This window comes from Trachurus japonicus, chromosome 10, assembly GCF_045865225.1.
Source record: "Trachurus japonicus isolate A0001 chromosome 10, Traja_1.0".
Taxonomy (NCBI): domain Eukaryota; kingdom Metazoa; phylum Chordata; class Actinopteri; order Carangiformes; family Carangidae; genus Trachurus; species Trachurus japonicus.
Window position 1 is genome coordinate 572,482 of NC_140916.1, and position 72,089 is coordinate 644,570.

The 72,089-nt window shown below is 39.4% G+C and overlaps 2 protein-coding genes and 1 long non-coding RNA gene across 3 annotated transcripts in view; 1 reads left to right on the forward strand and 2 right to left on the reverse strand.

Moving 5' to 3' along the window:
- Positions 1-1,422: 1,422 nt before the first annotated feature.
- On the reverse strand, positions 1,423-21,195 carry g3bp1 (GTPase activating protein (SH3 domain) binding protein 1). Its single transcript, XM_085788942.1, has 12 exons — positions 21,076-21,195; positions 11,727-11,843; positions 11,518-11,599; positions 9,969-10,142; positions 8,949-9,039; positions 8,760-8,853; positions 7,333-7,600; positions 5,384-5,488; positions 4,405-4,522; positions 3,623-3,745; positions 2,680-2,789; positions 1,423-1,761 (listed from the first exon to the last, which is right to left on the reverse strand). The coding sequence occupies exons 2-12, from the start codon at positions 11,819-11,821 to the stop codon at positions 1,438-1,440; spliced, it is 1,584 nt and encodes a 527-aa protein (XP_085645068.1). The 5' UTR covers positions 11,822-11,843; positions 21,076-21,195; the 3' UTR covers positions 1,423-1,437.
- Positions 21,196-30,501: 9,306 nt separating this feature from the next.
- sparc (secreted protein, acidic, cysteine-rich (osteonectin)) lies at positions 30,502-50,948 on the reverse strand. The gene is made up of 9 exons (XM_085788943.1): positions 50,883-50,948; positions 47,964-48,020; positions 44,980-45,079; positions 42,334-42,455; positions 40,653-40,773; positions 36,300-36,433; positions 33,662-33,810; positions 31,770-31,918; positions 30,502-30,675 (listed from the first exon to the last, which is right to left on the reverse strand). Exons 1-9 carry the CDS (start codon positions 50,937-50,939, stop codon positions 30,647-30,649), a joined length of 918 nt encoding a protein of 305 aa, XP_085645069.1. The 5' UTR covers positions 50,940-50,948; the 3' UTR covers positions 30,502-30,646.
- Positions 50,949-68,652: 17,704 nt separating this feature from the next.
- LOC146979222 (uncharacterized) overlaps positions 68,653-72,089 on the forward strand; it is a 3,578-nt gene continuing 141 nt past the window's right edge. The window contains exons 1-4 of the long non-coding RNA XR_015036852.1: positions 68,653-68,718; positions 69,340-69,365; positions 70,660-70,736; positions 71,948-72,089. The exon at positions 71,948-72,089 is cut by the window's right edge and continues 141 nt beyond it. This is a non-coding gene — a long non-coding RNA (uncharacterized LOC146979222). The remainder of the gene's footprint in view (positions 68,719-69,339; positions 69,366-70,659; positions 70,737-71,947) is intronic.

The following is a 72,089-nucleotide window of genomic DNA, read 5'->3' on the forward strand; positions in this document are numbered from 1 at the left end:
TGTTCTGACAAATTCTGACATTTTCAAAATTCAAAATGGCTGTCTAAACCGGAAGTGACCAGATTTTGAAATCCATCAAAATCGCGGTTAAAATCTGGTCACTTCCTGTTTAGACAGCCATTTTGAATTTTGAAAATGTCAGAAATGGATTCAGCATCATCAATAACCCCTAAAACCACTCCAATATTGCCCAGATCAGCCAAGTCAATTCTGTTGAAATATTGCCCATATAGACAATTATGCTAATTTATGCTAATTGCCCAATATATATAAGTTAGCATCCGGCAGTTTCTGAATACTGGGGACCCATACTATCTATTTCTAACATAAAACTTTGGGGTACTCAACATTTTCGGGTACTCATTGTTGGCAAGTAGACTATAAAGACAATTTAAACTGTCATAGCAGACCTAATCGCCTTAAACTTTAACAATTATGTCAAGTTGTCAGAACAAAAACATCTCAAACAATGTCAACTTTGCATCAAAAGTGACATAACTTACCGAATGACACTTAACCACAGCTGTCAGAAGTATTCATTGATGGTTATGACAGTGTTATGTCAATCTTATGAATACCTATTCAAGTAAAGTGTTAGCGGTGACATACAATAATCAATGAATACTTCTGACAGCTGTGGTTTAGTGTCATTCGGTAAGTTATGTCACTTTTGATGCAAAGTTGACATTGTTTGAGATGTTTTTGTTCTGACAACTTGACATGAAGACAATTTAAACTGTCCTAGCAGACCTAATTGCCAAACTTTAAAAATTATGTCAAGTTCTCATAACAAGGAACATCCATCAACAGATTTTATATACACTGTAAAAACTCAAAATCTTTTCCAGGAATATTTGTCTTATTTCTTGTCAAAATGTCTTAATTTTAGTCAAAACTAATCTCTTTCCACTTAAAATAAGACTCATCACCTAAAAATGAACTTGTTTTTAGATCATTTTCACTTGTTTCAAACTAATTTTCACTTGAAATAAGTAGAAAAATCTGCCAGTGAAAGTAAGTTTTTTTTGTGTTTGTAATAAGAAAGAAAAACTTGCTCCACTATCAGATTTTTCTACTTATTTCAAGTGAAAATCTGCTTGAAAGAAGTAAAAAGTGTCTAAAAACAAGCTGCTTTTAATGTGACGAGTCTTATTTTAAGTAGAATGAGATTTGTTTTGACTAGAAATAAGACAAATATTCTTGGTAAGATTTTGAGTTATTGCAGTTTTTTACCGAATGACACTTAACCACAGCTGTCAGAAGTATTCAGTGATGCTTATGACAGCTGTTATGTCAGTCTGATGAACACCTATTACAGTTAAAGTGTTAGCGGTGACATTAACAACCCTTCCCTCCTCCTCACCGGTGGATGTGATGAGGCATCAGTAATAATAATAATAATAATATAATAATAATAACTAACGGTGTGACTGTGTCTCACTGGCGCTGGGCTGCGTAGCGACCGTCGCTAGGCCCCGCCCCCCGGCCACCACCACCGCCGCTGGAGCCGAAGCTGGGTTTCTGAGCCAGGCCTCCTCTGGTGGGGGGGCCACCACCACCACCACCACCACCACGGTGGGGGGGGCCTCCTCTCTCTCCTCCTCCTCCTCTCTCTCCTCCTCCTCCTATCCGCTCCCTAGGGCCTCCCGGGCCCCCGGCCCCCCCGCCGCGAGGCCGCACGTCCCGCCGGTCCCCCTCCCGCGCTGAGCGAGTCTTCTTCTCCTCCACGTTCAGACGGATGTCACCGCGGAACTTGATCGGCTGAAGAGAAGAGAGAGAAGAGGGGGAGAGAGAGAAGAGAGGAGGGGGAGAGGTGAGACTCATACACTGATAACAGAGATATAAACACGTAGAAGCCTCCTCTGACGCTGCTGTCCATTGGAACGATGCGTCAAGGCGGCGGCCATCTTGGTCAGGGGGAAGCTGTGTCTACTTCCTACACTAGAGGTCTATCAACCATTAACATCACCACAACTCACTGAATATTCAACCCATTCTCAAGACGTTTGGTTTATTATAAATGTCAGACAGATATAAATATACAAAAAATAAAAAATAATTAAATATTAAAGCCCCTGTACAGACTTTTCATTTAGTGTTGATTTTGGCGGCCCCCTGTGGACGAAAGCGGCGGAATGAAGACTGCATTTCCCACTGTCGTGAAGACGTTTATGTAGATTTGTTTTAGAAACGTCAGAAAGAAGACAGGACTTGCTTTTCTTTTTTTCTTTTTAGCAGCGTAATGCATCTATTGCGCTGGTTTGGTCAGTGGTCCGACCCGACCATGCCTTCCAGAGGTCTAGAATTAGACGACTTAGAAACAGCGTATCTTCACACTGGTTTCTGCTGATGTGTCTCTGTTACCTACAACAGCAAATGAGCCCGTCAGAGACTTTAGTGTATCCAGTTAAAAGCTCTGTACAGGGGCTTTAATATCAAACATACACTTCCATACTCAGACACACACCCACATGCATAAACACAGTGAAATGTGTCCTACAGGGTCTGACTGGTCTGACTGCTGGTCAGACGTTTATATGTCTATGGTCAGAAACCCCTGACCAAGATGGCCGCCGTGTTGACGTACGGTGAGAAGCCCAAATGCAGCGTCTACGTGTGTATAGTATCTATGCACTGATAACAACAACAACAACAACAACAAGAGAAGAGAGTGTTTACCCGGTTACTGAGGATCTTCTGAACCGGCTCAGAGTCGTCAAACACCACGAAGCCAAAGTTTGGTAACTTCCCTCCACTGTTGATCCTCAGCTCCAGGACGGTGCCGTACTCTGAGAGGGGGGGGGATGAGGAAAAATGAGGAAGAAAGGAAGAAGAAGATCCAGTTAGTCCTGACTGAAGCTCATTAACATAAACTTCCTGTTGATAAAATGACATCATCGGTCTGAGTCACATGACTCCGCTGACCTAGAACATGAATAGAGAATCTAAAAGGAAGAGCAGGTCGCCATGGGAACTCAGTTCAGAACAAACCTCCATGTCAGTGAACGGGAGTCAAGAAAAAAGATTGAATTGTGTTATATAAACTCTGTGACCTTTGACCTCTGACCTCTACCTGTTAAAACACTGTTTCATATGTTCAGTGCAGACGCTCCGCTACAGTAGTTTTCTTTTTTTTTTTTTTAGACATACTATATTCATACAGTACATACATATATATATATAGAAAGGGTTATTGGTATTATATATTATAGGTATATCAGTAAATCGTATAGATGTTTGTAATAATATTCCAAGGTTCTTACAGCTAAAATGTGGTTTTTTGGACGACCATTTGCATTTATGGATGTAATATCTTCCTTGTAAAATAAAAAAGATTCACCAAAAACAATTCCTTTTTTTAAAAGTTTAATCTTGATGCTTGTCAAAAATGTAAACATGTCTTCTAGTTCCATCCTAAACAAATAGGTGTAACGACATTCAAAAAAAGATGACAAATATTTTCCTCCTCTGAGGCTCTGTATGACACGCTGCTGCTGTCCTGTAGGTGTGTGTGTCTGTCCTGTGTGTGTGTGTGTGTGTGTCTGTCCTGTAGGTGTGTGTGTGTGTGTGTGTGTGTGTGTGTGTGTGTGTGTGTGTGTGTGTGTGTGTGTGTGTGTCTTACGTTCAAAGAACTCCTTGAGCTCCGTCTTGTCGACGTCGTGAGGAACGTTTCCCACAAACAGCTGGTGAGCGTCAGGATACCGGACCACCCTGCGGCCCTCGCTCTCCTGCTCCCCCTCCCTCACTGAAACACACACACACGGTCACATGGTTAGTGTCATCACTCAGCTGTACAGGTGTGTGTCTGTCTGTGTCCTCTAGAGGTGTGTTTTTTATGTTGCATTAGTTGGGATTAGGGATGCACCGAATATTCGGTAACGAATATATTTGGCCGAATATTGCAAAAAAAGCAACATTCGGCCTTCGGTGGAATGAGCGCAAAGCAAGGCCGAATATTAAAAAAAAAACGGCATGGAGCTTTATTAGTAAGTGACTCCTACTGCAGCAAAACATTGCTTGTTGAATGTTAGTTCATGTGTGAGTTTAGTTATCTGCAGTGGTAAAGGAGGAGTCCCATGTTTTCACCGATCTTTTTTATTGATCAATTTATCTTCTGAATGTATGAATGTATGTATATTTCTTGGGGAGGTGCTTTTTATAATATATTATATATAATTAATATATATATTTTTTTAACCTCTCCCGCACTCACTATTCTTGTTTCATTTCTGTTTTTTGTAATCGTCTTTTATTATGGTGCAAATAAATAAATATGGATCTATGTTCTGTTGTGTGCTTCAAACAGTTGTTTGGTTTGGGAAGCGTGAACCAGCCGTGTGGTGGCGTATGTGTATGAAACGCGTGTGTGTCCTGTAGGTGTGTGTTAGGTGTGTGTGTCTGTACCTGGTCTGGGCCCCCGGTGGACCGGCGGTGGCCCCCCAGGCCTCTGCTCTCTGGGTCTCTGGTCTCTCTGTGGCCTCTGGCTCTGAGTCTGAGTCTCTGACTTCACCTCCGCTCTCGGCTACACAACAACACAACAATACAACAACACCATCATTAGGTTGTTATTAATACTAATATCATTATTATAAAAGACGATAGAGTTTGTAACTTATGTGCCATCCAAGAGGTGGAGAATGAAATTCATTTAGTGTTCTACTGTCGTTTCTATGACTCTATAAGACTAAAACTGTTTAGTGAGGTAGATCCAAATAACTAATGTGTGTGGTTGGACGATGCTGAGAAGATAAAACATCTTTTTCAGTTGAATATTTTTGCATTTTCTTTATTTCTTCAAAGGCTTGGGCAACGAGACGAAGAGTGATATATAGTTGAGAACTGAAAGTAACTTAAATAGTTTATTTATGTGTCTCATCTGTGTGGCAGGTAACACCATCAGGAAGGACTAAGGTCTAGTCTTTGTTTTTTGTATTTGTCATTAAATGTGTCTTGATAAAAAACTAAATAAAACATTCATTCATTCATATTATTATTAGTAGTAGTATTACTATAAATAAAGAGGAAAACTGCTCCTCTGTTTGTCACTCAGCAGAGGAGAGAAAACTTTCATGCTCGCAGTCCAATGAACTCATCAAGTCTCTAGTTTTCTCTGGAGAATAAATCCTTGGTGAGGTCTGAGAGCTGCCGTCACCGTGTGATAAATCCTCTTCCAGGACATTCGACCTTTTTTTGTTTTCTCTAATTCTCAAAATGGATCAACGTTTTTCCAGGTTTTTCAGGACGCATGGGATGGGAACCCTGCAACATGTGTCAGTTAATTCACTAAAGATTCATCTGTTTCTGCTGCAGCTCAACAGTTTGAACCGTTTTTCCAGCTGAAAACCAAAATGTTTGTTTTTCCCCCTGAGGAGCTTGAACGTACCTGTACTGTGGGCGTTGCTTTGACGACGTGTGGCGGGAACCCTGAGACCGGCACGGCGCCGCTGGGGGGGAGGTTCTTACTGGTGACGGACGCCCACGAGAACGGCTGCACACAGGAAACACACACACGGAGGTCAGAGGCGTTTCATGAGGCGACGTCTAAGGCCTGTAACGATACACGTGTCGAAATAGAAACCGCGACACTCCAAGACACGAACCTGTGTCGCCAATGAATTGGCCTCATTACATTTAAAATGACCAAAATTATTACGTTATTGGCCTTATTACGTTTAAGATGACCAAAATTATGTTATTGGCCTTATTACATTTAAGATGACCAAAATTATTACGTTATTGGCCTTCTTACGTTTAAGATGACTAAAATTATTATGTTATTGGCCTTATTACGTTTAAGATGACCAAAATTATTACGTTATTGGCCTTATTACATTTAAGATGACCAAAATTATTATGTTATTGGCCTTATTACATTTAAGATGACCAAAATTATTACGTTATTGGCCTTCTTACGTTTAAGATGACCAAAATTATTATGTTATTGGCCTTATTACATTTAAGATGACCAAAATTATTACGTTATTGGCCGTAATTACGTTTAAGATGACCAAAATTATTACGTTATTGGCCTTATTACAATTAAGGTGACCAAAATTATTACGTTATTGGCCGTAATTACATTTAAGATGACCAAAATTATTACGTTATTGGCCGTAATTACGTTTAAGATGACCAAAATTATTATGTTATTGGCCGTAATTACGTTTAAGATGACCAAAATTATTATGTTATTGGCCTTATTACATTTAAGATGACCAAAATTATTACGTTATTGGCCTTATTACATTTAAGATGACCAAAATTATTACGTTATTGGCCTTATTACATTTAAGATGACCAAAATTATTACATTATTGGCCGTAATTACGTTTAAGATGACCAAAATTATTACGTTATTGGCCATAATTACGTTTAAGATGACCAAAATTATTACGTTATTGGCCATAATTACGTTTAAGATGACCAAAATTATTATGTTATTGGCCTTATTACGTTTAAGATGACCAAAATTATTACGTTATTGGCCTTATTACATTTAAGATGACCAAAATTATTACGTTATTGGCCTTATTACATTTAAGATGACCAAAATTATTACATTATTGGCCGTAATTACGTTTAAGATGACCAAAATTATTACGTTATTGGCCATAATTACGTTTAAGATGACCAAAATTATTACGTTATTGGCCATAATTACGTTTAAGATGACCAAAATTATTATTGGCAGAACCGCGACACGCCCATGGTCTCATATGGCACAGACGAAGAGTTTGTTTCCTAGACTTAAATAGTCTCCACAATGGAGTTAAGTTCTATTTGCTTTTTAACAGTATTTTGTTAGAGAAAAGAGAATAGTTTCTTTGTTTTTAATTTATTACTGTTATAATTAGGGCCTGCCGTGCCGTGTAAAAACAAAAACACAACAAAAAAAACTGACAGGGAGTGATTGTCAGGACTTCCTGTATCTCGCCTTTCAAATTAAAAGCCCTATAGCTTTTCATATACAGTTCAGTCATATTGATTTTGACTTAATTTTGACAAGACACGGCTCCAAATGTTTGGGGTTTTTTTTCCCCCTGCGACCAACAGACCAATGAGATTTTGGTCGGCTAATGTTCTTTTGGTCGACCAGTGCTCGGTCGATTATTTGGGTGAAGTTATAATTGTTATATATTTTTGTTATAATAAAATAATCCAGTTTTTGCTACCAAGATCTCTTATAAAATTAGAATTGAATCGAATCGTGTTATCGAACCGTGGGTCAGAAATCGAGATACGAATCGAATCGTGACTTTTGGTTTTGCATCATTACAGGCCTAGCTAGCGTCGTCATGGCGATGCGTTCAGGGGTGCAGAAACCAAACCTACCCTGTTTTCTTCGGGTGCGGTGGTGGTGGTCTCAGCAGGCGCTGTAGAGGAGGAGGTGGTGGTCTCTGCGGCGGCGGTGGGAGGAGGGGCGGGGCCTTTGTCTGTCTCGTCAGCTACGTCTGTCGTCTGCGTCGTCTCCAGCATCGTCTCCGTCGTCTTCATCTCCACGGCAACGGGCTCCGCCGCCTCCTTCTCCGCCTCCACCTCGGGCTCAGGACTCACCACCACCGCCGCTTCCTCCTCGTCTCCGGGGGCAACCGGCTCAGAGCTGCAGGAGAGACGGACACGTCAGACACACACACCTCCCAAAATGACCAGTTTCTCTGGTTTTACCATTTATAGGTGTTTTGAGTAAAATTAAATTACATTCAACTACCGACAACATTTCTCCCAAAATTGAAATAAAAATATTGTCATTTAGAGCTTTTATTGGCTGAAAATGACTAAACTAGTCAAATAAATAACAGAAAATACTACCAGTCTGAGGTGGAATGGTTGAGTAATGACGGGTAGTTTTTAAGAAATATGAATCCTAATGTACATGGAATACAGTGAAATGTGGAAGTTCAAAGGGCTTTTATTCTGAAATTCCACTTCAGATTGGCCTAATTTTTTCTGGGTGTCATCCTGAGGTCGAGTACTATCAGTCTGAAGTGGAATGGCGATAACGTTCCTACATCATCTTTTTGTGAAAGTAACAGTAATTTAAGAATCTTTACGACTAATTAATTGAGGCGTTTAATACCGCGATTAATTGTGAAAACAAGTAATTGTGACATCTCAGTGTCTCATTAAGGAGAATGAGTTGTGTTTGTGTTGGTGTTTAAAAAAGAAAAGAAAAGAGAACGACTGTCATACATGTAGACTACTATAGACTTCTATATTATTATTATTATGGTGGTGATGATGCGTTCAGGGACTCGTACCAGGGCTGTCATACATGTAGACTACTATAGACTTCTATATTATTATTATTATTATGGTGATGATGATGCGTTCAGGGACTCGTACCAGGGCTGTCATACATGTAGACTACTATAGACTTCTATATTATTATTATTATTATGGTGATGATGGTGCGTTCAGGGACTCGTACCAGGGCTGTCATACATGTAGACTACTATAGACTTCTATATTATTATTATTATGGTGATGATGATGCGTTCAGGGACTCGTACCAGGGCTGTCATACATGTAGACTACTATAGACTTCTATATTATTATTATTATTATGGTGATGATGGTGCGTTCAGGGACTCGTACCAGGGCTGTCATACATGTAGACTACTATAGACTTCTATATTATTATTATTATGGTGATGATGATGCGTTCAGGGACTCGTACCAGGGCTGTCATACATGTAGACTACTATAGACTTCTATATTATTATTATTATGGTGATGGTGATGCGTTCAGGGACTCGTACCAGGGCGTGGGGTCGTAGAAGGCGGCCGACTCCTCCTGGGCGGCGTCGGGCGATGGGACGCGCTCCTCGATCTCCTCCACCTCGTCCTCAGACTCTGAACACAGAGAAACACAGACACAGGGAGAGGGTCAGTGAACGCCTCGCGGCTCAGACAGGGAGTCTCTCTAAACGTCTGGTTGCCGTGGTTACCTTCTGGAGGTTCTGAGTCCGAGTCTCCAAACACTTCGTCCTGGTAACGGAACACGTCGTTGTGCACGTAGAACTTGTTGGCAACCGTTCCCTAGGCGACGAAACGATGATGTCATCATTAGTATTATTATTAATGACATCATTAATCATGTTTATTCTGCTATGATGGAGGAGGAGGAGAAACAGGAGGAGGAGGAGAAACAGGAGGAGGAGAGAAGGAGAGAAACAAGATGGAGGATAAGAAGGAGGACAGGAAGGAGAAGGAGGAAGAAGGAGGAGAACAAGGAGAAGAGGAACAAGGGGAAGAACAAGAAGAAACAGTAGGAGGAGGTGAAACATAAGGAGGAGAACAAGGAGAAACATAAGAAGGAGTAGAAGGAGAAACGGGAGGAGAAGAACAAGGAGAAACAGGAGGAGGAGTAACAGTAGAGCCAAACCTCTGGCGCCTGCACGAATGTCTGCATGAACTTCCTCATGGTGAACAGGAGAAGAACAAGAAGGAGAAGAACAAGGAGAAACAGGAGGTGGTGAAACAGAAGGAGGAGTAGAACAGGAAGGAGAAGGAGGACAACAAGGAGGAGAGGAACAAGGAGAAGGAGGTGAAACAACAGAAGGAGGAGTAACAGTAGAGCTGTACCTCTGGCGCCAGGACGAAGGTCTGCATGAACTTCCTCATGGTGAACAGGAGAAGAACAAGAAGGAGAAGAACAGGAAGGAGAACAAGGAGGAGAAGAAGGAGAAACAGGAGGAGTAGAAAGAGCAACAGAAGGAGGAGAAACAACAGGAGGAGTAGAGCTGTACCTCTGGTGCCAGTACGAACGTCTGCATGAACTTCCTCATGGACAAGAAGGAGAAGAACAAGGAGAAACAGGAGGAGTAGGAGAGGAAACAGAAGGAGGAGAAACAGGAGGAGAACAGGGAGAAACAGGAGGAGAACAAGGAGAAACAGAAGGAGGAGAGGAAGAAGGAGGAGCAACAGTAGAAGGAGGAGAAACAGAAGGAGTAACAGTAGAGCTGTACCTCTGGCGCGAGGACGAAGGTCTGCATGAACTTCCTCATGGGCTGCATGTTGTTGGACAGCTCCCCCATCACCTGGACGACCACGCCCTCGTTCAGCGTGGCGTGGGCGTCCACGTGGCGGATCTTAGTGTGGCAGTCTCTGAAGCTCAGCGCCATCACTCGCTTATGGATCTCCTAGAGGAGGAGGAGGAGGAGGAGGAGGAGGAGACAGAGGAGGTGTTAATGTTGAACTTTAACCATTTCACTGCCGGATGCTGCAGATACACAACATTTAAATAAAGATCTGTATTAGTGAGTCAGGTCTCGTTGCAGTAGAGATGGGATTTATGGCTCTTTGAGGGGAGCCGGATCTTGGTGAGCCGTTCCTTTCAAAGAGCCGTTCAAAAAACTGGCTCATTTGACTGATTTTTTAAATATTTGTTAAAGCAGAAGTAAGCGATCCGGTGGTTTTGGCTAATGCTGCGTTCCAGGCAGGCTTTTGAAACCGTAAATTACAGCTTCAAGTCACGACTTACGACTTTGTAGCGTTCCAGGCAACCCACTCGTGTTTCTCCGACCTGTTTTACCTGTGAAAGTCACTATAACGGCCACTCGTAACTTCTGACCCGTGAACTCGTACCAGATCGAACTGGTACGACTTCACAGGTCGGAAAAACACCAGTTACGAGTTGCCTTGAACGCACCATAACGTCTTGTCAGCAGATGGAGTTAGCAGCCCCCGCCCTCGTCATGGATCTATTGGTCCTCGTCCCTACGTCACCACATTCAGGCGCATCCCTTGACTGCACATACAGAGAGGACTGCCCCTTTATGCCGTTCTCTCTCCTCATTGGATAAAGGTTGTAGGATACAAGGAAAGTTTTCTCCTGGGCTCAGAGCAGAGCAGAGTGACTGACAGACCCGTGTTTCAGTCCAAACACTCTATAGAAGTGATTGCTGTCGGAAGATACAACTAGTTAAGACTTAGATTAACACAAATATATCACTTACTTCTGCTTTAAGACTTTTTAAGGGTCTTATAATTGTCTTCTCATCTCATGGTGACCTGTTCCTGTTTTCACTGAAGACGCATTTCTGATTTGTTGATCTGTTACTAATCATTATATACTGTCATTTTAGTCCCAGTGTCGACCTTTGTGGCCCTACTATGGTTGTTTTGTTTTGTTTTGTCCCAATGTAGTTACAATAACTGTGGTTTGTCCTTGTTTGTACTATTGTTTTTGTCTCTTGGTTTGCTTGTTTTGTTTGTTTATTTGTCTGTTTGTTTTTCTATATTGTTGAGAACATGTTTGTCTGTTGAATCTATGTTTGTCTATATGTTTGGACCCCCTCGAAAACGAGATGATACATCTCAAGGGGTTTTATCCAAATAAACAAATTTCAACATTTATAATTTTCCCAAAATTGATTTATCTCCTTTTAATACTTTTCAAGATACCCTGGTGTCTATGTTCTTAATTGATTTCGCCTGGTTAAATAAAGGTTAAATAAAATAAAAAAATATCTCTGTGTGTGTGTGTGTGTGTGTGTGTGAGTGTGTGAGACTCACAGATTGTCCGTAAACAGCCTCCACTGGCTTCCCGTTGCTGTCCAGGCCTCCGTGGACGTAGGACGAGTTCTTCCCATAGAACCTGAGCAGAGAAACGAAACCACAGAGTCACTGGTTCGGCTGAGCAACAGGAAAACTACTAGATCTTTTTTTATTAAATTATATTCTTAATATTATTATGATGATAGAGAGTGTGTGAGTTGTTTTACCTGTGCAGGTAGTCGGGGGCCTGGTTCAGGAGTGTGTAATACTGTCGGACAAACTCTCGCCCGACCAGCTGGGCACTTGGCTTCTCCATCACCATTTCTTTGGTCAACTGGAAATCTCTGCAACGACACGACACTAACATTTAAATTCCCACCAATTCAATGTTACATTTGTTAAATGGACCAGTATCTTTGCATTCACCTTTATTTTTGCGCACATCTGCCGATAACGTTTTAGTTTAGTTTAGTTTATTTAGATCCCCATTAGCTTTTGCCACGCAGCAGCTATTCTTCCTGGGGTCTTTTCATCATAATAAATGACAAATACAAACCATTAACACACAACACATTAATACATAAAACAAAAATACATACTCAATACAAAAACAAAACATCCAAGACAAACACTTAACATATGTTACCCGCTCCTACATTGAATCACTACACAACAAGGATACCAGGACCCAATTTACAAATAGGCTACTAATGGTCAAAATTGCGAGCAAAATAATAATCTCTTAGTTTCATTGTAAAACTAACCATGTTTCTTTGTTGTATGACATAATTCTAAAGGGCATTCCACTCCTTCATAGCTCGATATAACACTGTGCCTTGAGAAAGTGCCCTGGGTAAAATAAAATAACCTCCAGCAGCATGTCCAGTTGAATAATTATGTATGTTTGAACTAAAAGACAATTTTCTATACAAAATGTACAGTATGGCATTTTAGTTGTTATTATATTTTTAAGAAAAACCATCAACAAATATGACAATCTGTGCTTAACATCCAGCCAACCAAGACTGGCATCATGCATTTGACAAATATTCGACCTTATTCCACACATAAGTGCAACACGTGCTGCTTTATTTTGTATAAGTTGCAGTTTTCTGATGTTGGCTAGTGAGGTATTGGACCAAACAACTGTACAATAATCCATATGTGACAAAACCAGTTCCAACATCATCTTTTTGGGAAAGTGACGGTATTTAGTAATCTTTACGATTAATTAATTGTGGCTTTTAATACCACGATTAATTGTGAAAATAAGTAATTGTGACATCCCTACTCTACATAATCTCTTTTTTTTGGAGGGGAAACTGTGTAACTGTGCCACATCAGTTTGCTTTAACCTGGAAAACAGAGAGATAAAGCAGAGTGCCACTGAAACATTAACACCTGGTCACCACCTCTACATGTTGCTCCGTGTTTCCTTCCAGCTGTTAACAGACTCTCCGTTCTCATTATGCAAATTAATAACTAGAAACCTGCTGGTTCTCGCGCTGCGTTCACAAGCCACAAGCTCAGCCAGCCAGCCAGGCATCCAATAATATGCAAATGAATGAAGTCACATGACGTGACACGGCGCTAATGAGGCAAAGTGGTGGAGTGAACGTGCTGCAACAGGACCACATTCTTCTCTTCATGTGTCAGTCAGAGAGTTTTAACGTTTAGAAACACACACAAGAAACGTTTTAGGGACGGAAACCGACTTGTAAAAGAAAAATATTCATTCATTTCCTCCTCATTCATAAAAAAAATCCATTTCCAATCACATCAACTGGGTGTCTTAGTCGGATAAGGAGAAAACTCTGAAAACTCTGATATCAGTCGGACTAACACTAACACACTGACGCTACAGGTGAATAGGGGTCAAAGTTTTAACTAACACATTTCACCATGAAACTTCCCCAGTTTATCACTCACATTAAGACAGATATTTTTTGTATTACAAGTTTTGTCAAATTGTATGTTTAAATATGTAAATGAGGCAATATCTAATGATTCTACTTATTTCAAGTGAAAATCTGCCTGAAAAAAGTAAAAAGTGTCTAAATACAAGCTAATTTTTAATGTGATGAGTCTTATTTTAAGTGGAAAGAGATTAGTTTTGACTAGAAATGAGACATTTTGACAAGAAATAAGACAAATATTCTTGGAAAGATGTTGAGTTTTTAAAGTCCAATTTTTGGACTTGTAATGCGTTTTAACAACATCCATGACCCTTCAACCTCCGCCTATGGGTTTTTTAATGTATTTTAAGGTAAAAAAAAAAAAAATTTAAAAATGAACGAACAGGTATCACCATGAAACTTCCCCAGTTCATCACTCACATTAAGACAAATATTTTTTTCTATTACAAGTTTTGTCAAATGTTATGTTTAAATATGTAAATGAGGCAATATCTAATGAAATATGCGCTAATTTGCATGTATTTCCAGAACAGAAATAAAGCTACACATTAGAGTCTTTGGTTTTTCCAGAGGAGGATTGTGGATATCTCTTTTTATCACTCTGTAAATGAGAAAATACTGTCACCAGCCCTTTAAAACATCTAATGTCTCCATGTTTGTAGTACTAAAACGTTGTATAAATGAGGCTGTGAATGTAAAAACCTTCAGAATATAGAAAGGGATCAAAGTGGAAGGTTTGGTGCCTGGAAGTGCTGCTGAAGTGGAGAAAACAGCCTTTAAAGACTTGGACTGTAAAATTACACAGATTGTTGTTATTGTCAATCCTACTTTTAGGATGTGTTGCTATGATACAAATTGGTTGCTATGATACGGAGGAAATGACATCATTGTTCAGCAGAGAGAGAGAGAGAGCTTTACAACGACACCTGACATGACTCGGCTCAGACTAACTCCTGGTGAGTTTATTAGGAGAAAATCTACTGATGAAATGTGGATTTTCTACCGTTTCTTTCCTGACGTGTTAAAGGGATAGTTCACCCAAAACCCAGGAAGAGGAGCTTCAAGAAGCTCCCGCTACAAAACAAGCTTGAAATATAGACTTATTAAATTTTTTCGGGACAATTTCTCATGTCGGGGCTTCAATACAAGAGGGACATTACATACGAGCAGCATGGAGGTATTTGGATGTTTTTTGGTGTGTCTTTTTGTTACGAAGACAGTTGGTATCCATTTGCAACCGTCATATGGACATGCACTGCTACGTAACAAAAAGACACACCAAAAAACATCCAAATGCTCGTATGTAATGTCCCTCTTGTATTGAAGCTGCGAAATGCGAAATTGTCCCGAAAAAAATTAAATAAGTCTATATTTCAAGCTTGTTTTGTAGCGGAAAGCTTCTCGAAGCTCCTCTTCCTGGTTCGTCAAATTTGGACGAACTACAAAACAAGCTTGAAACATAGACTTATTTAATTTTTTCGGGACAATTTCGCATACAAGAAAACTTCTCCCAGCCCTTATTAGTCCACATGAGGGGGAGGAGGAGATAATGATGAGTGAAATTTCCAATTTTGGGTGAACTATCCCTTTAAGGAAGAAGAAAAACAGCCCAAAATCTGCATGAAAGAAAGAACAGAGTTTTTGTCTGTCGTGTCTCGTCTTAAAGCTCATTCGGTTTCTTTCACGTGTCATGTAAACGTCCAGATGCAGCAGCAGCAGTCAGGTGTTGAGCCCAGGTGAAGAGCTGCTGCTGCTCCTCTTTCTCCTCCTCTCTCTCTCTCTCTCTCTCTCTCTCTATCTCTTCTCCTCTCCTCTCCTCTCTTCTCTTCTCGGCTGCGTTCCAAAAACAGGTTGAGTTTCCCTCGTTCACTTGCCCTCAGCTCTTGTTGCTATGACGTCACACGAGGCCACTTGGAGAGCGGAGGGAAAGTGGGCGGGGGAGGAGTAGAAGAGGTAAACGGAACGCACCTGCCCTCGTTCACTAACAGCCGGGACAATCACTGGTCGACCACATGTCGTAGGTGTAGCGCTGTACTGCCTCTTAAAGGGATAGTTCAACATTTTGGCAAATTGGCCCATTGCCATAATCGCTATAGTCATAGCAGTAGGTTCATTACCTTTAATTGTAGGTGTAAGCTATTTTCAGTACGGCGGAGCGCAGCAGCTGGCTGCTCAGAGCTACGCTATGGAGGCTAAGGGAATTTCTTGGTTTCCCTCATTAAACTCATCAAATTCAACATCCCAAAACTCCACAGCGCTTTTGTAGACAAGTTGTGACCTGCACAACCACCACGCTATGAGATAATGACGGAACGATACGAAACGGAGCCGTTTTCGAGGTAAATACAGGGTAAATACGGCGACTGCTTGCTGAAAAACTGTCCCTGAACGCAACGCGCATCAGCGGTTTTGTATGAATTTACCTCGAAAACGGCTCCGTTTCGTATCGTTCCGTCATTATCTCATAGCGTGGTGGTTGTGCAGCTCACAACTTGTCCACCAGATTGTTGTGGAGTTGTTGGATTGTGTATTTGATGAGTTTGATGGAGGGAAACCAAGAAATCCCATAATGAGCCTCCATAGCGTAGCTCTGAGCAGCCAGCTGCTGCGCTCCGCTGTACTGAAAATAGCTTACACCTACAATTAAAGGTAACGAACCTACTGCTATGACTATAGCAATTATGGCAATGGGCCAATTTGCCAAAATGTTGAACTATCCCTTTAAGGGGGGGCTGGCAGGTTTACGGTGAAAATTCAATACTCTATCAATATAATACTACTCTTTCTCTGTGTCTGTCACTGATGATGAGCTCTGCTTCATCAGACCAATCCTGATTAAAATCCCTTATTAAACTACATCAACTCAGGCACAGCAACTATGTGAATATGAAACGTCAGATTAAAAAGTTTCTTTAGACACGTTTCTTTTGTGACTAATAAGTTTGCCTATTATATATCTTATTATATATCTCTACTAGCCGACCACTTGTAAATAGTTTGTTCTGACATGTCACTGCTAAACTAGTTTATTGAATTGAATATTTACTGACCCCTTTCATTTATTTTCTTCTTTGGTGGTAAACACACAACTGGTGCTTGAGGTTCATTATCGCCACCGCATGGACGTATTTTTCGTGCACCACTGCAATGCATTGTGGGTGATATACAGCTCTGGAGTGACCATCGATGTTGACTTGATCACTCAGCCCTCAAGGGTCGATCTCACCGAGTTCACTTCAGCTGTTTAGAGAAATGGAACAGCCCTTATGATGGTGGCGGGGGGGGGGGGGGGGGGGGTTCCCCCGTGGCCTGTCAGTCTGACACACCTGTCCAGCCTGCAGCCATCTGTTGTCCACACTCACACACACACAGTCACACACACACACACACACACGGTTGTCATAGGAACCGATACTTCAATCCAATGCCGAAACACACAAAAAAATAAATCGATACTACTGATCTTTTTTCAGAACCAAATATACAACTTATACAACAACTACAACAAAAAAACTGACAGCGAGGAGTTAGTGTCACAACTTCCTGTATCTGGCCCTTCAAATTAAAAGTCCTAGGCTATAGCCTTTCCCGGGGGTTCCTACAGCTGAAGCCAAGTTAAATTTAAGACTTTAGACTAAGACCCTAGCAGCAGTCTGTTGCAACCGCACCGCTAGATGGGGGGGATTCCTACACAATGTTCCTTTAACGGTATAATATAATCCCCCTAATATAATCCTGTTACATGCAGCGTCTGTCGTCCGTCTGCCGTCTGCCCAATTTCAGGTGAATGCAGCATGAAAAATACGATTGAGTTGCTTGTGATATACAACCACACCGCTAGATAGGAGGAATTCCTACACAATTGTTCCTTTAACGGTGTAATATAATTCCCCTGATATAATCCTGTTACATGCAGCGTCTGTTGTCTGTCTGACGTCTGCCCCATTTCACCTGAATGCAACATCAAGAATACGTTCGGATATGCAACCGCACCGCTAGATGGGGGGGGGGGGAATTCCTACATATTACACCTTTAACATCCATGCCAACTGTAAAAGACTTTTTAACAATTTCCATGAGAATTTGTCAGGTGAACAGTACTTTTTTTGGTCTTTTTTGGGATGTTGAGGGTGATATCTTAAACTTGAGTTGCAACAAACCCCAGAATCTTTTTTTCCTGCCTCCCCCTATGTGTCAAGATACTCTCTGCCAAATTTTATAGTTGTATGACTATTTATGCCGTTGTAGTAGCTAAATATTTGCATTTACATCATTTCACCAGCAGAATGACCCCAGAAAGGGGTTTTGGCCCCTGTATCTTTCCAGCAGCTAGTTGACCAGGTTGTCCACCCAGGTTTTAATCCTTCAAGTTCCTACAGATCATTTCTGCTGTCAAACCTTTTACAACACTCCCTGTCTGTTGTTTTTTTTGCTTTGCCCCCTGGGTAAGAGGAGGAGGAGGAGGAAGAGGAAGAGGAGGTGTCATTTATACTCCACGAACCGACGAAGTTGTAACTTATGCGTCTGTTTCAAACGTTGTTATCGTCACTGCCCCATAGACTTTCATGCATCCTTTACAGTTGGCATGGATGTTAAAGGTGTAATAATAATAATATGTAGGTAGGAATCCCCCCCCCACAGGTTTTAATCCTTGAAGTTTAGTTGGTGTTGTGGTCTACTGCATAACTTTATCCAGAGCAGACACTTCTCTCGGTTGAGATGTGGTTTGGGAAAAGGTAAAAAAATCCCCCCCGTGGCCTCTCAGGATACCTAGTGTCAGAGTTACATGTACCCCATGAACACCGTTTGACCATTTTAAACTTAAAATGTCAAGAAAAAACATATAAAAACTAATGAAAACTGACTAATACCCAGGGGGCAAAGCAAAACAACAGACAGGGAGCGTTGTAAAAGGTTTGACAGCAGAAATGATCTGTAGGAAGTTGAAGGATTAAAACCTGGGTGGACAACCTGGTCAACTAGCTGCTGGAAAGATACAGGGGACAAAACCCCTTTCTGGGATCATTTAGCTGTTATGTAATTATGTAAATGCAAATATTTAGCTACTACAATGGCATAAATAGTCATACAACTATAACATCTGGCAGAGAGTATCTTGACAGGTTTTAATCCTTGAAGTTCCTACATATCATACAACGGTCCGTGTATGTTTTCCAAAAAACTGGGATTTTGTCCCCCTGGGTATCCGTCAGGGGGCTCGGACCACTATTCATTCATTCATTCATTTCATTTTCCTTTATTTGTTCCAGAGGGACAGTGTACATAAATGAACATTTTAAAAAGATAAAATGTAAATGCACCAATAGGCTCATTTCGGTGGTCAGTCCCCCTGCCGGATGGAGCACGGCAAAGAGACCAACTGTATAATAAAGGTAGCACATTACATGAAGACAAATAGCACAATATCTACAACAGCAACTTTACACTTTAACCCCCACCCCTCCTACCCATACGCACACATGCACAAACACTATCCAATCTACAACCAGTAGGCTACTCCCTTTACCCCTCAACCACACAGTAATGTTTACATCCCCCATTCAGACAGGGGAATATTCATATCAACAACAAGAACAAGTACATGTCAGATTACACTTCATTAATGAAGCCATGTAGCCTACTACAGGGGATTCAGGGACTAGTGTTCACAGAATCTGGTTTTCTATTAACCATTTCTTTAGATTGGCTCTAAATGCACCGTATGAAATGGACTCGTATGTTTTGTGGTGTTGTATTCCACTCTTTGCCTACAGGAAAACACTGACTGACCAGATAAAGTCTTTCTAAATCATGAGTGTAGGGGGGGTTTAGGGGGGGTGGTTCTGTGCAGCCTGGGCCCAGCAGCTTTTAACAGTGGATATCACACAGACCGACATCCGTGTTCAAAGCCAGCGTTAATAGATCCGTGATGCGTTTACCGCAACTATGACAACGACTGAAAACCATGGAAACGTAAACGTACAATTCCACCAAACCGGCAAAACCGGCTTCCGGGTTTGTCCATAGATGACGTTGGGAAACTTGTGGATTGAAAGCTCCCTTTTATGTTGCAAGAGTGCACTTTATCAGAGTGTTGTTGTTGTTTACCTTTTACGTTGTTTGCGTTGCTTGGCCTAAATTGTCTTATTTTTCCTTTTTTCAATTTAAAATCGTGATGAAATCGAAATCGTGACTTCATTTTTTAAAAAGATATCGTGATATGATATTTTTGCCATATCGCCCGCCCCTAGCTCAGTGTGTGTTTTTCCAAAAAACTGGGATTTTGCCCCCCTGGGTATCCATCAGGGGGCTCGGACCAGTATGAGTGTATAGGGGGGGGGGAAGGGGGTATGGGGGGGTGGTTCTGTGCAGCCTGGGCCCAGCAGCAGCAGCAGCAGCAGCCATGACAGCAGCCATGCAGCAGCCATGCAGCATGGCAGCAGGCAGCCAGCAGCATGCGGACAAAGGCCACGCTGCTGCCGGGGATCAGAGCTCCGTCCCCGGCCTCTCCTCTCTCCTCAGCCCCGTCATGGCGGCTGCTGCTGCTGCTCTGGACCCCCCCTCTCCTCTCCTCTCCTCTCTCCTCCCTCCTCCTCCCACCACCACGCTGCTCCAGATATAACCCAGACTCAAATAGCAGCCAGTCCAGTCCGGTTGCGGAGCTACAATCTCTCCAATTTCCCCCGATTTTTCCCTGTTAAAAGGGTTTTCCATGGAGTTTTTCCTCAGTGGATGTGAGGGTCTAAGGACAGAGGATGTTGTTATGATGGGATGTAAAGCCCCTTTGAGACAAACTGGTGGTAAAAACGGGCTATACTACTAGATAAAACTGCCTAATGCCTACCTACAGACTGGAGCTCCAGAGCTACAACACGTGTCTTCCTCTCCTCCTCTGGCCGGCTTTAGCCACGCTTCCCCCGGCCCAGAGAGCTGCTCCAGCCCGCTGTCTGACCCCCATTCAACACCCAACCACCAGCCACACTCGGTTTATACAACACAAGGTGGAATAAAGACAGAAAACCGGTGGATAAAGGCGGTAAAAGAGGAGAGAGAAGGAGTCACGACTGACTGACTGAATGAACGTTACATCTCTAACATGGGCTGTGGCTAATTCCTGGAGCAGCACCAGTGAAACATGACAGTAATGGCGGCGTGGTTTCCATCCCAACTCCTAAACTTCAGATTTAGATTTAGATTTAAAACACACTCATTAAAAAACACAGAAACGTTAATTTAAAACTCCAGATAGTAGTCAGTAACGGTGTAACTGAACGGCCGCACTGCTAACGAGCTAGCCGGTTATGCTAACACTAATTCCTAGCGCCGCACAGTGAAACATTATGACAGTAGATTAATGGCGGCGACGTTTCATCCCAACTCCTCATCCACAATGAAACAACCAGCTCTAAACTTCACATTTAGATTTAAGACACACTCATTAAAACACAGAAAGGTTAATTAAAAACTCCAGATAGTAAGTTAGTCAGCGGTGTTAATGGCCGCGCTGCTAACGAGCTAACTAACCGCTGCGCCGGGATGTAGACGGAGCCCGAAGAGAGCGACACACTTAGCGAAAACCAGCCAGAAAAGACAGAAATTAAAACTTTTTCCCGCCGCGGATCGATGATATTGATCAGAAACAACCGTAGCAACAACTCACCAGCAGGTCAATTATTATCAAAAATAACTCGGTTGTTCTTAGAAACGGCGATGAATTGTCTGAATCCCCGCGGCGGCGCCTCACTCCGGAGCGGCTTCACAACGTGCTGCTGTCCGCTGGTCGCTTACCGGCGGTTTCTGCTGGGCCGCAAGCCCCGCCCCCTTCTCACACCCAGCAGCCAATCAGCGAACAGCTCCGCGGCGCCTCAGCCAATCGCGTCGCTGCTGCTGCAACGGTCCCGGTTTTACAGCCAATCGTTATCCGCTGTGGTTCCTCTGCGGACCAATCAGGTCACAGCGATGGAGGAAGGAGCGTTTGATTCACCACCTGGGACCTGCCGGTGTATTTATACTGTAGTTATTTCTCTAGTAAACTCAGTGAGCTGCACCGCGGGCTGCGCTCCGCTGGGCGGCGACAACACTACATCTACTGTCTGGTAGGGGAGAGAAGACTTTATTCATCCCTAAAGGTATTTTTTTTCAACTTTATTTGACAAAATCATGTACAAACAACATGGCTTATATCAATATGAGGGTCATTCCGCCAAAAGAGTGCCATTTGCTCATTGTAACTCTTAAAAATTAAACTTAATTTTTCATTCCATTTCAGTATAGAATTTTTTAATATACACATTTAATAATAACAAAATGATTTGGCCCCTCCATCAATGATCCTGATCCACCCAGCTGCCCCTTCACCATCGGTCCTGTTCCATCCCGTGGTCCTGCTGCATCCGGCGGTCCTGCTCCATCTTTCTTTATTTTTTGTGTCATTGTTGTGTGAGCTACTGGACTAATTTGAATTTCCCTCCTAGGGATGAATAAAGTATTCTCTACTCTACTCCCTATTTACTCATTCAAAATGAGTACTGGTCAATCTCAGGCTACTTTATTTAATTTATTGCTGCTTTTATCATTGCATTTTTGAAGTATGAGTAACAGCAATGAGTTTTTAGCATAAAATCAGCAATTGTGTGAAATCTAGCCAAATAGCATCTATACTAACAGCTTGAGCACACAGAGCACATTCTTAGGATTTAACTGAATATTTTACTTTTGATATCAACAAACACTGTCTAGAGATAATTTAGGTAACAGGAATGAGTTTTTAGAGTGTAGAATGTGTCCGGGTAACAGCACTGAGTGAAAACCTGGGGACGGGACTAAAATGTGAATTTTAACCAAAATATAATTAGGTTTTAATTTAAAAAATGTTATATAAGTGTAGATGTAATATAAAGTCACACTAATATGCAAAAAAAATGAGATTTTAGAAGGATTTTATTCATAATGCATTGTGGTAAACTATAGCGGTTGGCTCTGGGGACATGCAACAAAGGCTGTTTCAGTGCTTTGAAAGCCTTTTTATAGTAATTAAAAATTATATATCTTTAATTTCTACAGTGATTCATGTGTATGGTGCTTTGTTTATTAATTAAATGCAATTTATATTATATTATTACATGTTTTTATACATTTAATATGCTGGGGACAGAAATGGCACTCTTTTGGTGGAATCACTATAGATTACAAACTAAGATGGAAACCAAATATATTAGATTTATTAATTTTTTATTTGATTGTTTATTTAATCGTCATGCGCATTTTTTTGTGCCCAGTTCACATGGGCTTAGATTAGAAGACAATAAGCATTAAAGGTCCAGTCTGTAACATTTGTCAAGGTTTATGTAAAGTAAAGTAAAGTACTAGCCTATGCCTTTATTCATCCCACGACGGGGAAATTCGCAAGTTACAGCAGCATCAGTACATACAAACACACTCACACATGCCATTTGACATATTGTCAAAATCTGAATATAAGTCTATAAAATCGCTATAAAATGAAATTAGTTTGGTTTTCTTAGCCTTATAATTATTCTTTTATATATACATATAGCAAGAGTCTTGCTTTGAAATCTAGAATCTGAACGCTGGATGTCACAGTTTTACCCTCATTTCACACACTGGACCTTTAAGTAGCCTACATAGCCTACATCAAGAATGGCTATAGCTATGTGTCGTCTCAACAAAACAGACAAGATGGTTATAGGCCTAATTTATGGTTTTATGTGGGATATAATATTTTCTTTTTATCAATTTACCAACACAACATATAGTGGATTAGCGGATTAGCTCAATATTTTACACCAATCGTTCACTTTGTGATAAAAGCATGAAATTTGGTGGATGTGTTGGTGAATATGTTTCAGACAGATCTGGATATTGGGCCACCTCAAAAGCGCCCCCTAGTGGCCGTGGCAGCCATTTGTTATGCGAATAAATGAATGATGAATAAAAACTGCCCTTTTAATAATACCAACTATGTATTATAGTGTCATAATTATTGGAAAAAGTGTGTTCATTTGTCTTTGTATGATGTCTGGTTTAGGAGTTATGAAAATTGGCCTTTTCGCCATTCATGCAGACATAAATTCAAAATGGCCACCGAAAAAACCCCCATGGGACATTAGTTGACCCGGGCAACAAGCAAAAATCTTAAGTAGACATCTTAAGGGTCCTTAAAAACCATGTTTCAAAAATGTATCCACCAACACCTCCACCAAATGTTGTGCTTCTGTCACAAAATAAACAATTCTTGTGATTTATTGAGCTAATCCGCCCCACAGGGGATGCACATTGTTGGGGGGCGCTACCCACACGTTTAGCCCCGTTGCTGCTTCCATGAATGCACGATCCTTACAAGCTGTACCTCGTTGTAAAGGTGACTAATCAGGCTTTCCAACAATATACAATACATCACCAGTTGGTATTATTAAAAGAGCAGTTTTTATTCATCATTCATTTATTCGCATAACAAATGGCTGCCACGGCCACTAGGGGGCGCTTTTGAGGTGGTAGTGGGGCGGATTAGCTCAATATTTTACACCAATCGTTCACTTTGTGATAAAAGCATGAAATTTGGTGAATGTGTTGGTGAATATGTTTCAAACAAATCTGGATATTGGGCCACCTCAAAAGCGCCCCCTAGTGGCCGTGGCAGCTATTTGTTATGCGAATAAATGAATGATGAATATAAACTGCCCTTTTAATAATACCAACAGGTGATGTATTGTATATTATTGGAAAGCCTGATTAGTCACCTTTACAACGAGGTACAGCTTGTAAGGATCGTACATTCATGGAATGAGCAACGGGGCTAAACGTGTGGGTAGCGCCCCCCAAAAATGTGCATCCCCTGTGGGGCGGATTAGCTCAATAAATCACAAGAATTGTTTATTTTGTGACAGAAGCACAACATTTGGTGGAAACATGGTTTTTAAGGACCCTTAAGATGTCTACTTAAGATTTTTGCTTGTTGCCCGGGTCAACTAATGTCCCATGGGGGTTTTTTCGGTGGCCATTTTGAATTTATGTCTGCACGAATGGCGAAAAGGCCAATTTTCATAACTCCTAAACCAGACATCATACAAAGACAAATGAACACACTTTTTCCAATAATTATGACACTATAATACACAGTTGGTATTATTAAAAGGGCAGTTTTTATTCATCATTCATTTATTCGCATAACAAATGGCTGCCACGGCCACTAGGGGGCGCTTTTGAGGTGGCACCTTTAAGTAGCCTACATAGACTACATCAAGAATGGCTATAGCTTTGTGTCGTCTCAACAACAAAAAAGAAAGAAAGAGGAAAAAACAGACAAGATGGTTATAGGCCTAATTTATGGTTTTATGTGGGATATAATATTTTCTTTTTATCAATTTACCAACACAACATATACATATAGACAGGCCCAGAATAAGTTCCTGTCTCAGTTCATCATACAAAGGACATTGAAACAGAAAATATAACAGTATTAATGTTACATAAAACACATCAGCTGCTCTCCTGCTGTAACCTGTATTCCTCCTATGATTCTGTACAATAATCTGCTTTAGTTTGAACATAATTTCTAAGTTTTAAAACTGTTCTCTGTGTGAATTACATCCTGAAACTTCTCATTTTGTAAATTAAGTTTTACAAACAAACTGGATAATTTACACTTTATATCAAGTTACATTCGTTTTATCTGTGTTTTTGTCTTTATTCTCACGGCTAGCTTGTTGTATGTTTCTGGTGTCAAACCGTCAGTTACAAGTTACAATAAAGTTTTAAAGACAAAAAACATGAAGCTACGGTGGCCCTGAGGACTCAGTTAGAGAACACACACACACACACACACACACACACACACACACACACACACACACACACAAGCTGCATAAATAAGACTCATCACATTAAAATCAGCTTGTTTTTAGACACTTTTTACTTCTTTCAAGCAGATTTTCACTTGAAATAAGTAGAAAAATCTGATAGTGGAGCAAGTTTTTCTTTCTTATTACAAGCAACAACAAAACAACTTGCTTTCACTGGCAGATTTTTCTACTTATTTCAAGTGAAAATTAGTTTGAAACAAGTGAAAATGATCTAAAAACAAGTTCATTTTTAGGTGATGAGTCTTATTTTAAGTAGAAAGAGATTAGTTTTGACTAGAAATGAGACATTTTGACAAGAAATAAGACAAATATTCTTGGAAAGATGTAGAGTTTTTGCAGTGGCTCTTCTTATCTCCCACCCTTGGCTTCTTCTTTCTCCCTCTCTTCTCCTTCTTCCTTCCCTCCCCCTTTCTTCTTTTCTCTCCCTCTCTCAGACTGAGTCGTCCTCTGAGGGAGGGAGGGAGAGAAGGAGGGAGGGAGAGAAGGAGGGAGGGGCTGAGGTCTTTGTAGACGAAGCTCAGCTGCTGTTGTTCCACATTCTTCCTGCAGCTCTGGATGAGCGGGTGGAGATGGTGACAGGGTGCTGCTGCAGCGCTGCGCTCTCCCAGGGGACCGTGAACTACTCACAGCACTGTAGCTATAGTATAGAGTCCAGTGAGGCGTTCAAGGCCCAGTCAGGAAACTTCAACACTTCAGCACTGGCTCTTAGATATTGTATATTTTCAAGGCCCTTTTAGGCAAATTATTACCACTGTATATTTAAAATTAGTTAGAATGGAACTCAGGCGCTTACATACACGACCCGTTCAACTGAATTGCTGCTACTTAAAGGGATAGTATCATTTTTTTAAAGTGGGGTTGTATGATCTCCAAATAGCCCCTAAGTACTTTAATTGCAGTAGAAGACTCTCTGCACTCCTCCCGTTAGCAACGCCAGCCCATAATAGCCCTGCCCAGAGATTTACAACATACAGTGTTGTGAACAGACCCAAAGAAACGGCCTATTTTCACGGCCTAAAAGAGGTTTTACCTGAAAATAAATACACAGTTCCATTGTTCACTATAATATAATTTTTTCCAGCCCTTCAAAGTGCAGGAAAAACACAGTTTTTATTTGGACCTAACCAACTCACGTATCCCTCCGCCCAGGGTTAGCGCCCGCCGATCAGCAGTTGGTTAGGTCCAAATAAAAACTGTGTTTTTCCTGCATTTGACATCTTTCAAAAAGCAGACCTCAAATTTCCAGCATTTGTCCTAAATTATTTCTTCTAGGACAAACTGGCCTCAGTGTGCTTACAGCAGAGGTTCTAATATTTAGACATACAACACTGGAGTAAAGTTTGATGTTCATAGTTTCATCATCATCATTAAGCTTCAGGTGGATGAGACTCTTTGTGATTCAACAGTTTAACCATAGACTGTATATAAGAGTTTAACCTTACAGTATCTCCACAACACGCAGCATGTCAGTGTGTCCACTAATCAGCTGTTACACAACCAGACGTTTTAATTCAACATCAATGTTGTTGATGAGGTGTTTATATTTGTGTCTACAGCCTCTGGGCCGTGCAGGTCCGTGTGTTTGTATAAATGAGAATCTGTTCTCAAACATTTGACCGGGATAAATAAAGGTTAATGAATGAAAAATCAAATAAATAGGCTACAAAGTTGAAAAGTGGGGACAAGATGGAGTAAAACTAAACTCTAACTAGTGAATGTGGAGGTTGTTTCAGAGCGACGAGGACACAGGAAGTTCACAGACGAAGCCTTTAAACTGGACTCACGAGGGAAAAAGTCCTAACGAGGTTTCAGCTGCACAAAGACCTCGTTCAGACCCACTCTTCATAATCATCAAAGTGCAGATATTGATACTTCAGAAACCAGATGTGTGCGATTTGGGATCGATATCCATAATAACGTATCAATACTTCCACCGTCTGCACTCATTTGCACTAATACACTGCAAAAACTCCAAGAATATTTGTCTTATTTCTGGTCAAAATGTCTCATTTCTAGTCAAAACTAATCTCTTTCCACTTAAAATAAGACTCATCACCTAAAAATGAACTTGTTTTTAGATCATTTTCACTTGTTTCAAACTAATTTTCACTTGAAATAAATAGAAAAATCTGCCAGTGAAAGTGAGTTTTTTTGTGTTTGTAATAAGAAAGAAAAACTTGCTCCACTATCAGATTTTTCTATTTATTTCAAGTGAAAATCTGCTTGAAAGAAGTAAAAACTGTCTAAAAACAAGCTGCTTTTTAATGTGATGAGTCTTATTTTAAGTAGAATGAGATTTGTTTTGACTAGAAATGACATTTTGACTAGAAATAAGACAAATATTCTTGGTAAGAGTTTGAGTTTTTGCAGTGTAAACAGTTATTTTCCTCACAGTAGAAAGTTATTTCACTATTTAAAGGACCTGTCCCCTGTTGGTTGGAAGGAACTGCATCTGCTTCCTGAATGAGAGCAGCAGGATTAAAGTTAGGATGTTATTATTGGGAAAAAAGTGTTTCTAATTAAAGAATAATCAGTGATTTATTCTCTAAAATCTCAGGGAACTTTCAGACTGTTCCTTTAAATGTGAATTCAAATGGTCGATGGTATTAATAGCCTAATTATCTAATTTGTGAATTGATTCTTTGTAACAAGGGGTAGACAATATAAGTTTGCTTCTTTCTGCCCCGTTTCATTCAACAGTTACAGGATTGTCGTTGTTTTTTATGAGTTTTATTTCAGTTTTTGTTTTTATGCTCGATAAATGAATGAAATAAATAAATAAATGAACTAAACTAAACAACGTCGTCCTCAAAACCATGTTCTCAATTAACAATTAACACATTCTGGTAACACTTTATAATAAGTAGCCTATACACACTATTACTGTAAGCTTTAGTTAAGCATTAATAAATACTGAATTCTTTATTTATTACACATGAATACTCATTAGTATGTAGTTTATAAACAGTTAAAAATGTTTTACTCATCTTTGATAATCACTAACTGTGTTTATAAACTACATACTAATGAGTATTAATGCGTTAAAAATGATGAATTCTGTATTTATTAATGCTTAACTGATGTTTTTACCCCAATTTTCAGATAAAATCATGTCGGAAATGCACTTTAAAAGAAAATTCAGGGGCAGGGCTGTGAAGAAAGACCGTATGTTTTATAGTGTCGATGCGTAACAATCATTTGAGACACTATTTTTTTTGTTTTTGTTTCCCGCTCTTCAACTTGTACCACTTCCATGACCCCTGAACAAACTTTAGACATCAGTTACTCCCAAAATATTTGTGATAGCCTCCTACATATAAGGCTGGGTCTTCTTGACTAAACATGAAACTCACTGTTGCCATGGGTTTCAACATGTTTAACCCCTTCCTGGCCGGTTGTTTTAGCTGCAGAAACACATGGTTTCTATATAATAGGGCTCTAGGGCTGGTGACAGTATTTTCTCATTTACAGAGTGATAAAAAGAGATATCCACAATCCTCCTCTGGAAAAATGTATGACTCTAATATGTCAACAAAATAAAACAAGAATTTTGAAAGGGGCTTCATCCATTGTTTTAGATTTCGGTTCTGGAAATGTATGCAAATTAGCGCATATTTCATTAGATATTGCCTCATTTACATATTTAAACATAACATTTGACAAAACTTGTAATACAAAAAATATTTGTCTTAATGTAAGTGATAAACGTGGGAAGTTTCATGTGAAATCTGTTAGTTCATTTTTTGAATTTTTTTTTTTACCTTAAAATACATTAAAAACCCATAGGCGGAGGTTGAAGGGTCATGGATGTTGTTAAAACGCATTACGAGTCCAAAAAATGGACTTTCATTCTGAAATTTGGGACATCCAGAGTTTACCCAAAGACAAACCTCCTCGCCAAAAATCAGCCCCCAGTGACCTTTCATTTGACCTGGGGGGGGGGGGGTTGGGAAAGTGTGAAAGGTGGACAAAAATGTCTACACTGCAAAAACTCAAAATCTTACCGAGAATATTTGTCTTATTTCTAGTCAAAATGTCATTTCTCAGTCAAAATAAATCTCATTCTACTTAAAATCAGACTCATCACATTAAAATCAGCTTGTTTTTAGACACTTTTTACTTCTTTCAAGCAGATTTTCACTTGAAATAAGTAGAAAAATCTGATAGTGGAGCAAGTTTTTCTTCCTATTACAAACACAAAAAAAAACTTGCTTTCACTGGCAGATTTTTCTACTTATTTCAAGTGAAAATTAGTTTGAAACAAGTGAAAATGATCTAAAAACAAGTTCATTTTTAGGTGATGAGTCTTATTTTAAGTGGAAAGAGTTTAGTTTTGACTAGAAATGAGACATTTTGACAAGAAATAAGACAAATATTCTTGGAAAGACGTTGAGTTTTTGCAGTGCAGGGGTAACATAACAGGAGGATTCTGTAAAATGTGTCGGTAGGTATCGGTAAAAACCAGCTTTGGGTTTTTCCTCGGTGTGGGATCGGGATGAGAGTCGGTACCAGTCGGACAGATGAAGGCATGCAGAGAGGGGCCACGTCTTTTCATCATAGTCTTTTATTATTTAATGGCAGGTTGTGTTTGTGCTCTCAGTGTCAGTATAGAAACAAAATGTTAGTTCGTTCGTTCGTCAGAGAGCGAGAAAAAACTCTCAGCCTGCGAGATTTTCCCCTCAACGTCCACACAGAAAATTGTATTTACTTGCTCTTTTTTTTTTTTGTTTCTTTTCTTTTTTTTAAATATCAGTACAGGCGTATGTGTGTCCGCAACAACAAAAAAAATGAACAACTCTCTTTGTAGTAGCAGTAGTCAACAGGTTTTAGAAAGCAAAAAAATAGTTAAAAAAAGTAAAACACACAACGTGACACAGTCGTAGAGGAATGAATGAACCCACCACCATTAGAGACACTGCAGAGCGCTGTGACCAAGCCAAGCAGAGGGAACATTTATTTAGAAACTTTATTTTGGACTTTTTACACTTTTTTTTTCGTTGAAGTTTCCAATCGACGTCCAAATTAAAAAAAAAAACAAAACCCTGAACAACGACGACAACGATTCATTTACATCAGAGGTCTACTTGCACTCGGTTTCTCTTCTTTTTGTTCGGTTTGTTTTAGTGGTATAAGGTAGAAAGGTCTTTATTTAAAAACAACATTAACAATTAAACAAAATAAAACATGACTTTGCAATTAATTAGCACCGTTACTGTGATTTTATTTGTTTCTTTTTTATTTTATTTTTTTTGTTTTTAACGTAGCGATCGATCAGCAGCTTCGTCCCGTTAGTAGAAACTACGAGTCGTCAGGCGGCGGCTGCTGCTGCTGCTGCTGCTGGTCACCAGCTCAGATGATCAGGTCTTTGTCCACGTCCTCTGTAAACACACACACACACACACACACACACACACACACACACACACACACACACACACACACACACACACACGTCAGTGCACATACATAGTAAATATACACTGCAAAAACTCTACATCTCACCAAGAATAATTGTCTCATTTCGAGTCAAAATGTCATTTCTAGTCAAAACAAATCTCATTCTACTTAAAATAAGACTCGTCACATTAAAAAGCAGCTTGTTTTTAGACACTTTTTACTTCTTTCAAGCAGATTTTCACTTGAAATAAGTAGAAAAATCTGATAGTGGAGCAAGTTTTTCTTTCTTATTAGAAGCACAAAAAAAACTAGCTTTCACTGTCAGATTTTTCTACTTATTTCAAGTGAAAATTAGTTTGAAACAAGTGAAAATGATCTAAACACAAGTTCATTTTTAGGTGATGAGTCTTATTTTAAGTGGAAAGAGATTAGTTTTGACTAAAATTAAGACATTTTGACATATATTCTTGGAAAAGATTTTGAGTTTTTACAGTGTATATAAAATCTGTTGATGTTATTTGATCTTCGACTGTAAAAATCTCCAGAAACAAAAAGTTTCATCCCTTTCGTCACCTCAGCTTGAAGCGTTATGACTCTGCTGATATGTGTCTATAGTTTATACACTGTAAAAACTCAACATCTTTCCAAGAATATTTGTCTAATTTCTTGTCAAAATGTCTCATTTCTAGTCAAAACTAATCTCTTTCCACTTTAAATAAGACTCATCACCTAAAAATTAACTTGTTTTTAGATCATTTTCACTTGTTTCAAACAAATTTTCACTTGAAATAAGTACAAAAATCTGCCAGTGAAAGCAAGATTTTTATAATAAGAAAGAAAAACTTGCTCCACTATCAGATTTTTCTACTTATTTCAAGTGAAAATCTGCTTGAAAGAAGTAAAAAGTGTCTAAAACAAGCTGCTTTTTATGTGATGAGTCTTATTTTAAGTAGAATGAGATTTGTTTTGACTAGAAATGAGACAAATATTCCTTGGTGAGGTTTTAGAGTTTTTGCAGTGTAGGTCGTCATGGTAACGGTGTCGTGCATGGATGGATGGATGGACGGACACTCACGGTCCTTGATGCCGAAGCAGGCGGCCCACTCCTCCAGAGCAATGTACTTGTCGCTGTCGGCGTCGCACTGGTCGAAGAAGCGGGTGGTGCAGTGCTCCATGGGGATGAGGGGGGCGCGGAGGGGGGACAGCTCAGTGTGGGTCAGGTAGCTGCACGCACACACACACACACACAGACACACACACACACACACCGTCAGGTTAAGTTAAGGTGAGGTCACAGTGAACCAATCAGCTCCAGCGACATGTTTCTGTTCAAAGAGGAGCAGAGAGAAGTGAACTCATGTTTTCTTTTTTTTTTTTACATATTTACTAATGTTTGTGTTAAAACAGAAGAAAAGATCAATTAAATTAAAGGGACAGTTCAACATTTTGGCAAGTTGGCCCATTGCTATAATCCCTATAGAGTAGCTCAGAGCTACGCTACCGATGGAGGCTCATTATGGGATTTCTTGGTTTCCCTCATCAAATACACAATCCAACAACTCCACAACGCTCTGGTGGACAAGTTGTGAGCTGCACATTCACCACGCTATGAGATAATAACACAACGTTACCACACAGAGTTGTTCTAGAGGGAAATTCATGCAAAACCACTGATGCACGTTGCCTTCAGGGACAGTTTTTCATCAACAGTCTCTGTATTTCCCTCTAAAACAACTCTGTTTGACAAAATGTTGAACTTTCCCTTTAAAATAAAAGCTGCAGACCAGTGTTGTTTCACTTTACACACACTCATTGTTGTGTTGTTTCTGGAGCAGAAACTGTGTGTTTTTTATCTCAGACAACAACATATTTATGTCACAAAGACAAGAAATTCAAATTAAACTAAAGTTTTTTGAGCTTATTTAAAATAAACTCAATAAGTCGACTGCACAGTGTGATGTGACGAGGCGTTGTAATGCTATCTTTGTGGGGACACTAATTGACATAATGTATTCCCTATAGCGTCTAACTTTAACCTTAACCATCACTCTAAACCTAATATAAACCTAATTATAACCTAACGTCTTAACCCTCAAGCAGCCCTTTGAAAAAGTGAGGACCGGCCAAAATGTCCTCACTTGCTAAAAACGTCCTCGCTCTGTTGGTTAAAAAACTCTTTACGGTCCTCACAACGTAGTAAATACAAGAACATACACACACACACACATTCTTGTAATGCTATCTTTGTGGGGACACTCGTTGACATAATGTATTCCCTATAGGCCCTTATCCTAACCTTAACCATCCAAAACAAATACCTAAACTTAACCATTGCTCTTAACCTAATTTAAACCTAATTATAACCTAAACTTAACCATTGCTTTTAACCTAATTTAAACCTAATTATAACCTAAAGTCTTAACCCTCAAACAGCCCTTTGAAAAAGTGAGGACCGGCCAAAATGTCCTCAGTCTGTTGGTTAAAAAAACTCTTACCGGTCCTCACAATGTAAGGTAAAGTACAACAACACACACACACAGTTGGTCGGTTTAACTCAGTACCTGAGGATGAAAAACTGTGCACATCATGTAATCTAAATGTAATCGAGGATGAACTGCATTTTGTGTTTCATTGTCCGTTATATGACGAAGCCAGAACAGGGAGTTTTTGTTTCAGAAAATGCAAAATGTGAAACCGGAGTTGTTTTGGGCTGATGATGATGATGATGAGGTAAAGTTGGAATGGTTCTTCAGAAAAGAAGTCTTTACTACAGCTACTTTCATAAAAAGTGAATTATTGATGTGAATTCCATGTGGTTTCTGTTTCTGTTTGGTTTTGTCTGAGCTCTGATGATTTTGTTTGGTGTCTAAATATGATGATAATGTGTCTTGTAACTAAGCCCTGATAGGCTGGTGCACGACACGTAAGTAAATATACATTGATTCATTCATTCATTCATTCTCCTACCCGTCGACGGGGTGCTGGTCCAGCTGTCCGAACTGCCAGTGCACGGGGAAGATGTACATGTTGTAGTTCTTCTCAAAGTCGTGGGCCAGCAGGTCCAGAGAGTGTTCACCGGCCTGCAGGCGCTTCTCGTTCTCGTAGATCTTCTTCACCTGAGGACAGCGAACGCACCACCAGCACCGTCACACACTATACACACTATACACACCTTACACTATACACTGCAAAAACCCCAAATCTTTCCAAGAATATTTGTCTTATTTCTTGTCAAAATGTCTCATTTCTAGTAAAAACTAAACTCTTTCCACTTAAAATAAGACTCGTCACCTAAAAATGAACTTGTTTTTAGATCATTTTCACTTGTTTCAAACTAATTTTCACTTGAAATAAGTAGAAAAATCTGCCAGTGAAAGCAAGTTTTTTGTGTTTGTAATAAGAAAGAAAAACTTGCTCCACTATCAGATTTTTCTATTTATTTCAAGTGAAAATCTGCTTGAAAGAAGTAAAAAGTGTCTAAAAACAAGCTGCTTTTAATGTGATGAGTCTTATTTTAAGTAGAATCAGATTTGTTTCGACTAGAAATAAGACAAATGTTCTTGGTAAGAGTTTGAGTTTTTGCAGTGTACACACTATACACAACTGAGGCATCAACACAGCAGTGCAGCGCCGCGTTTTGAAATTAAGTTCTTGAATGCAATACGTAATAAACTTTGCCGCATTTTGTAACAAGTTGTTATATAAAGCACCAAATTATTACAAAAATAATGCAGATGTTGCACTTTTTTATGAAAAAATTCAATAATTCGGTTCTTTATGTAACAACTTGTTACAAAATGTGGCAAACTTTATTTCATATTGCGTTCAAAATGTGCCGTTATTACATAATGTGGCGCTACAAGCAGCACAAATTTAACTTTTTTGGGTTATTTTTCCAGAGTGTAACCCATTTTCAGGGTTATAGAGCTATTAATTTAACCCAATTCCTGGGTTGTTCAAGTAATTGGGTTATTTTTCAGTGAGGAACCCATTCGTTGGGTTAAGGGTTGGGTAATTCTGTGACATTGGGTTATTTTTAACCCAACTATTGGGTCGCTTCATATACGATATTGTACAATATTGTAGTTAGCATAACCCAACTCTTGAGTTCAATATTCAACCCAAAAGTTGAACGCAATACCTAATAAACTTTGCCGCATTTTGTAACAAGTTGTTATATAAAGCACCAAATTATTACAAAATAATGCAGATGTTGCACTTTTTTATGAAAAAATGTAATAATTTGGTTCTTTATGTAACAACTTGTTACAAAATGAGGCAAAGTTTATTTCATATTGCGTTCAAAATGTGCCGTTATTACATAATGTGGCGCTACAAGCAGCACAAACATTTGACTGTTTTTGCTTCTTTTTATTATTTTCGTCTTTTATTTTATCACTTTGTTTTATTTGATCTGGGTCTTTTTGCTTTTATCTGTTTTCATTATTTTAATATTTTGTCTCCTTCAGTTGTTAATAGATCATCCTCATCTCACTCTCAGTCTGTCCTCTTTCTGCTGTTGTGTGTTAAACTCTGTTTTTACTGGTGCTGTATAAATAATGGGATGATCCGTGTTATTATTAGTAATAATTATTAACATTCCAGTAGAGTTCAGTTTACTGTGACTCTGAACAGTATCAAAACTCTGGTTCATTTCACTAACAGAAACGTTTCCTCTGTGAAGTGAATAAACTTCATCCTCCAATGTTGATCATTAAAACTGTATATTTAACTTTATATATTTATAATTAACACTTTATAACAGTAACTCTCGGTGTTGGAGACTCTAATGTTTCTTTCCTCTGAGGAACCAGAGTAACAACACATTACTTCATGCAGCCGGTTGTGTTTTACAGTTTCCTTTGTTCAGTGAACGCACACTGCAAAAAATCTAATTTCTTACCAAGAATATTTGTCTTATTTTTAGTCAAAACAAATCTCATTCTACTTAAACTAAGACTCATCACATTAAAAGCAGCTTGTTTTTAGACACTTTTTACTTCTTTCAAGCAGATTTTCACTTGAAATAAGTAGAAAAATCTGATAGTGGAGCAAGTTTTTCTTTCTTATTACAAACACAAAAAACTTGCTTTCACTGGCAGATTTTTTCTACTTATTTCAAGTGAAAATTTGTTTGAAACAAGTGAAAATGGTCTAAAAACAAGTTAATTTTTAGGTGATGAGTCTTATTTTAAGTGGAAAGAGATTAGTTTTGACGGAAAATATTTTGAGTTTTTACAGTGTATATAAAATCTGTTGATGTTATTTGATCTTTGACTGTAAAAACCTCCAGAAACAAAAAGTTTCATCCCTTTCGTCACCTCAGCTTGAAGCGTTATGACTCTGCTGATATGTGTCTATAGTTTATACACTGTAAAAACTCAACATCTTTCCAAGAATATTTGTCTTATTTCTTGTCAATATTAGTTTAGACTAGAAATGAGACATTTTGACAAGAAATAAGACAAATATTCTTGGACAGATTTTGAGTTTTTGCAGTGCAGCTCTAGCGGGTGCTGAACGACTATATAAATATAATAACTGATGCCTCGGTATTGATTGATCGGGTTGATTAGCCCCCCCTCCTCTTTCCCTCCTCTCTCACCCGGAGCTTCTGCTTCTCCGTCAGCAGGTTGTTCTCCACGTCGCGCTCGTACAGAGTCACCAGCACGTTCTTCAGCCAGTCCCTCATACGCAGCGGGAACTCGCTCAGCTCGTTGTCCAGACACGGCTCGATGTCTGTGGGCCAGAGAGGTTCAGCAATAAATCAATAAGCAATAATCAATAACCAGTTATCAATAAAAAGAAAACGTTACACTGCAAAAATTCAAAATCTTCCCAAGAATATTTGTCTTATTTCTTGTCAAAATGTCTCATTTCTAGTCAAAACTAATCTCTTTCCACTTAAAATAAGACTCATCACCTAAAAATGAACTTGTTTTTAGATCATTTTCACTTGTTTCAAACTAATTTTCACTTGAAATAAGTAGAAAAATCTGCCAGTGAAGGCAAGTTTTTTTGTGTTTTCTTGTAATAAGAAAGAAAAACTTGCTCCACTATCAGATTTTTCTACTTATTTCAAGTGAAAATCTGCTTGAAAGAAGTAAAAAGTGTCTAAAAACAAGCTGCTTTTAATGTGATGAGTCTTATTTTAAGTAGAATGAGATTTGTTTTGACTAAAAATAAGACAAATGTTCTTGGTAAGATTTTGAGTTTTTGCAGTGTAGCAAACCGATAAATCAAATCAAAAGAGCCGTGAAGCACCAGATTATTGTATTGTTTGCTTGTGTGTCTGTTTTATGTCTTGTTGCTTCTGTTTGGGACCTAGTTTTATCTATTTCATCTTGTTCTTTCTCTTCAGTGTTGTCGTCTATGTGCCTTAGTGTCTCTCTCCCATGTTTTTAGTCCATGTGTTATAGATGGATAAATAAGACTCGTCACATTAAAAAGCAGCTTGTTTTTAGACACTTTTTACTTCTTTCAAGCAGATTTTCACTTGAAATAAGTAGAAAAATCTGATAGTGGAGCAAGTTTTTCTTTCTTATTACAAACACAAAAAAAACTTCCTTTCACTGGCAGATTTTTCTACTTATTTCAGGTGAAAATTTGTCTGAAATAAGTGAAAATGATCTAAAAACAAGTTAAAGAGATTAGTTTTGACTAAAATTGAGACATTTTGACAAGAAATAAGAAAAATATTCTTGGAAAGATTTTGAATTTTTGTGTTGTGTGTTTGTCTTCCTTGTTTTAAATCCATGTGTAGCTAGTTGTCTACCATCACATAGGACCACAATGGAAACAAGCCTTTACAAGGGCTTTATTGTGTTTTTAATCCTTTTCAACACTTGTTGTAATGTTGTTCAATAAAGTTTTCAATCAATCAATCAATCAATCAATCAATCAATCAATCATCATCTGCATCCAAAAGAAGCTTTACATCACATGTAGAGTTGCAGCTGAACCTGATCTCCATCTGAACCCTGCACACCGACTCACCTCTGGCTGTGTGTGTGTGTGTGTGTGTGTGTGTGTGTGTGTGTGTGTGTGTGTGTGTGTGTGTCTAGATGTGTGCGTGTGTGTGTGTGTGTGTGTGTGTGTGTGTGTGTGTCTAGATGTGTGTGCGTGTGTGTGTGTGTGTGTGTGTGTGTGTGTGTGTGTCTAGATGTGTGTGTGTGTCTAGATGTGTGTGTGTGTGTCTAGATGTGTGTGTGTGTGTGTGTGTGTGTGTGTGTGTGTGTGTGTGTGTGTGTAGACAGCGTGTCAGGACTGGCAGCAGGAAGTGGATGTTTCTCCAGATAAAGCTGCAGCGTGTTGCTGCTCTACCTACGGTGGCCCCGAGGGGACAACTCACAACTCACAACCACACACACACACACACACACACACACACACACACACACACACACACACACACACACACACACACACACACACACACACACACACAGACACACACACACACACACACAGACACACAACAGTGTTTCTGGGCCTTTAGTCCCATGACTTGTCTCAGTAGCTGCGTTTCCATCTCAGGCTTTTTTTGCAAAACCAAAGTGATATTTCTGAAATGTCCAAACAGTCCAGTTTCTATTTGCAGGTGTTTCTACTGAAAGGTGTTTTTATGAATGAGCCGTAACTCTGGTAGATAGATAGATAGATAGATAGATAGATAGATAGATAGATAGATAGATAGATAGATAGATAGATAGATAGATAGATAGATAGATAGATAGATAGATAGATAGATAGATAGATAGATAGATAGAACTAATTATTTGGAGTTTGAGACTTATATCTGAAGCAGAATACAACAACACATTTTTTCACTACAGTTAAAAATGTTGGATCATTTCAGTCCAACATAAATATTTCACAGTGAATGTCTGAGTTACCTTTTGTTTTCAACAAATGTTATTCTTAATTAGTAATAATCCAATATAAGTCATTTCTGTATTATTGTCTTTATATTTTTGTATATTCTTAATGTTTCTAATGACTTATTTTATATTACGTATTGCCTCAGAATTGAGCAACTGGCGTTTGTTAGATAGATAGATAGATAGATAGATAGATAGATAGATAGATAGATAGATAGATAGATAGATAGATAGATAGATAGATAGATAGATAGATAGATAGATAGATAGATAGATAGATAGATAGATAGATAGATAAGTTTATTGGTCACATGCAAAGCTAAAACCAAGGTTAAAAACAGTGCAGTGAAATGCAAAAAATGCAAATGTTAAAGTCTAGTCTCGCGATATCCCATAATTCTTTTAAACTCTCGTCCCACTAGACTTCATTGCAAAGCCCTTCTGTATTTATATATATTAGTTATATATATGATGTGTTTAAGGGGTTTCTGTGAGAGCAGAGTTTCCTCTACATTCATTTAGGAGTAGCGGGCGGTCGGGCCGTCACCATGGCTACCACTCCTTAAAAACCCCTACAGCTGAACTCTGAATACAACATTTCAGGATGAAATCACCGTAGTTACTATAGTTTACTGGTGGAAAAAAGCAAAAGAAACATTTGTTGTGAGCTGAACCCTCCACTAATTAACCTAATTATCATTATAATAATAATAATTATTCTTATTACAGGCTGTAGCTGTGTGGTGTCACTTTTTCCAGCTTCTCTCCTCAGCAGCTCGTTAGAACATTTAAACTGAAGCTACACAAACAGCACTTTGTATTTTTCCACTTCCTTTCATTAACGAGGTTGTTGGCGTCGGACCGGACCGGACTAGACCGGTCTGGACCGGTCTGGACCGGTCTGGACCGGTCTGGACCCGGGTGGAGACAAGGACAGACTCATGACTCAGCAGAGTGTGAGTTTCTACTGACCAGAGCTGAGATGGAGGCTCGTTAAGCTCGTTAAGCTCGTTAGCCTCGTCACACTGCAAAAACTCAAAATCAATTCATTCTTAAGGTCAATATAGGTCTTTTAAATGTGGCCAGTGACATGTGTGTATGCATAAGTCAAGTGTGGCAAGTGACAGCACTCAGTGCATAGGTGAACTTATTGAATGGACATGAATGTGTTAGTTATTTGGCCCCTGTTGCTGCTTGTGGCTTTATGGCTTCTTGACCATAAGTCAATTAGTGTTGAGCTCATTTACATATTTAAAATCAATTTTCTAAGAAACTTGAAATACAGAAATGTTACTTTTATTGTGTGAAGTGTGATTGTGGTAGGAGTAAAGGAAGAAAATAAGCCTTTTCGGGTGTATTTTGGGCATATTCCATTAGTGTATTGCTCATTTTCCAAGAAACTTGTAATACAAAAAATGTTACTTTTAATGTCTATTTTCATCATGTAAAGTTTCATTGTGGTAGGAGGAAGAAAGGGAAAAAATAGCCCCATTGGGGTGTATTGTTGTTGGCACCATAGACTTTATACAGTAAATAACATGAGAATTAAACATATTTCCCCAACTAGGATTTCTTAGGACTTTTAGTATGTTGTTCTAGACACCTCATAGAAATGATGTATGGTGAAAAACCTTCTGTTACAATTAGTCTGTGGGAAAACGCTATTTTACCTGGACTAGTAGTATAGTGTAGTAGTTTAGTGTGTAGTGTATGAGGGTCTCACATTTGCAGGGTCCGATGTAGTCCAGGTGCAGCTTGTGTCCCTTCTTGGTTTGTGTATAGTGTAGTGTAGTTTACTGTAGTGTAATGTAGTAGTATAGTATAGTATAGTGTAGTAGTATAGTATAGTATAGTATAGTATAGTGTAGTGTAGTGTATAGTGTAGTTTAGTGTTGTATAATCTTACATTTGCAGGGTCCGATGTAGTCCAGGTGCAGCTTGTGTCCCTTCTTGGTTTGTGTATAGTGTAGTGTAGTAGTCTAGTGTAGTGTAGTGTAGTATAGTGTGGTGTGTAGTGTAGTATAGTATAGTATAGTGTAGTGTAGTATAGTGTGTAGTTTAGTGTTGTATAATCTTACATTTGCAGGGTCCGATGTAGTCCAGGTGCAGCTTGTGTCCCTTCTTGGTTCCCTCCAGAGCACACTTGGTGGCAAAGAAGTGGCAGGAGGTGTCGAAGGTCTTGTTGTCGGTGCCGCACACCTGACCACGAGGAGGAGAGAGGAAAGAGGAAGAGTTATATATGTTCATATTTCAGGTCATTTGTTTCAATTGTGGAAGAAAAAGAAAAGAAAAACAGTTTTATACAAAAAACAACACAACTCCTGAATGAAAAGAAAAGAAGAAAGAAGTGAACTCATGAAGCTTTCTCCTGTTTTCTAAGAAATCCTTTTACAAATTAAATAATGTAGGTATCAAAAGAAAAGAAAAGATGAATTAAATCAGAATAGAAGCAGCAGCTGAAGTCTTTCACTCACTCACTGTTGTTGCTGTTGTTTTACTTTTCTGTTTCTGAAGCAGCAGCAGCAGCATTTTTATGTCACAAAGTCGTGAAACTCAAAAGAATCTAAAGTTTTTCCAGCTAAATATTTAAAATAAGCTCAGTAAGTGGTAGGGTTGCAAAATTCCAGGGGAATTAACGGGAATATATGGGAATAAACGGGAATATATGGGAATTAACGGGAATAAATGGGAATTAATGGGAATATATCGGAATTAATGGGAATTAATAGGAATAAATGGGAATATATGGGAATTAACAGGAATATATGGGAATTAATGGGAATATATGGGAATAAACGGGAATATATGGGAATAAACGGGAATATATGGGAATTAATGGGAATATATGGGAATTAACGGGAATATATGGGAATTAATGGGAATAAATGGGAATTAACAGGAATATATGGGAATTAATGGGAATTAATAGGAATAAATGGGAATATATGGGAATTAACAGGAATATATGGGAATTAATGGGAATATATGGGAATAAACGGGAATATATGGGAATAAACGGGAATATATGGGAATTAATGGGAATATATGGGAATTAACGGGAATATATGGGAATAAACGGGAATAAATCCGAAATTTACAAAATGGATTGGTGCGGGTGAGTAATATTTTACTCAACATTCATGTTTTTGTGGTTCAGTAAAAGAATTGATTGTTCGTACAAGAATTAAAACTTGATAAAGTTTTACTCTGTTGAAATGTTTTTTAACTGTATTATATTACATGTCTGCGTATGACAAAACTAAATATTTACATTTATGTTTGGATGTGATACAGTTTGTTTAAATTAATTACCCCCAAGTTCCAGTTAATTCCCATACATTTCCATGATTCGCATTAAATTCCCATATTTGTCTTATTTCTAGTCAAAACTAATCTAATTCTACTTAAAATAAGACTCATCACATAAAAAGCAGCTTGTTTTTAGACACTTTTTACTTCTTTCAAGCAGATTTTCACTTGAAATAAGTAGAAAAATCTGATAGTGGAGCAAGTTTTTCTTTCTTATTACAAGCACAAAAAACTTGCTTTCACTGGCAGATTTTTCTACTTATTTCAAGTGAAAATTAGTTTGAAACAAGTGAAAATGATCTAAAAACAAGTTCATTTTTAGGTGATGAGTCTTATTTTAAGTGGAAAGAGATTAGTTTTGACTAGAAATGAGACAAATATCCTTGGAAAGATGTAGAGTTTTTGCAGTGCAGGAAGGTAAATGAACGCCGCGTTCAGATTCAGACTCACGTGTTCGAACTCTCCCTCGGCGGCGGGGCAGCTGGTCGGGTCCTGGCACACACACATGGGGGTGTTTGTGTCGTCCACCTCGCACACTTTGCCCTTCTTGCAGTGGTGGTTCAGGCAGGGATCTACACACACACACACACACACACACACACACACACACACACACACACACACACACACACACAGACACACACACACACACACACACACAGAGTTACAGATGTTTTCCTTCTCTTTGAGCCAAAACAAAACTCTTTTCTCTCTCCGAGTCTGAATTCAGCTTCTGTTCAGGTGAAAGGAAACGACTGTTCCCATGGAAACAGCTGACGTCAACACAACAACAACAACAACAACATGACAACATTTCTACCTGAGCAGCAGGAAACATCTGTCACATCTGCACCTGCGCTGCAAAAACTCAACATCTTTCCAAGAATATTTGTCTTATTTCTTGTCAAAATGTCTCATTTCTAGTCCAAACTAATCTCTTTCCACTTAAAATAAGACTCATCACCTAAAACTTAACTTGTTTTTAGATCATTTTTACTTGTTTCAAACTCATTTTCACTTGAAATAAGTAGAAAAATCTGCCAGTGAAAGCTTTTTGTTTTTTGTGCTTGTAATGTAAAAAAGAAAAACTTGCTCCACTATCAGACTTTTCTACTTATTTCAAGTGAAAATATCCTTGAAAGAAGTAAAAAGTGTCTAAAAACAAGCTGCTTTTAATGTGATGAGACTTATTTGAGATTAGTTTTGACTAAAAATGACATTTTGACTAGAAATAAGACAAATATTCTTGGTAAGATGTTGAGTTTTTGCAGTGCAAACTGTGTTTTTCCTGTTTGTTTAAGTTATTAAACTATTAAAGTGAATGTTTCGTGATGTGTTCAGGTGCAGGATTAATGCAGGAAAACAGAGCTCTGTTCTTCTCCAGTTTGTTTCCATGGAGTCATCAACAGAGCTGGACCTGAACCAGCGGTCTGAGCTGCTTCCTGTCCTGGCCTCAACCTGTAATTACACTGCTCTCCTCTGTCATTAGAGGCTGCACCTCCTCACTGCTCCTTAAAGGGGAATTCACGTTTTTTTTTTTTTTTTTTTTTACAATCTGGACCTTATTTCTATCATAAAATCTGATCATTTCCTCCCCCAGATAACTTTGGTGTCATTCCAAGTGGTTGTGATGAAATGAGCTCCAGCCGAGAGGCGCGTATATCCGTATAATGGAGTCTACAGGGCAGCAGAATGCAGCCTCTAAATAACACATTATCTGCAGAGAAACTCCTTCATTTCACCAATATTTAGTTCTGATAGGCTAGTGCTATTCCCCTCTGAGTCCGGGGTTTCTCTGCAGATAATTATCCTTTAAAGCTCCTCACTGCTCCTCGTCTCCAGCCGAGTGTCAGTGAACGCGTCGCGGTTAGGCTACGTTCACACCGCAGGTCTTAATGCTCATTATGCTTATTGCTCAAATCCGATTCTTTGTTTGGCTGTTCACATTACGTCTTTAAATGTGGCCTGTCTATGGATCGCTGTGTGAACAGCTCAAGCTCCTGAAGTGACCCGCATGCGCAGTTGATCATTGATGACATCACGCCACAACGGTGTTTATGGAAGCAACCATGGCAACGGCAACCGGTAGGCTATTGTAGGACTTTATGGCTTAATGCTAAAAAAAAAAAAGATCACGTCGGATTCGAACCCGCCACCCCTCCCGCTCTCCATCAGCCTCCCTATACCCACAGCATTACGCTTAAAAAAAAAAGAGTCTGAATTTAAACTCAGCGACTTCTGATGTGATGCAGTCAGCCTGGCTGGCTCATCATCTGACAGCTCAGTGAGACGCTACGGCAACGGCCTTTATTTCTAAATCCCTCAGTTTATTTTTACACATTAGTAACCAAGCTCATCGTTCATTAGTTCATCTTCCTCTTCCTCACGTACTGTCCTCGCTGCGCTGTCGGACCTGCATGGGTCTCTGTCACCGTTGCGCTGTAGCGCTTCACCCCCCCCCCCTCACTCTGCTCCGTGTCCGAGCCCGTTCGGGACCGGAGACGGAGCAGAGACCCAGGTCCAACAGTGCAACTTGTCCCTCTCTGAAGCAGAGGATGAGGTCAGCTTCACTCCAGTCAGTCTTCACATGCAGACAGTCCACAAAGTTGAAAGAGTTTCTGATCATATCATTGTCAGTTTTTTGACCCGGCTTGTATTTAGGGCCGGCCTTTATTTGTTTGTGTAAACAAATGAATACCGGCTATTATTTGAGGTAATCCCGTATCAAATCGGTCATTGATAAGTCTCATCCTGGTCTCATCCCCTGACTCTCCCAACAAGCGCCTACGTGGCACATTTTTTGTTTTTCAATCAACTTTATTTGTCATTAATTTACAAAACAGTGCAGCGCGGGTCAGAATGACGTCAAAGTCGCATTAAATGCGACCTGGCTGTTCAGATTGCGGTCGCATTCAAAGAAATCAGATACGTATCCGATTCAGTACCACATTTAGAAGTGGCCTGAATCTGATTTGAAAAAGTCAGATTCAATGCGACTTGAGCTGTTCACACAATCAGATATGGGTCACATATGAGCCAACAAATCAGATTCAGGTCACTTGTAACTGCGGTGTGAACGTAGTCTAGTGAACTCACTCTCGGTGACTTCGTCCTCCACGACGTCGATGGCCTCGTCGAAGTCTCCCACCTCCACCTGCACCGGGTTGGCCCCCACCTCGGTCTCAGTCTCGGTCTCCTAGGCAACAACAGGTCAGAGGTCAGAGGTCAGAGGTCACTCAGCCTCCGTGGTGCATTCAGGTTCCTCCGGTTCTGTCCGAGCGTTTTGAGTCTATTTCTAAAAACTGCTGCAAAAACTCAAACTCTTACCAAGAATATTTGTCTTATTTCTAGTCAAAACTAATCTCATTCTACTTAAAATAAGACTCATCACATTAAAAAGCAGCTTGTTTTTAGACACTTTTTACTTCTTTCAAGCAGATTTTCACTTGAAATAAGAAGAAAAATCTGATAGTGGAGCAAGTTTTTCTTTCTTATTACAAGAAAACACAACAAACTTGCTTTCACTGGCAGATTTTTCTACTTATTTCAAGTGAATTAGTTTGAAACAAGTGAAAATGATCTAAAAACAAGTAAATTTTTAGGTGATGAGTCTTATTTTAAGTGGAAAGAGATTAGTTTTGACTAGAAATGAGACATTTTGACAAGAAATAAGACAAATATTCTTGGTAACATGTAGAGTTTTTGCAGTGTGCTGCTGGTTTCTCTTCGACTCGGACGTCACCGCTAACGACGGCTTCGCCCTGAGCAGCCAGACCATAATAACATCCCCCAACAGCAACAGCAACATACATGTGGTGGCTGTAATGGATTCCTGCTGCAGCAGCTAAATTTACCGGCTGTGGGAACGAACGCCGGTCTCTGGAGCCGAGCGGCAGGAAGTCGTTAAAGGGACAGTTCACCCAAAATTGAAATTTCCCTCTCATAAGAGTGGACTAATATAAGGGCTGGGAGAAGTTTCAGAGTCCTCCGTGGCTTCTCTCAGTTACAGGGGGTCTCGGCGTAGCAGTGCATGTCCATATGACGGTTGCTAATGGATACCAACTGTCTTCGTAACAAAAAGACACACCAAAAAACATCCAGATACCTCCATGCTGCAAAAACTCAAAATCTTTCCAAGAATATCTGTCTTATTTCTTGTCAAAATGTCTCATTTCTAGTCAAAACTAATCTCTTTCCACTTTAAATACGAGTCATCACATTAAAAGCAGCTTGTTTTTAGACACTTTTTACTTCTTTCAAGCAGATTTTCACTTGCTTTTTAATGTGATGAGTCTTATTTTAAGAGAAAAGAGATTAGTTTTGACTAAAATTGAGACATTTTGACAAGAAAGAAGACAAATATTCTTGGAAAGATTAAGTTTTTGCAGTGTAAGGACATGCACTGCTACGCCGAGACCCTTAGTCCACATGAGGGGGAGGAGATAATGAGTGAATGAGTTCAATTTTGGGTGAACTATCCCTTTAAAACCTTCTCACTGCAGCGGGACCAGAACCGCTGCTGCAGCTGCTGCTTTAACACACAGCTGTAATTATTATTTATTCTAGTTTCTCCATATAAAGCCACAGAGAGAGGACAGAGCAGCAGCAGCTGGACCAGGTTCAAGTCCTGTGGGAAACGAACGGCCCGGTCCAAAGCCTCGGACGACGTGACCGATGGATTTCAGAAGGAATCTGCTGAACGGACCGGATCAAATCCTGGTCTGGGAACGGATTAAAGGTCCAGAAGAACAGCTGCACAGAATTATAGCTACATGCTATCTGTTACTCAAAGACACTTTACACTTTACACTGCAAAAACTCAACATTTGTCTCATTTCTAGTCAAAACTAAACTCTTTCCACTTAAAATAAGACTCTTCACCTAAAAATGAACTTGTTTTTAGATCATTTTCACTTGTTTCAAGCAGATTTTCACTTGAAATAAGTAGAAAAATCTGCCAATGAAAGTAAGTTTTTTGTGCTTGTAATAAGAAAGAAAAACTTGCTCCACTATCAGATTTTTCTACTTATTTCAAGTGAAAATCTGCTTGAAAGAAGTAAAAAGTGTCTAAAAACAAGCTGCTTTTTAATGTGATGAGTCTTATTTTAAGAGAAAAGAGTTCAGTTTTGACTAGAAATGAGACATTTTTACAAGAAATAAGACAAATATTCTTGGTAAGATGTAGAGTTTTTGCAGTGTAAAAATCATAAAATAGAGCAGAGTCGGTATAAAACACACAAAACTATAGCCTACATTAAAATAGAGCCGCAACAATTAATCAATGGATCGAACATTAATCATTATTAATTTAGTCGTCAACTATTTTGATAATCTAATAATCAGTTTAATTGATTCCAGCTTCTTCAATGTGAATATTTCTGGTTTCTTTGTTCCTTTATGACAATAAACTGAGTCTCTCTTTGGTTTGTGGACAAAACAAGACATTAGAGGACGATGTCGTCTGGTGGTTTGAGAAACACTGACTGATGATTTTATACATTTTATTGACCAAACAACTTTAATCGATAATGAAAATAATCATTAGTTGCAGCCCTGCACTGCAAAAACTCAACATCTTACCAAATAATATTTGTCTTATTTCTAGTCAAAACTAATCTCATTCTACTTAAAATAAGACTCATCACATTAAAAGCAGCTTGTTTTTAGACACTTTTTACTTCTTTCAAGCAGATTTTCACTTGAAATAAGTAGAAAAAGTTTTTCTTTCTTAGTACAAACACAAAAAACTTGCTTTCACTGGCAGATTTTTCTACTTATTTCAAGTGAAAATTAGTTTGAAACAAGTGAAAATGATCTAAAAACAAGTTCATTTTTAGGTAATGAGTCTTATTTTAAGTGGAAAGAGATTAGTTTGGACTAGAAATTAGACATTTGGACAAGAAATAAGACAAATATTCTTGGAAAGATTTTGAGTTTTTGCAGTGTAGCTAAAAACATCTTGCACCGACAATTAATAAAGGTAACGAACCTACTGCTGCTATGACTATAGAGGGGTTATAATGGCAATGGGAACAATTTGACTAAATGTTGATGAACTATCCCTTTACATCTGGACTGACCTCAACAACATCTGGCTCCTCAGTCACCGGCTCGTCCACGATGAACTCCTCCTCGGTCTGGGGAACGCGCACACACACACACACACACACACACACACACACACACACACAACATTAAACCATTATCACCTTTGCACGCGAGTAAAGGAAATAACATGATCTCACACGTGTCCACACCCAGTAACACACACACACACAAGGACACACAAGGACACACAAAGACACACTTTCTCTCAGAGGAGCAGTTGAGTTTAGGAAAATGAACACAAACGTGTAACCGCACACCCACACACACAAGTAGATACACACAGGAACTTCACATGGATGAGACAAGACAATTATTGTTCACACGCACACACAGACACACACAGACACAGTGAGTCATAGAAACATCAGAAACCGTCCTACACTTACATCACTTTACTCAACCAGACTCATCAGAAAGGCTAACAAGATCATAGCAGACCACTCTCATCCGGCACATCCGCCAAATCAATCGCTATATTATACAAGGTAAAAGATATGTTGAACCAGCGTGCTTTGTATATTCTGTATTGTACAATGGTTGTTCCTTACATAACATGCTGTCTAGAAACATGGGGGAATGCATATCCTACCCATACTAAACCCATCTTTATTCTTCAAAAAAGAGCTGTAAGGATTATCACTAAGTCAAATTATAGAGAACCATCAAATGACTTATTTATTAAATTAAGGGCCTTCAAATGTATGGACTTAGTGGACTATAAAATAGCATTGATAATGTACAAAGTGTATAACAACTTGTTACCTTGTAAAATTGTGAACATGTTTAAAAAAAGGGAATGTAGATATGAGCTCCGAGGGAAACGTGTGATTGAAACTAAAATAAAAGATCAATGTATTTCTGTAAGGGCTGTAAATATATGGAATGAGCTTGATGACGATTTGAAGATGTGCCAGTCAATGTATGAATTCAAACGTTTATTTTTTTAAGAATAAGGTATTTGATAAATATGAGAGATGTGGTTGATGTAGCTGACACTATTATGGAATTATGATTTGGGATTTTGTGCAAAACGATATGATTTTCTGTTTGATGTTTTGAATGATGTGATCTGATGAAGTTGATCATGTAAGAAGGGGAAGTAGGTGAAAAGAAGCGATATAGCTTCAGCCTTTTCCTTTTCAGTTTGGCTCTTTTCTAGTTGAACTGATGTTTTCTGTTGGACTTTTAATTCTGAATGACCTGACCCACATAAACACAGTTTCATTCATTCATTCATTCATTCATCATCTCTTTAATCTCCTCCATCAGGCAGGAGATACAGAAGCATTAACAGTAAAACATCACACTTCAGTGACTACACCTATCTCCAAGCTATCAGACTCATGAACTCACACTGACTCGCACTAAGCACTGCACTTTGCACCTATACTGTACATGATGTCGCTGGGTACTGTTCCCTGTCATTTGTCATTTGTATTTTGTCATTTATTCTGTCCCCTGCATGTGTTTTCTCATGTGGTGGTTGTGTCGTGTTTTATGTATTCATGGGTTGCAGTGACGTCACGTCGCCATATTTGTGTCCGATGTGACAGGTCTCCTCATATGACAGCATCAAACCGCAGGATGGAAATGACAGTTTCTTGACAAAATGACAGGGTTTCATACATCCTGTCTGGGTTTATATCTCTATAACAACAGACTAACTCTATATTATCACACTTATTACACAGTTTATGAATTAATTAATTAATTAGAGACGTAATGTTGATCAAAGTCCTTAGTCCGGTCACTTCTCCACTGTTTGCTCCTCACCCTCCTCCTGTCGACTCGTGTGTAGTTGTTTTCAACGAGCTTTTGAGAATCAATCAGTAGATTGATGAATTATCATGTAAATGTTACGATGTGGACATTTATGTCGTCCTGTCTGTCATAAGAGATTACGATACGGGACACGTTTGTGTCACGGACTCGCGGTGGCACAGACACAGCTGGTCACAGCTGTGACACTGCGCTGGCCCGTCCGCTCTGTCCGCTCTGATCGCAGGTTTGATTCCAGCAGCGGTGAGGGAGGCAGAGAGCCTCCACTCTCCCTCTAACAAGCTACAAGTCATTTTTCTAACATCAAGCTGGTAAAAATGAAACACAAGGTAAAAACCCTTCATAGTTCTTCTGCCCTGCTCCGCTGATCAGAGCGGCGTCCCTAGCAACGGCCCGTTTTACTTAGCAACGGTCTGTTATACAGAAATAAAAGACCCTAAATGCAGAATCAGTGAGTAATTAATAAGAAAGTAATCAAAATGCAGAATTCAATATATCCATGTTATTTAAAAAAAAAGTGAATCCCCTCTTTTTGTGAGACTTGTCACAGCCCATGCTGCCACTGATAGATGCCTGCAGTCAACTATTTATTCTATAACTTTATGTCTTTTGGGATGGAATAAAACTGCAGTCCGGGGTTTTTTTTGGCGACTGCTATCACAGTCAACAGCACAATATAATCCTGGCATCTTTCAAATAACCTCAATTTTCGGTCTCTTGCTGATTTCCTCCTACTACTCCACTTGTTCTGGTAACGTGACGCTGTGATCTGTGTCCAGATCGCCCTGATTCAGACACAGAAACACAGTGACGTCATGTGAATCTAATGAATTAGAGAGCAAACCAAGACTAATTCCTTGTCACCGGTTGACATGGCGACACATTTTCTCTCTGACTCTGACTCTGATCAAACTCACGTGAAGGACGACAAAGGAGAGGACACACACACTCAGGAAAACACACAACAAAGGCAGGAACACACTCATAAAGACGAAGTAGGACACACACACACACACACACACACACACACACACACACACACACAGACACACACACACACACACACACACAGACACACACACACAGACACACACACACACACACAGACTCACGGGAGCGGCCATGGCGTGTCCCGCCAGGCAGAGGAGGAAGACGATCCACATCCTCATCTTCTAAATCTGTGGAGACACAAAAAAAACAAAGAAAAAAACTTTATTTAAACTTTATTTAAACTTTATTTAAACGTTCTGCTTCGTTACACACACACAACTACACACATCTACACACTAACACATGTTAAACTCAACGATCTCTCAGGTTCAGTATCGATCACCATGAAGCTCTGCTGTCGCCGTGACGACAGGAGGGAGTCATGGAGACTCTCCCTCTCTTTTCTCTCCCTCTTTTCTCCCCCTCCTCCTCTTTTCTTTCCCTCTTTTCTCCCCTCTCTCCCTCTTCCTCTTTTCTCCCCCTTCTCTTTTCCCTCCCTCTTTCTCCCCTCTCTCCCTCTTTTCTCTCCCTCTTCCTCTTTTCTCCCCCTTCTCTTTTCCCTCCCTCTTTCTCCCCTCTCTCCCTCTTTTCTCTCCCTCCTCCTCTTTTCTCCCCCTTCTCTTTTCCCTCCCTCTTTCTCCCCTCTCTCCCTCTTTTCCCTCCCTCTTTCTCCCCTCTCTCCCTCTTTTCTCTCCCTCTTTTCTCCCCCTCCTCCTCTTTTCTCCCCCTTCTCTTTTCCCTCCCTCTTTCTCCCCTCTCTCCCTCTTTTCTCTCCCTCTTTTCTCCCCCTCCTCCTCTTTTCTCTCCCTTCTCTTTTCCCTCCCTCTTTTCTCCCCCTCCTCCTCTTTTCTCTCCCTTCTCTTTTCCCTCCCTCTTTTCTCCCCCTCCTCCTATTTTCTCTCCCTCTTTTCCCTCCCTCCTTCTCCCCTCTCTCCCTCTTTCCTCTCCCTCTTTCTCCCCCCTCTCTCCCTCTTTTCTCCCCCCCTCTCTCCCTCTTTTCTCCCCCCCTCTCTCCCTCTTTTCTCCCCTTTCTCTCCCCCCCCCCGATGGCATCTCTCCAGCCTTCAGACAAGAGGCTTCAGTGTTTCTTTGTTTCCTGTTCAGACTCAGATTCTCTCCATCATCTCAGCTCCACAAATCACAGCAAACACACAAACGCAGCCTCGGCCAATCAGAGCAGGCCGTCAACAGGCCGACTCAGCAGATCTCTGATCTCTGCTGTGAGTAAAACTTTATTCATGTTTGTTTCAGTCTGGTTTTTAGGCCTTATAATCCTATAGGTAACACTTTACAATAAGTTACACCCAGGGTTCAAACTTAACTTTTTTGCTCACTGGCCAACTGGCTAGTGAGCTTTAAAAATCTACTGGCCAGAAAGATTTTTTTACTGGCCAAAAATTATGTATAGCTGTTTTGTATATTTTTCATTGTGTTGAACTGTTATAATACACTCATAAGCATTTTTAACACATATCATAGCTATTAGCATATTTTTGTGTGGAATAAAGGAGTCAAGTTTGCCTTTTTTCCCTAAAAGGTTTATTTTAGGGATGCACATGGTTAACCGTTTAACCATTAACCTATAACAAGAACTTGACCGAATAATACTATCAGTTATTTATATATATTTATTAGCTCCTTATGTCGTCAACTCATGGGGGCGTGTCGACATGTGCAGACTTCCACTGCCTTCAGTCATATTATTTAGTAGCTAAAAGTTTCACAGGAGGACTGACACTGTGCACCATGAAGGAAGATCAGACAATAAATGTAGCCTACACGGACACAGATGTGCATAGGCGTGCACCGAATGGCACTTTTTTGGCCGAAGCCGAATACCGAATAAAGTCAAAACGCTTGGCCGAATAACCGAATAATACCGAATACCGAAAGTGGTTATAAAGTTTTTAAATAAAATATTTTTTTTAACTTAATTTTCAAAGAAAGTAAATGTTTATCGACTATTCTGACAGTTTTTGAATATTCCAGTTGCCGTTGCTCATCAAAAAAGCACAACAAGTTATATAAAGTTTTTCATTTAGGCCTATATCGGCCCATTGTGAGTGCTGAAAGATCTATGCAAGTACATTCCAAAAAAACCCAGGTGTCTTTTCAAACAGTGGTTCCTAACCTTTCTTGGTCAGATTTTTTTTAATTCATCAATTAGGCTACTAGACATTTCAGGCGACCTCATTTGAATTTCAGGCGACCCCACGTGGGGTCCCGACCCCAAGGTTGGGAAACACTGTTGTAAAAGCTGTCGGCCACGGACGGAGTGGGCGACAGCTGGGACGAGGAGCTTTCGTTTTAACTGCAGCCGTCTCTCCCTCTCGTAGCCTACTAGGCATGCTGTTCAGGGTGTTTGGTTGTTAAATGATTCATTAAAAGGTGCGTTGCTACGGTAACGGTCCCCTCACTCAGTCCTCTCAGTGGCCGTGTCTCCGCTGCAGACAGGACGCACCGGGCTCTTGGAGCGCGAGCAACGGTGCGCGCGGTAGCTGTGCAGCTTCCCTCCACTGCTCTTGTTGCTGTTGTTTTTCCAGCAGTAGGAGTCACTTACTAATAAAGCTCCATGGGGTTTAAGCTGCCGTTTCCATCGTCGCGATCGCGTATTCATCAGACTCCAAAAAAATTGGAGCGATGTTTTTTTTTGCCGTTAAATAAACATGTGCGCTGCGATATCTGATCAATGCCACATCCATTGTGCTCTGTCTCAGCTGATCGCGCTCATATGGAACTTTTCTTATTGAAAGTGCAGCCAAACACCAGACTGAAGAGAGAGGAATACACACGTGCGCCGGCTCACAACACAAGCGTCACAGCCGGGTCGGGAGGAACAGTAACAACAACGAAGTAGTTTTTTTTTTTCACTCGCCAGAGTGGCCAGTCAGCCGGCTTCATTACTCGCCAAAGCATCAAAGTTAGTCGCCACTGGCGACTGGCGACCGCTCATTTTGAACCCTGGTTACACAACAATACTTAGTTACTGAGTAACTAATGAGGAACTAACTATTAGTTACTGGTCAGTTCTTCACCAACTCCTGATCAAATTACTGAGGAACTAATGAGGAAATAACTACTGAATCATTAGTTACTCTGAGACATCAGAATGAGTAACTAGGCTACTCTGACTGTGTGTAGCCTACAGTAGTTCCTCAGTAACTCATTACTTTCTCATTATAGTTCCTCACTAGTTCCTGTACCTTATCGTGAAGTGTTATGACTTATATTCTCTCTTATCCACCACTTTATTTTCCCATGATCCATTGCGTCACACCACAACGGAAGTCGGTTTTAGTAGCATTCTAGCGAGTGGCTAACTGGTAGCATTAGCGGCTAACTGGTAGCGTTAGCGGCTAACTGGTAGCGTTAGCCACCGGTGTAGGCACCAAATGTGGGGGCTCCGGGCTGCCAAAACCGTTTTGACTAAATCTGATGTTTAAGTCTATAAAACTAATTATTGAACAAACATTACTATTTCTGTGTGCACGTTTTTGTAATTAGTCATGGTTGTAGTTGTTAGCTTAGCTGCTGCTGACAGCTAACAGCAGCTAAGCTAACAGCAGGATGTCAGCTGTTAAAACCCTCCCGTTGTGGGACACGACATGAAACTACTCCAGTTAGCTCAGTCATGTTGGAACTCAGATATCCACTGGAAAAAATATTTTTTTCATGGACCATTTACTGAGTTATTGTTTATTGACACTGCTAACGGCTAACAGCTAACGGTTAGCTTAGCTAATCTAAAATGTTTGTTCAACAGTTCGTTTTATAGACTTCATAAACATCAGAGTAGTCACAACGGTGATATAGTGACGTGAAAATGTGACATAAAGCTAAAACCTCGTCCGTATTGTTCTCATTAAAATGAGGTGATAAATAAAGTCATCACGGCCGATGTCTATCGATGTGAGGGTCTAAGGACAGAGGATGTTGTTATGATGCCATGTAAAGCCCTTTGAGACAAACTGTTTGTAAAAACGGGCTATACAAATAAAATTGCCTTGCCTTGCCTTGCCTATCAACCAGTCTATGCTATCAACAACACAGTAACCTAACAGTGGAATGGATCGTCATGGCGACACCCAGCGTCATTCTCCAGAAAGTGGTGGATATGAGCCGGTGCATATTCTCATTTGTCCAGGTCAAAGGAATTTTAAATCGAAAGCAACTGGACTTGGTTATTTGCTTTTAATTTAAAGTTCCTTTGAGGTATAAATATTCTCCATGTTTCAATAAGAAAAGTTCATTTCTGTATTTCCTGTCTCTCCTCCTCAGTCTGGTCTGTAGCTCCATAGGGGCTCTTTTGTCTGGTAAAGGAGCTGAGTCTGTTATCTCTGGTTCACCTCCACCGTGTTGCAGCTTCTCCACCCAAACATCCAGGAGAGATGGGGGCGACTTCTTTACATCTACAGTATTATTATGGTTTATGTTTCTCTCCTTGGCTGAAGATCAAGGACACTGCAAAAACTCTACATCGGTCCAAGAATATTTGTCTTATTTCTAGTCAAAACTAATCTAATTCCACTTAAACTAAGACTCATCACATTAAAAAGCAGCTTGTTTTTAGACACTTTTTACTTCTTTAAAGCAGATTTTCACTTGAAATAAGTAGAAAAAGTTTTTCTTTCTTATTACAAGCACAAAAAACTTGCTTTCACTGGCAGATTTTTCTACTTATTTCAAGTGAAAATTAGTTTGAAACAAGTGAAAATGATCTAAAAACAAGTTCATTTTTAGGTGATGAGTCTTATTTTAAGTGGAAAGAGATTAGTTTTGACTAAAATTGAGACATTTTGACAAGAAAGAAGAAACATATTCTTGGAAAGATTTTCAGCCTCCATAGCTTTCCACTTAAAATAAGACCCATCACCTTAAAATTTACTTGTTTTTAGATCATTTTCACTTGTTTCAAACTAATTTTCACTTGAAATAAGTAGAAAAATCTGCCAGTGAAAGTAAGTTTTTTTGTGTTTTCTTGTAATAAGAAAGAAAAACTTGCTCCACTATCAGATTTTTCTACTTATTTCAAGTGAAAATCTGCTTGAAAGAAGTAAAAAGTGTCTAAAAACAAGCTGCTTTTAATGTGATGAGTCTTATTTTAAGTAGAATTAGATTAGTTTTGACTAGAAAGAAGACAAATATTCTTGGTAAGATTTAGAGTTTTTGCAGTGTAGGAAGAGGCTCAGGTTGTTTGTGTGCAGTAGGAGATAAAGATGAGCATCGACACATTTACCCAACAGAGCCGTGTGTGCGTGCTTTTACATTCCTGCAGCTCGATAAGAAGCTTCACGGCGACAGATCTGAACTCAGATCTGCTGCAGGAACCTTCAACATTTAACACTTAAAGGGATACTTCAGCCATTTCTCATGTGGACTAAGGGCTGGGAGAAGTTTCAGAGTCCTCCGTGGCTTCTCTGAGTTACAGGGGGTCTCGGCGTAGCAGTGCATGTCCATATGACGGTTGCAAATGGATACCAACTGCCTTCGTAACAAAAAGACACACCAAAAAACATCCAGATAGATTGGCAGATTCTTGATTTTTGTTTCGCTGCAGAGAAGGAGTTGGTTTCTGTGTTTATGAGTTAATACCAGAGGTCTGCACTGCAAAAACTCTACATCTTTCCAAGAATATTTGTCTTATTTCTTGTCAAAATGTCTCATTTCTAGTCAAAACTAATCTCTTTACACTTAAAATACGAGTCATCACATAAAAAGCAGTTTGTTTTTAGACACTTTTTACTTCTTTCAAGCAGATTTTCACTTGAAATAAGTAGAAAAATCTGATAGTGGAGCAAGTTTTTCTTTCTTATTACAAACACAAAAAAATAACTTGCTTTCACTGGCAGATTTTTCTACTTATTTCAAGTGAAAATTAGTTTGAAACAAGTGAAAATGATCTAAAAACAAGTTCATTTTTAGGTAATGAGTCTTATTTTAAGTGGAAAGAGATTAGTTTTGACTAGAAATGAGACATTTTGACAAGAAATAAGACAAATATTCTTGGAAAGATTTAGTTTTTGCAGTGTAAGGACATGCACTGAGACCCTTAGTCCACATGAGGGGGAGTAGAAGGAGGAGATAATGAGGGAATGAGTTCAATTTTGGGTGAACTATCCCTTTAACATTTAACTCAATTATCAAGTCAGACACGAAGCAGGAAAACATGGCCTGAAGGGAGAAGGAGGAGGAGAAGGAGGAGAAGGAGAAAAGAGGAGGCATGTCTGGACTCGGGTGAAGTTTGCATATAGCGTGAGGCGTTTGAGGAGCCCTCGGGGCAGTGGGACGTTTCAGCGGCAACACAAACATCGTAACGTTGTTGGAGGAACATATTTTCCATTTTTGGTCTTGTTGTGTCAGTGTTTGACATTTTGCTCCAGTGGTTTCTTTCTATACAACGAGGCGGCGAGGCGAGTCGCTGCACGTTTCAACCTCCAGATCAGATTAAAAACTTTCTGACAGAGTTCAGTCGGTTCACGACTTCACGTTCACCACCGACCGACGTCTGCTGCAACGTCTAACTACATCTTTACCTTTGTTCACTGCAAAAACTCCACATCTTTACAAGAATATTTGTCTTATTTATTGTCAAAATGTCTCATTTCTAGTCAAAACTAATCTCTTTCCACTTAAAATAAGACTCATCACCTAAAAATGAACTTGTTTTTAGATCATTTTCACTTGTTTCAAACTAATTTTCACTTGAAATAAGTAGAAAATCTGTTTTGTGTTTGTAATAAGATAGAAACACTTGCTCCACTATCAGATTTTTCTACTTATTTCAAGTGAAAATCTGCTTGAAAGAAGTAAAAAGTGTCTAAAAACAAGCTGCTTTAATGTGATGAGTCTTATTTTAAGTAGAATGAGATTTATTTTGACTAGAAATGAGACAAATATTCTTGGTGAGATTTTGAGTTTTTGCAGTGTAACTTCATCACAGTTTGAACTTAAACAAACATGTTTTTTTTTAACTCGCCTATATGCATTAAAGCTATCAGTCAGCGATCCTGTGGTTTTGTCTAACTTCCTGTCAGCAGATGGAGTTAGCAGTCCCCGCCCTCGTCCCTACGTCACCACATTCAGGCGCATCCCTTGACTGCACACACAGAGAGGACTGCCCCTTTATGCCGTTCTCTCTCCTCATTGGATAAAGGTTGTAGGATACAAGGAAAGTTTTCTCCTGGGCTCAGAGCAGAGCAGAGTGACTGACAGACCCGTGTTTCAGACCAAACACTCTATAGAAGTGATTGCTGTCGGAAGATACAACTATTTAAGACTTAGATTCACCTGACTTCTGCTTTAATTGTAATTAAACCGTATTTAACCAGATGTTAGAGCAGCTGGTTTCAACAACACTGAGCTCTAAACCCAAACAACACAACGCATCGGTTTTCTGCATCTGATCTGAGATCTGCTGATGTCTGGCCTGGATGAGGGTGTGTGTGTGTGTGTGTGTGTGTGTGTTAATGTGTGTGTGTGTGTGTGTTAATGTGTGTGTGTGTGTGTGTGTGTGTGTGTGTGTGTGTGTTAAAGTAAATGTCAGTGGTTCTCAGAGTGGGGGGGTTGACAGGATTCAAGGCTCCACTACTTTTTATTCACATTTTACCACTTTTTCCTAGAATGTTTTTAACTAAATTATCACTTTTTTAATTATTGTTTGACTTTACCAGTTTCTTCTCAATTGTTCTTTTTTTTTCTTTTTTACTTCTTATTATTTTTTGTATTATTGTTTGCCCCTTTTTTTGAGAGAGAAGTTTTGCCACGTTTTTCTATAATTTTTTTGAGGAATTTTACCACTTTTTTAAAAACTTTTTTGCGAAATCTTACCACTTTTTCTAGAATTCTTTTGATAAATTTTACATTTTTTTTCTCAATTTAAATAAAAAACGTTTTACTATTTTCTTTTTTTTTTTGGAAATTTTACCACTTTTTTCTAAAAAATCTTAAACTTTCTTTTTTTTTTGAGTCACTCCGTGTCACTATGAATGTGTGTGAACATCGTCTCATTGCACTGCAAAACCTCAACATCTTACCAAGAATATTTGTCTCATTTCTAGTCAAAACTAATCTCATTCTACTTAAAATCAGACTCATCACATTAAAAGCAGCTTGTTTTTAGACACTTTTTACTTCTTTCAAGCAGATTTTCACTTGAAATAAGTAGAAAAATCTGACAGTGGAGCAAGTTTTTCTTTCTTATTACAAGCACAAAAAGATTTTTCTACTTATTTCAAGTGAAAATTAGTTCGAAACAAATGAAAATGATCTAAAAACAAGTTCATTTTTAGGTGATGAGTCTTATTTTAAGTGGAAAGAGATTAGTTTTGACTAGAAATGAGACATTTTGACAAGAAATAAGACAAATATTCTTGGAAAGATGTTGAGTTTTTGCAGTGTGACTTCCACCTGCTGCAGGAGGAAACTCTCCGTCTGCAGCTCGGTGGAAAACTACAGCGACGACGTCTCTAAACAACCTGCACACAAGGAAACGTCTCTGCAGCAGCTGCTAAAAAAGAAAAAAGAAGACGAAGAAGAAGGTGGCGTGTTGTTGCTGACGGGAAGTTGTTTAAGCCGCGCGTCGCACGAAACGGCCACGAAAAGGCCAGAGAGCTAAAAGCAATCACAGCAAAGAGAGAAGGAGGGAAATAAATGAATAAATAGAGAAAAAAAAGAAAAAAGGCGTGGGTTGGGTGTTTGGTTTGGAGGGACACGACGTCCTCGTCTACACTGCACTGCAAAAACTCTACATCTCACCAAGAATATTCGTCTTATTTCTTGTCCAAATGTCTCATTTCTAGTCCAAACTAATCTCTTTCCACTTAGAATAAGACTCATCACCTAAAAATGAACTTGTTTTTAGATCATTTTCACTTGTTTCAAACTAATTTTCACTTGAAATAAGTAGAAAAATCTTTTTGTGTTTGTAATAAGAAAGAAAAACTTGCTCCACTATCAGATTTTTCTACTTATTTCAAGTGAAAATCTGCTTGAAAGAAGTAAAAAGTGTCTAAAAACAAGCTGCTTTTAATGTGATGAGTCTTATTTTAAGTAGAATGAGATTAGTTTTGACTAGAAATGAGACATTTTGATAAGAAATAAGACAAATATTCTTGGTGAGATGTTGAGTTTTTGCAGTGCAGGTCCAGGTTAAGGTGTTGGAGGAGGAAGAGGAGGATGAAGAGGAGGAAGAGGAGGAAGAGGAGGATGAAGAGGAGGTGACGGCAGCAGAAAGTGTTTTATTTGGAAGCAGCTCGTAATCAAACAGGACGGAGGCTAAAAGGGAAAGTCTGGACTCATAGAGGACGCCTGTCTAACACACACACTAACACACAGACAGACACACACACACACACACACACATTAACACACAGACACACACACACACACGCACACACACAGACAGACACACTAACACTGCTGCTTCATTTAGCAGCAGCGTTAGGTAACAGTGTAAACTCACTCAGCACCGACTGAGGAGGAAAACAACCGGACCGGACTGGACCGGACTGGACTCGCTGACATAACAGGCTGCAACAACAACCTGCAGCCATGTGTGTGTGTGTGTGTGTGTGTGTGTGTGAGTGTGTGTGTGTGTGTGTGTGTGTGTGTGTGTGTGTGTGAGTGATTTCCTGTGAGTCCAGACTCTCAGACAGAAACTCGTCTCTTCAGAGTTCAGTTTCATATCAACTCCTCCAGATCAAAGACGACAATAATAAAAACCTCAGACAGAGTCTCAACCAGACTCTGGTCTCCTGGACCGGACTAGACCGGACCGGACCGGACTAGACCGGACTGGACTAGACTGGACCGGACTAGACCGGACTAGACCGCACTGGACCGGACTGGACTAGACTGGACTAGACGAGACTGGACCGGACTAGACCGCACTGGACTAGACCGGACTGGACTAGACCGCACTGGACCGGACCGGACTAGACCGGACTGGACTAGACCGGACTGGACTAGACTGGACTAGACGAGACTGGACCGGACTAGACCGCACTGGACTAGACCGGACTGGACTAGACCGCACTGGACCGGACCGGACTAGACCGGACTGGACTAGACCGGACCGGAATAGACCGCACTGGACCGGACTGGACCTAGAGTCTACCCCTCACCTGTGATCACTGTGTTGCAGATTCAGTTCAGGGTCTAAAAACAAGTTCTTCTGTGAACGTGATGAAGATGATGATGAAATAAAAACACTGGAGTCTCTGTCTGTGTTGTAAATCTCCTCCTATCACGGATGTAGTTCACTAACTATCTAGTGTGTTCAACATTTTGTAGTGTTGTTCGAATTCTCCGCGATTAATTTCATCCACTATGTAGTGGATGACAAAACACCCACAATGCACCGCGAAACAAGCGATGGGCAATATTTCAACAACTGCTTGGCTGATCTGGGCAATATTGGAGTGGTTTTAGGGGTTATTGATGATGCTGAATCCATTTCTGACATTTTCAAAATTCAAAATGGCTGTCTAAACCGGAAGTGACCAGATTTTAACCGCCAGTGGGCCGATTTTGATGGATTTCAAAATCTGGTCACTTCCGGTTTAGACAGCCATTTTGAATTTTGAAAATGTCAGAAATGGATTCAGCATCATCAATAACCCCTAAAACCACTCCAATATTACCCAGATCAGCCAAGTCAATTTTGATGAAATATTGCCCATATAGACAATTATGCTAATTTATGCTAATTATGTAAATCATGCTAATTGCCCAATATATATAAGTTAGCATCCGGCAGTTTCTGAATACTGGGGACCCATACTATCTATTACTAACATAAAACTTTGGGGTACTCAACATTTCCGGGTACTCACTGTTGGCAAGTAGACTAATAGGGAGTGAGTGAGTGAGTGAGTGAGTGAGTGAGTGGATGATTTTGAACACAGCCTCTGTTTAAAACTAAACGCCAAAGAAGGGGAGGCAGCTTTTAGTGTATATGCCCCACGAAAATGGAACACCTTGCCCGACACAGTTAGACATGCCACGTCACTAGCCATCTTCAAAAACAGATTAAAAACATATCTATTTTCAACAGCATTCTGTTGACCTGTGTGTGTGTGTGTGTGTGTATGTGTGTGTGTAGATATGCATATGTGATTGGGTGAGTGGGTGTGAATTTGTGCGTCTAAGTGTGTATGGGTTGAAATTGACATATATGATTGTTTGCACTTGCACTCTCTCTGTTTATATATGATTGTTTACTTGCACTTGCACTTTATCTTTTTTGTTTGTTTTCTATGTGATTTATAATTGATTTTAAATTTGATTGATTTTTGTTGTGAAGCACATTGAGTCTGCCTTGTGCATGAAATGCGCTTTATAAATAAAGTTGAATTGAATTGAATTGAATTAAACTCCGCCTCCAAATGGAGCGTTTTGGTGGTGGAGACCAAAGCTGAGGCTCATTGTCCTGCAGCAATAAGACACCGGACACCCGGCTACACGGACAAAGAGAGTTTTCAGTTTGTTACCTGAGCTGCTCTCTCTCTCTCTCTCTGATGCACATTGCTCTTCTGCACTTTTTTAACGGATATTTCTTAAAGGGACAACCAGGAGTTTTTCTCCATCGGCAGAACGAAAAATTCCACGACAATAATAAAAAAAAAAAAAGTCTGATATTAATGTGGATGAATCTACGTTACCACTTGTTAATGGTCCATTTTAGATAAATCTATGGTTTTGTCTCTATGGTTATTTTGTTATTATTAGTGGTGGTGGAAATGCTGGGCGAGCCGACCAGCGTTTCCCTGCAAAAACTGAAATTCCTTCCAAGAATATTTGTCTTCTTTCTTGTCAAAATGTCTCAGACTAAGACTCATCGCCTAAAAATCAACTTGTTTTTAGATCATTTTCACTTGTTTCAAACTAATTTTCACTTGAAATAAGTAGAAAAATCTGCCAGTGAAAGCAAGTTTTTTTGTGCTTGTAATAAGGAAGAAAAACTTGCTCCACTATCAGATTTTTCTACTTATTTCAAGTGAAAATCTGCTTGAAAGAAGTAAAAAAAAAAAGTGTCTAAAAACAAGCTGCTTTTAATGTGATGAATCTGATTTTAAGTAGAATGAGATTAGTTTTGACTAGAAATAAGACAAATATTCTTGGTAAGATGTTGAGTTTTTGCAGTGCAGTTTCAGGTTCAGGCTTCACTCAAACTTTATCAGTTTGTTCTGTTTGTTTGTTTTTCCAGAGTTTTACTTTTCTCTTTGTTTTTATTCCTTTGCTGTCTCATCACTCCTTTCTCCTCCTGTTTCCTCTCCTTCTCTCTGTCTCTCCTTCTCTCTGTCTCTCCTTCTCTCCTTCTCTCTGTCTCTCCTTCTCTCCTTCTCTCTGTCTCTCTGTCTCTCCTTCCTCTCCTTCTCTCTGTCTCTCCTTCTCTCTGTCTCTCCTTCTCTCCTTCTCTCCTTCTCTCCTTCTCTCTGTCTCTCTGTCTCTCTGTCTCTCCTTCTCTCTGTCTCTCCTTCTCTCCTTCTCTCCTTCTCTCCTTCTCTCCTTCTCTCTGTCTCTCCTTCTCTCTGTCTCTCTGTCTCTCGACAGCAGCAGAACAGTCCTTCCTCCTTCCTGTCGGGGGATTACAGCTTCTCTAGACGTTGCCAAGCTGGCCTGAGATTTCCCAGCATGCTCTTGGTTCAGAGCTGCCACCTCAACAGCAGCAGCAGCAGCAGCACCTCCTCCTCCTCCTCCTCCTCCTCCTCCTCCTCCTCCTCCTCCTCATACTAATGCAGAGACACATTGTCTGCAGAGAAAACCCCCGACAGGTGTGACCGACACGGAGAGACAAGGAGCTTCTTCTCTTCAGAGTGAAGAAGAAAAAGAAAAGAAGAGGCCGATGACGGTGAAACAGAGGAAAACACTCCACACTGCAAAAACATAAGACTCATCACCTAAAAATAATCTCATTCTACTTAAAATCAGACTCATCACATTAAAAGCAGCTTGTTTTTAGACACTTTTTACTTCTTTCAAGCAGATTTTCACTTGAAATAAGTAGAAAAATCTGATAGTGGAGCAAGTTTTTCTTTCTTATTACAAGAAAACACAGAAAAATTGCTTTCACTGGCAGATTTTTCTACTTATTTCAAGTGAAAATGATCTAAAAACAAGTTAATTTTTAGGTGATGAGTCTTATTTTAAGTGGAAAGAGTTTAGTTTTGACTAGAAATGAGACATTTTGACAAGAAATAAGACAGATATTCTTGGAAAGATGTTGAGTTTTTGCAGTGCAGACCTCTGGTGTTAACTCATAAACACAGAAACCAACTCCTTCTCTGCAGCGAAACAAAAATCAAGAATCTGCCAGATCACAAACAGCTTCAGTTTCCAAAGAACAACAGACGACGTCGTAGCTGAACATCTGCACATGAAAACAGCTGCTTTAACCTCAGCTGAGAAAACAACCAGAGTCAGTTTGCTGCTCTGCACCCTTCATCATCCTCTCCTTCACATGTTGTTTCACTTTATAGTTTGATTCATTTGCACCATAAAAATCATGAAGGACCGTTACAGAAACAGAAATGAGACAAGAACAGTTAAAAAAAATCGTGTTTTTTGTTGCTTCTCACATGTTCCTGTGGTATTTCTCTGATGTTAGAGGACGTAGCAGCAGAAAAGTAGCCTACTACAGTAAGTGCAAAATGGCATTTCTGAGTTTTTCTGCCTTCACATTGCCGTGAACCGACCAATGAGCTGCTGGAGCTCTGCAGAAGGAGAAGTCCTAGTTGGAAATGACACAGGATTTGATTTGATTTTGGCAAAAAAAACCTTCATAAACACAATTTAAAGAGCACAGAGAACGCTTTAAAATAACTAAAAAGGGTCGTTGGAGGAGGATTTTAAGTGCAGGAGAGGTTTTTTAGAGGAAAAATACACCAAGACTCAAGAACAATTCAACAACAACAAGAGAAAGCAACACTACAAGTGCTATAATACTGTAACAAGTGAAGTCTGTCTCAGTGTAGAATGATTAGGCTGCGTGTAGAGATTCACCTGTGATCCAATCATTGATAAAGTACACTGCAAAAACTCAACATCTTTCCAAGAATATTTGTTACTTATTTCTTGTCAAAATGTCTCATTTCTAGTCAAAACTAATCTCTTTCCACTTAAAATGAGACTCATCGCCTAAAAATGAACTTGTTTTTAGATCATTTTCACTTGTTTCAAACTAATTTTCACTTGAAATAAGTAGAAAAATCTGATAGTGAAAGCAAGTTTTTTGTGTTTGTAATAAGAAAGAAAAACTTGCTCCACTATCAGATTTTTCTACTTATTTCAAGTGAAAATCTGCTTGAAAGAAGTAAAAAGTGTCTAAAAACAAGCTGCTTTTTAATGTGATGTGTCTTATTTTAAGTAGAATGAGATTAGTTTTGACTAGAAATGAGACAAATATTCTTGGTAAGATTTAGAGTTTTTGCAGTGTAGAAAGGAAACGGTTAAACTGAGACCAGCTACAGAGTCTGAGCTCACAGCGTTTTCCAGACTTTTTATTTCTCCGACACTTGAAGGAATCTGAACTAATTCACAGAGCGTTTTCCAACAGCTGGCAGCTGATCGCCATGGCAACCCGCATTCCTTTACACGGGAGTAATCAGAGAGGGAGAGAGGGAGAGAGATAAACACTCCCTTTACTCCGTCTCTCTGTCAGGCTTTGTTGGAATCCTCTCCTCTCCTCTTTCCTCCCTTCTTTCTTTCTTTCTTTCTTTCTTTCTTTCTTTCTTTCTTTCTTTCTTTCTTTCTTTCTTTCTTTCTTTCTTTCTTTCTCTCTCTCCCACACAGAAAACTCCACTGCAAATACTCAAAATCTTTCCAAGAACTTGTTTTTAGATCATTTTCACTTGTTTCAAACAAATTTTCACTTGAAATAAGTAGAAAAATCTGCCAGTGAAAGCAAGTTTGTTGTGCTAAAGTGTATAAAAACAAGCTACTTTTAATGTGATGAGTCTTATTTTAAGTAGAATTAGATAAGTTTTGACTAGAAATAAGACAAATGTTCTTGGTAAGATGTTGAGTTTTTGCAGTGTAACAACTCTGGTGAAACAAAGAGGCCGTTGTGTTTTCTGCAACAACACGTATAACAATAAGCAGATTATGAAAATTAACACAAGTTTGCATCATTTTAAATAACTCCAACAAACGCATTATTAACCTCCCTTCTCCCCCTCCTTTTCCTCCCCCTCTTTCTCCCCCTCCACCCTTAACACACAGCCCCCCCCCCCCCTCCTCCCCCTCCTCCTCTTATTGCCGATGTGGCACACAATACGTCCACAGAGACGCAGCTCGCACTGTCTGGCCTGATGACAGACAGTCGGAAAGAAAAACTTGCTCCACTATCAGATTTTTCTACTTATTTCAAGTGAAAATCTGCTTGAAAGAAGTAAAAAGTGTCTAAAAACAAGCTGCTTTTTATGTGATGAGTCTTATTTTAAGTAGAATGAGATTAGTTTTGACTAGAAATGAGACATTTTGACTAGAAATGAGACAAATATTCTTGGTAAGATATTTGAGTTTTTGCAGTGAACTAGTTTCTGCAACAACAAAAACTTGAACTAAACTTTTACTCAAACAGAAAAGTGTCACATTTTGTTTTGTTTTTCCTTTGCAAACAGTCAGAGAAAGTCAAACATGGAGCCTCACACCTCCTCCTCCTCCTCCTCGGTGCATTTCAAGCAGAGTTAGACTGAAACACTGTTAAACCCTCAGAGTTAGACTGAAACACTGTTAAACCCTCAGAGTTAGACTGAAACACTGTTAAACCCTCAGAGTTAGACTGAAACACTGTTAAACCCTCAGTCAGCAGTGAGAGTGAGGTGTTTCTTACCTTCAGCTATAGAGCAGAGCAGAAACACCAGGAGAGAAGCTGTCAGCTGTGTGCGGGACCGGCTCGATCTGAACCGCCTCAACTCTTCAACACCACAGACGTTTCCAGTGGGACGTCCCACTCAGGACCACCCCCACCCCCCCTCCATCCCATCCCATAATACCCCTCCCTCTCTTCCTGCCCTGCTGGGCGGAGCCTCGAGTCAAGTTTATTCTCAAATGAAGGAAATATTCCAGAACAATTCAAGACTTATTTCAATGAAAATTCAAAGGTTCATTCTTACTCTACACGCCAATCTGCAAATCTTCATCTCCCTAAACTCCTCATATCACTACCAGAGGTCAATTTACAATTAGATTTACAGCTACTAAGTTATGGAACAGTTTCTCCCATTTAGCAAGGAAGTGTTCTTCTGTGAAATGTTTTTAAAAATGTCTAAAAGATCATTTAACTGCTGTTTTGTAATCTATTGTCTATGTTGGTATTTTGATATTGATTAAGCTATTATTCTCATTATCATTGTTGTTGTTGCTCATGAGGTCCTAATGGACACATGTACACACGTGCACACACACACACATATATTTTCTGTTTTTTTTTAAATATTTATTATTGTTGTCAGTCATTATTCTATTTTTTTTAATTAATTTATTTCATGTTCTTTGTATTTTTGAACTGAAGGCCAGAGTTGATATTTGAAATAATAATGTACAGATATAAATATATTTGTTTCATATATTTGTATATTTGTTTCAAAACCTTGGGGGCAATTTTGGCCCCTGGATCATGATTTTTGGGGGCATGTTACCTTTATATTGTAAAGAAATTATTTAAATGTGACCATAGTGCCTAATGTGATACATTATGGAAATTGCATCACTTATATGTATCCCATCTTTTGAAATAAGATTTACTGTACAAAATTTGATGAATAAAACCAATGATCGTAGACTAGACTAGTCTGAAAATAGCATAGGCGTCTGTGCTGTAAGAAAAAGAAAAAAAATCGAGAATCGAATCGAATCGTGACCCTAAAATCGAAAATCAAATCGAATCGAGGATTTGGAGAATCGTGACACCCCTAGTCTTCAGTATTGAGCTCCTATTATGACTCATAAACAATCCAATGGTGCTGTAACCACACATTTTCTTGAGTTCATTGATGGCAGTTCATTGTTCACTGCTTTACACAGTCTTATACAGATGCATCTCAGTAAATTAGAATATCATGGAAAAGTTCATTTATTTCATTTGCAGATATTAAAGGTCTCCTCTCCTCCGTGTGCATCTGTTTTCATTCCATCTCCATTCTCCCTGGAACTAGTTACAAGTCATTGGTTTCAATGGTTATTGCACTGTTAGCCTGGATTTCATTTCTACTCAAACAATCAATTTCAACATACATAGATAATTTAAGTTTGATTGTATAACTATTAGTGCAGTCTACTAATTTGAAGTAGAATATACTTACATTTGAAAGTAATGTCATGAATGAGTAAGTTTAAGTTAAGTGGGATGGGATTTTTAAGTTTTGGTCATGACCACGCCTCTAAACTTCCCGCTGCATTCAAGTAGTGTAGGAAGGTTCGGTATTCCTGAGGCCATTAGTCAACTTTGTGGATGCTACAAATAAAATGTTTTATGTTTTAATACTCAAAACATTTTAAAAAAGACATGGTTAGCCGTTTCTGGTGATAATTCATGTTGTTATCAACTATGCATAAACACTTTTAAGCTTTATATCAGTGATTTTATCTCAGACTTGTTGTTGTATTCTACTAGTAGACTCTATAATACCTAAAATCACAAAAATATTGACTTGATCTCATTGATATCAGGATTTATGCAAATAAATAACTCACTAATCTAATTTACTCTACATGGGCAGAAATTTACTGTAGCCTATCAGTGTTCATGTGATTTTTGTCAGTCGGAAAATCATTTTCATCACGACTTGAATGCAGCATAGGTAACCTGAAGGCATGTTGCAGCACGTCACTTCTCCTGCGTGAATTTTCAACTGTGTCGGAGAGACATTTTACAACTTATTAGGTTTTTTTTGCCAGAAGACGTGTGCCTCAGTGGAGTAGAGACGAAAAAAGAGGGCAACAGGACGACTGAATCTGGTGAGTGAGCGACCGCGTTTTACTCTGTGGCTTTTGATTTTACTGTTAAAGTTAGCACTCTCTCCAATGACTGTTAGCAGTGAAAAAAAACGTGTTCATTAGCTAAACTGACGTGTTAAGACACATTTGGCTAGCAGTGTAAAGCATTTTAACGGACATTTTTCTCTTCTAAGACTTTAGTAACTTAGCTGTTTGTGAGCAGTGCTCCCGCTCAAAACCGACATTTCTAACCTCCAGTGTTGTGGCCGGTTGCTTAAACAGATATTTGAAGCTCCTGTTTTTCAGCATTGGAAATTTTTGCTATTGCCATGCTAATTGGATTTTTTTTTGGTGTTGTTTGTTTTGTTTTCACTCAAGATAATTAGCCATTAATTGTTAGTAGCCTAAATCACCTGTCAAATGCTAACTGTATTCATGTGACCAGGCTGTGATATAATGTGTATGTGACCCTTTACTTCCACAAAGTAACATTACTTTTTAAGAAGTGACCGTCAAACAAATGGCATTGTACAGTTTTATCACTACCCAGAATTAGTCTCAAAATACAGATAGATTGTAGAGGATAATCTAACATTACTTCCCCGTCTCTTATGTTTTTTTTGCTTTTTTATTGTGTTGCAGGTCTCCAGAAGACATGTTGTGGAAGTGTAAGTACTGCCCTTTCATCTGTGAAAAGAGAGCACAGCTATTTAAGCACTATAGACTAAAACATGGGAGCTATGCAAGAACAGAACCATTTCCATGTTTACACCAGGAATGTCTGTGTACATTCAGATCACTCAATGCACTAAGAGTACACTTATCCCGCTTTCACACCAAAACTTCACAACAGCAACCAACTGTAGATGTACCAGTAAAGTTTTGTTGTCTGTCACGTGGGTTTGCTGAGTTTTGTACTGAAAGTGACTACTTTAGTCACCTGCACACTTAAAAGTCAACCATAAAGTCAGTTGCCCTTATAAAGACTGTGACTATGAAAGCAGTGTCTACTCCACGTCCAAAGCACACAAGAGTAAAGCACACAAAGAACACAGCTAGAAGAGGTTCAAGTCAGAAATAATTGGTTGTGATTATGAAGGTCATGTTGGAAGGAGATAGTGAAGAAACTAGTGAGAATGATATTCATGATTTAGGAAAGCAGCTAGAGCACAACTTAGCATCTCTTCTGTTATAGATGCAAACAGTTATGCACATACCAAAGAGTTCTGTGCAAGAGGTATTGCAGCAGCTTTGTCAAATCAATAAGCTGTCAGAGCCACTTCTGCATAACAAAGTGAGGGCTACACTAAATAAATACTTTGATAATGTGGATGATACAGATACAGTTGTGAGTGAAATTACCAGTGCTGTGTCAGAGTGTAACATGATGTCATTTTGTGCCAAAGATGGACCCTTAGGAACTGCTAAAAAGAGAGCAACCTATGTACGCAAAGAGTTCCCACTGGTAAACCCTATCGAATATGTTGTGGAAAAAGGCAAAAAACCACTTGCATATGTCCCCATTGTTCCAATGCTCCAGAAGCTGCTTAACAAAACTGACGTGTTAGACAAAGCTATATCAGAAAAAGTCCATGTACTGCAGGAATACACGTCTTATGCAGATGGGCAGTACTTTAATGAAAATTCTCTTCTTGCAAGCGATGAGTTCACAATTGCTCTTGGCCTTTACATTGACGACTTTGAAGTCGCCAATCCTCTAGGAACATCAAAACTGAAACATAAAATCTGCGCTGTATACTGGGTCATTGCAAACATACCTGCAAAATACAGGTCCACTCTCAACTCAATACAGCTTGCTCTACTATGCAATACCTCTACAGTTAAAGACTGTGGTTATGCAAAAGTTCTGCAACCACTCATCTATGATCTAAAGATATTGGAGCAAAATGGTGTTTACATAGAGTCACTAGGTGCAAGTGTCTAGGTGCTACTCTCTTGCAGGATTCCTGGAGAGCTTCAGGGTCGACAAGTTCTGCAGATTCTGTCTGGCGAGCAGCAGAGACGTGCAACAGCAAGAGGTTTGTTCTGGATTCTTTCAGCTCAGAGACAAAGACTCTCATGATAGGCAAGTGCAGGAGGTGAGAGAGGACACAGCACTGAGCCAGACTTATGGTGTGAAAAGAGTAGTCAGTGACTTTCATGTAGTCACCGGGTATCCTCCTGACATCTTGCACGATCTCTTTGAAGGCATTGTGCCAACTGAGTTGTCCCTCTGTCTTACAAATCTGATAAGCAAGAGGTATTTCACGTTAGATACACTAAATCAGGCCATCAGACACTTTAATTATACATTCATGGACAAAACAGATCGCCCTCAGATGATCGGAAAGGGATTTTCCACCAAAGGAAGCATTGGTGGAAATGGCCATGAGAATTGGTGTCTCATAAGGCTCCTCCCATTTCTTATTGGTCACCGTGTTCCTGAGGGTGATGACACTTGGGAAATTCTGTTGCTTCTGAAAGACATAATCGAGCTGGCTGTGGCACCGAGGCATACTGAAGAGACACTGCGTTTCATGGAATGTAAAATAACAGAACACAGACGGCTGCTGCAGTCAACTTTTCCAGGTTTTCAGTTAAAGCCAAAGCATCACTACCTGGAACACTATCCTTACCTTGTGAGGAAGCTTGGTCCCTTGTGCGATGTTTGGACAATGCGCTTCGAGGGCAAACATAAGTACTTAAAAAAAGCAATTCGGAACACTCAAAATTTCAAAAATGTTGCAATGACACTTGCTACAAAACACCAGAAAGCAGTCAGTTACCATCTTGACCACAGTGCATTTTTCAAACCATCAGTGGAAATGACAAGGGTTACTCCAGTTTTGCTTGCCTCTTTCCCTTTGAATGTTCAGAGAGTATTTGCTCGAGACATTGCAAAGGTAGAGTCTGTTCTGGATGTGTCATCTGTCTGCATAGATGGAATCATGTATCATCCAGGCATGATTCTCTCTTTTGGCTCATGCTCAGGTCTCTCTGAATTTGCCCAGATTGAGACAGCTAACACAGAAATCCTGTTCATCTCCCACAAAATGACCGCATGGTACTGTGAGCATTTGAGATCTTACCAACTTCTCTCTGTGGTGATATCCCCTCCACATATGTGGTCAAGATATCGGAGCTGAATGATGTCCTCCCGTTATCAGCATACAGGGTCCAAGGAGAACTTATGGTAACACTGAAACGATATGTTCTTTGCTAAATTCTTGTGTATATCCTTTCTCCCCAGATGGCTCTGCAAGAGAAATTCATCATGAGGGTTATTGTCTCAGAGGGAGACATCAGAAAGTTGACAATGACAACACGACCGGACACACTTGAAGATTTGATTGGCTGGCTTAAAGGCACTCTCCAAGCAAATTACAGCTTTG

Coding starts and splice junctions, on each gene's coding strand:
- sparc (XM_085788943.1), bottom strand. CDS start 50,939: ATGAGGATGTGGATCGTCTTCCTCCTCTGCCTGGCGGGACACGCCATG. Junction 42,456..44,979: donor GGAGGACGAAGTCACCGAGA/GTGAGTTCACTA, acceptor GTGTGTGTGTAG/ATCCCTGCCTGAACCACCAC. Junction 36,434..40,652: donor CTACATCGGACCCTGCAAAT/GTAAGATTATAC, acceptor TCTGGCCCACAG/ACATCGAGCCGTGTCTGGAC.
- g3bp1 (XM_085788942.1), bottom strand. CDS start 11,821: ATGGTGATGGAGAAGCCAAGTGCCCAGCTGGTCGGGCGAGAGTTTGTC. Junction 7,601..8,759: donor TTCTACGACCCCACGCCCTG/GTACGAGTCCCT, acceptor TCTCTCCTGCAG/CTCTGAGCCGGTTGCCCCCG. Junction 4,523..5,383: donor AAGCAACGCCCACAGTACAG/GTACGTTCAAGC, acceptor GTTGTTGTGTAG/CCGAGAGCGGAGGTGAAGTC.